The 71,621-nt window shown below is 44.3% G+C and overlaps 4 protein-coding genes across 4 annotated transcripts in view; 1 reads left to right on the forward strand and 3 right to left on the reverse strand.

The window, feature by feature from the left end:
* Positions 1–1,929: 1,929 nt before the first annotated feature.
* On the reverse strand, positions 1,930–6,841 carry LOC142471072 (extracellular calcium-sensing receptor-like). The gene is made up of 7 exons (XM_075577869.1): positions 6,807–6,841; positions 6,455–6,601; positions 5,669–5,960; positions 4,497–5,327; positions 3,590–3,817; positions 2,916–3,039; positions 1,930–2,834 (listed from the first exon to the last, which is right to left on the reverse strand). The coding sequence occupies exons 1-7, from the start codon at positions 6,839–6,841 to the stop codon at positions 1,930–1,932; spliced, it is 2,562 nt and encodes an 853-aa protein (XP_075433984.1).
* Positions 6,842–31,358: 24,517 nt separating this feature from the next.
* On the forward strand, positions 31,359–38,093 carry LOC142471073 (extracellular calcium-sensing receptor-like). Its single transcript, XM_075577870.1, has 6 exons — positions 31,359–31,618; positions 33,246–33,537; positions 35,243–36,073; positions 36,434–36,661; positions 36,959–37,082; positions 37,174–38,093. The coding sequence occupies exons 1-6, from the start codon at positions 31,359–31,361 to the stop codon at positions 38,091–38,093; spliced, it is 2,655 nt and encodes an 884-aa protein (XP_075433985.1).
* A 5,973-nt stretch (positions 38,094–44,066) lies between these two features.
* LOC142471400 (extracellular calcium-sensing receptor-like) lies at positions 44,067–60,564 on the reverse strand. Its single transcript, XM_075578206.1, has 7 exons — positions 60,479–60,564; positions 52,213–52,434; positions 49,836–50,127; positions 46,685–47,515; positions 46,097–46,324; positions 45,129–45,252; positions 44,067–45,038 (listed from the first exon to the last, which is right to left on the reverse strand). Exons 1-7 carry the CDS (start codon positions 60,484–60,486, stop codon positions 44,128–44,130), a joined length of 2,616 nt encoding a protein of 871 aa, XP_075434321.1. The 5' UTR covers positions 60,487–60,564; the 3' UTR covers positions 44,067–44,127.
* A 4,984-nt stretch (positions 60,565–65,548) lies between these two features.
* The window catches only part of LOC142471074 (extracellular calcium-sensing receptor-like), a 26,652-nt gene continuing 20,579 nt past the window's right edge, over positions 65,549–71,621 (reverse strand). The window contains exons 4-8 of the mRNA XM_075577871.1: position 71,621; positions 69,394–70,224; positions 67,754–67,981; positions 66,859–66,982; positions 65,549–66,748 (exon numbers count right to left, since the gene is read on the reverse strand). The exon at position 71,621 is cut by the window's right edge and continues 71 nt beyond it. Of these exons, the coding sequence (XP_075433986.1) occupies positions 65,835–66,748; positions 66,859–66,982; positions 67,754–67,981; positions 69,394–70,224; position 71,621 (2,098 nt within the window). The 3' untranslated portion in view covers positions 65,549–65,834. The remainder of the gene's footprint in view (positions 66,749–66,858; positions 66,983–67,753; positions 67,982–69,393; positions 70,225–71,620) is intronic.

Raw genomic sequence — 71,621 nt, forward strand, 5'->3', positions numbered from 1 at the left:
CCCTGGGTGGGTGGTTAGACCACTGGGGTGGATAGTGGGAGGAGTTAACCTCTTCCTTAACTTAGCAGTAGTAAACACATAGATAATGAAAGGGTTAACCCCTTCCGCAAACCCTCCCGGTAGGCCTAAACACTCACCCTTGGGCAACTACCCCCTTCACCCACCCACTCTACCCCTAACAAACCAGGTTATTTGGTTTAACCCCTTCATTGCCTTAGCGGCTCGCAGCTAGGGGAATTAAGCTGCTTTTATTTTATTTGAATGATACAGTATTGAAGCAGGGTGTCTTCGGAGCTGAACCACATTAATTCCGGTGACCTTCCTGACTTACAGGCTCCGGTGTGAGGTGCCGTTATCTCCCTGCAGTTTTTATTCTCCCGCGTCACGTGACCGGAAAAATTTTAAGCTGCATGAGATACCAGCACCCCATACCGGGGCCTTTATCTCGGTATGCGAGGGGGGTCTCCGGACCTGAAAGTAACGGGGTTCAGCTCCAGAGACCCCCCTGTTTCAATAATATCTTATTAAAATAAAAGTGGCAGAATCGCCTGTTACAGGAGCGCAAGGAGAGTAACTGATTCTTTCTACTCTCACTGCTCATCTCTTCCAGACTGATGCAGCCCGGTAGGATTCACACAGCGGGAGTCCCATTCAGAAGCAGGGACCCCCGCTGTGTTAAATCCGATCAGCCATTCCCCCCATCTCTGCACATTGCTCGGAACGTGCCATGTTGGGTCTGTGGTTCTCCAGCACATGTTCATGGTTCCAAGGTTCTATAAAGTATCCGGCCACTCCTCCTCGTGCATCTAACACCTGGAACAGTGTACCGGAGACTCACATCAGCCACCAATCTAAGTTTTTTCATAACTAAAGCTGTCTTACATTTTCATCTTGTCTGTAACTGTTACATACGCCTATAATATATATTATCTGTAACTGTTACATACGCCTATAATATATATTATCTGTAACTGTTACACACGCCTATAATATATATTATCTGTAACTGTTAAATACGCCTATAATATATATTATCTGTAACTGTTACACACGCCTATAATATATATTATCTGTAACTGTTACATACGCCTATAATATATATTATCTGTAACTGTTAAATACGCCTATAATATATATTATCTGTAACTGTTACACACGCCTATAATATATATTATCTGTAACTGTTACATACGCCTATAATATATATTATCTGTAACTGTTACATATGCCTATAATATATATTATCTGTAACTGTTACATACGCCTATAATATATATTATCTGTAACTGTTACATACGCCTATAACATATATTACCTGTAACTGTTACATACGCCTATAATATATATTATCTGTAACTGTTACACACGCCTATAATATATATTATCTGTAACTGTTACACACGCTTATAATATATATTATCTGTAACTGTTACACACGCCTATAATATATATTATCTGTAACTGTTACATACGCCTATAATATATATTACCTGTAACTGTTACATACGCCTATAATATATATTATCTGTAACTGTTACATACGCCTATAATATATATGATCTGTAACTGTTACACACGCCTATAATATATATTATCTCTTTCTCTGCATGCAATGTCTTGTATATAATATATAACCTTGTTCACATAATGTAACCATGTATTAGTAACCATGTTTTTGTCATCATAACTCTGTGCCCAGGACATACGTGAAAACTGGTAACACGTTTTTATAAATAAATAAATAAACATGTGCTGTGGGAGATAAAACCTACTGCACCTGTAAATAAAAAAACAAAACCGACCATAAAAAACATTCCAAATACAATGTTACAACTGAAGAACAATTATACTTAAAGTAAAATATATTTTTAAATTCTGAGAATTAATTAATATTATTTAAACAAATTAGATATTTATTTTCTCTTTATTTTAACTTTTAGCTTTCAACATGAGATGTTCTCTCGTGTTCATGTCTGGTCGGAACAATATGATGAAACATTTGGGCACAAACATGCAGACCACCAGAGCCCAGCTGGAGGACAGGATGGCAAAGACCTCCATGGCCACAGTGTACTTGCCACGGGCACTGAGGGAGGCCGGGATAAAGGACACCCAGACACTGAGGAAGGCCAGCATGCTGAAGGTAATGAACTTGGCCTCGTTGAAGTTTCCAGGGAGCTGCCTGGCTAGGAAGGCAACAATGAAACTGATGGTGGACAGGAGGCCGAGATATCCCAGCATGCACCAGAAGGCAGTGGGAGAGCCCTCGTTACACTCAGCGATGATGACCCCAGGTTTGGTTTGAATGTTGTTTTCATGGAAGGGGGGAGAGAGGACCAGCCAAGAGATACACACAAGGAATTGTAAGAAGGAGCAGAATACTATGATCATATAGGACACCATAGGAGTGGTCCATTTCCTCAACATGCTTCCCGGTTTGGTGGCCATGAAGGCAAAGACAACCATGATGGTTTTAGCCAAGATGCAGGAGACACAGAGGGCAAAGACCATGCCAAAAGCAGCCTGGCGCAGAAGACACTTCTCAGGTTGGGGGTAACCAATGAAAGCCAAAGCGCAGAGGAAGCAGAGGGACAGGGACATCAGGAGAAGACCACTGAGGGTGTAGTTGTTGGCTCTAACAATCGGAGTGGTCCTATAACAGATGAAAAGTCCAAAGATGGAAACTGGGATAATGGAGGAAAAGATACTGGTAGCAGCCAAGGTGGCACCCAAGGGCTCTTCATACGAGAGGAACTCAATTGCTTTTGAGAGGCATATGTCTTTCTGGAGGCTGGGCCACATATCCCATGGACACATGGAGCATTCAACCGAGTCTGCAAGATAAAGCTGTAAATCAAACACTTGACATCTCAACACCTATTGATTGGTACATGGTGCAAATGGGATCTTCTCACCTGTCTGGTTGGAGATCTCGCCTTGGGGACATGGGACACATTGGAAGCAGCAAACAGGCTCCCCTCTTCTCAACACCCTCCTGAGCCCAGGGGGGCAACTCTGGCTGCAGACAGACTGCGGAACCTTGGGGACAATATACTGTATGTTGAAAAAGTTACTTTATGCTATGTGGTAAGAGGAACAAGTCTCCATGTTATATGTGTTATGGTGTCACACTGCAGTGGCACAAATCATTTCTCTCTCATTTCTGAATTTCCTGTGGCGGGATGGAGAAACTCCATGGGACATGGGGTTGAGCTGACAAAGAAGAAATGTTTAAATAGATATAATTGTAAACTTTCAAGATTTCCCAATAATAATAATAATAATAATAATAATAATAAAGTATTTTTCTAAAACAATGCCCGCATATGTATTGCGATACACAGAATTGTACACGCACAATTAGTCACTGCCACATCCAGGTTAGATTCGAATTTTATGCTAGGGCTCGATAAAGTGACCTGCCCAAGGTCACAAATTGAACTGACAATGGAATTAGAACAAGATTCACCAACTCAAATACTTGTGCTTTTGCATTTGTAAAACACATTGTCTCTATTATCCTGAGTTAACTGGCACTGCCATGTTCTGTACATGCAGAACATACACTCAAAGCCTTGATACTTCATACCTGTCTTGTCCCGGATGTCCACATCACGGCACTTGTATTTATATTAAAGGTGTTTCCATCTGAGGCTGCGGTATCGTAGCTTCCAACCATGACCTGCCTCATCATGCCATCGGCACCCAGCTGCCAGTTCACAATATCGTACACCACAGGTGGGTCCCCATTCCTATCAAAGAAGACCTCTCTCCCATTGCTCAGCCTCACACGTACGTTCTGGATGTAGTGTAACAGCTGCAGGGGCAGAAAAGGATCATTCCTCATTTATTTGCCCTCTATGGACTGATATTGTCTACTAAACAGATTGTTCAGTCTCTCAACCTTTCCAAAAAGATAGACTTTGAGAGACGTCCTTCCACTTGTTGTGGGATGTGCAATGGCATATGATGGTGCAGTGTGTGCAGCTATTTTCTCTTGTGCTTGGATCCACTTTGTCTTGTGTTTGTAATCCAGGGTCTTTGTTATTCCACTTCTCCCAACAAGGGCTGTACACCCCTTTTTCGAGGAGAATACACTGTATGCTCGACCACCGAGATACAACAGTCCTTTCCTGCCTGAAGTATTTAAGGAAAACAATTGTGTGCTTCTCAGCGGAGTGGAGAATGTAAGAATAAATAGCAGGAGATGCCATGTGAAATCTATAATACAGGATTTGGGTCTTTTAAATAAAATGAAAATAAATAATAATAATAATAATAATACAATTATGAAAACATTTCTTTTAAGTTTCGCTAATCATATGAGGTCATACAAGGTGGAACTGATAGAGAGGAGACAGTGGGCAAAATAGGGACTTCATGTACTTGATTTACAAAGTTACAAAGACACTGATACATGACTCCGCAATAGTCTTGAACATCAGTGTCTTTTTTTTAGCTTTCACATTAAGCAAATGATTACCAGAGATTCGTACCTGCCATGGTTTGAAGCTCTGAATATCTGCACAACTTCCATTATAAAATGGTCCTCTCCCCTCCTGGCATGTTTGCAGATCATGCAGAGCTTTGGCTATAATATAATTAGTTGTATAAAGGTTGGAGAGACCTCTTAAACTGGACACATCATTGTAACTGTTCTGGATACTCTCTAGAGACTCATTTCCTGTACACAACTTTGCAGGATTATCCAATGAGCCGGTGAGGTTTCTCTGGTCCAAGAATTTGCATCCAAAAGCTTCTTCCCAGAACATCTTAGTCCAAGTATCCCCCGGAGTGTTGACGGGATGGATACTGTTTAAATATCCTCTAAACCCTGTCATCTTTGTGCTATGGAAGGCAAAACCAATGCAGCCAGAGAGTATAGTAGAGTATTTGTCCATTAATAATATGTTGGAAATGGACCAAGCTTCACTGGCAACAAAGATCTTTCCAGTTACTTTCTGCTTCAGCATCTCATTCAGCAGTGGCACAATGTCAACATCATTGCAAAAAACCACCACAGCTTTGGCTGTTGACTCTCTGATGACGCTGGCGAGGTGAGGGGCATTCTTGTCCACGCGGTTGGCAATAATATATTCTGTGAAGGCCACACAAGCTCCGGCCTTGAGGATCTCTTGTTTAATTAACTGGATACCCTGTTGCCCATAGTCATCTCCCAAAGCCACCAATCCGACCCAAGTCCAGCCAAAATACAACACCAACTGGGCCATTCCTTGGGACTGGAAGGCATCGCTGGGGACAGTCCTGAAGAAGGAAGGGAACTGTGTCCTGTCACTGAGGAGGGAGCTGGTTGAGTAGTGACTGATCTAAGGTGATAAATGGGAGTTTCTTGAAGGAACTGTACGGTTAACCTGTTTCACTAAGAATATAAATATTAGTAGAGCTATTAGTTTTTATTATGAATGGCTAATGTCTGTGACAACATATTACAAAATAAATAAAACAATAATAAAATAAAAAATATTTACACTTCATTAAACCCATTCACAGTATCTACCCTAGTATGCAATGCTGGCAAATCTGAGAAAACAATGCATGAATTTGTTTGGACAATGGTATCTGTAGGTGGTGAGTGTTGAGTCACTGTTACAAAGATAACAGTGTGATAAGAAGTTCAGCACTGTGGACAGCTCCCACTGATTCTTACCTGTGGGTATCTGTACAGACCCAGGATATGAGCCATGAGAATGGAGTAGGTGGATCTTGAGTGTCCAATGATGGCAGCCAGAGGTGGCTTTTCCCGGCAACAGAAATTGGGGATACCCTGGTTCTGACCTGTTAGCATCTTCAGGGTCCCATCTAGCTCCTTCTTCAGTATGACACAAGAGTCATAGATTTGAAAGCCCAGGGTGAGATTTGGGAGGATGTCCTGTCGCCTGTTGATTTCCTCCAAGGTGAACTTCATGGCCTGGAACTGCTTGTAGCCTTCAGAATAGAAGCTGGTGGTGAGAAATCGGAACCCACTCATGCAAAATTTATAGAGAAGGTGAGGAGGGTAGAAAAGACGATGGGGCAAAAGTCTGTGTGGAGGTGGTCTTAATTGCATATAATCTAGCCGGAGAGAGAGAGAGAGAGAGAGAGAGAGAGAGAATAAAGATGAAAAATTAGGTATGGAGAGATGGTGAGAGGGAGAGAAGAAGAGATGGGGTGCAGAAGAAAGAGAGGAGGGTATGGAGAGAGATTGAGAAGAAAGAGGTAGTCATTAAAAGGGGCAAAGGGTGAGGTGATTCACAAACTAATAAAATAGTGTAGAGAGAGATGACTTTTTAGAGGGAGAGGGAGAAAGAAAGAGACATGGAGAGGGAAAGAGAGAAGGAGAGAGATGGGGAGATAAAGGTAGAAAAGGAGAGAGGAGACAGAGAGATGGAGAGAGAGATGTGGAGAGAGGGACAACGGATACATTGTGAAATTGAAAGGACATTGTAAACCTTACATTTTACAGGCTTCCTGTCTGGGGGTCTCTGTGAAAATGGTTTCCAGGTACACTACGTCAACATGTAAAGCAATCACTGCCCCTATTAAGACATCTCCATGCTCGTAGACCCCAGTGATGTCCGAGCCCCGCAGTTTGCACCCCAGGCTGTCAGAACGAGAGGCAGGAGTGAGGTAGGAGAGAACGAGGTGCCATGTAGACCAGTATAAAAGGGACATCGCTCTGCAACCAGACAGGAGGAGGTTAAATCCTGATCCTTCATTTATAGGATGGGAAATCAGATCCCTGCAATGTAATAGTCACCCACACATTATATACCAGGCATTATCACTATACAGGATAAAGACACTACCTGAGCAGAATGTGGAAGTAACTAGAGATACTCATCATCATTATACAGTGCGGTGTGTTCATTATCAGTGTATACTGTAGATACATTATGCAGTGCAATACCCTGCTAGTCTTCTCTGAACTCACACACACAAATACCTGTCACTGCATCTCAATCATGTGTGTATACTGTACTGTAAATATATATTAAATTAAAAGATCATTATACTGTATATTTTTCCAACACATTATTTGGATTTAACCCCTCGTGTGCTGTCTCTCCTTGCTGGACCACAATCTGGTAACTATACATATTATTATTTACGGGACGAGCATCTGAATTCTAAGAAGTACAAGTGTGTGCCAGCTGTTGTGTGAAGATATATACTGTATATATATATATATATATATATATATATATATATATATATATATATATATATATATATATATATATATATATATATATATATATATATATATATATATATATATATATATATATATATATATATATATATATATATATATATATACACACATTACCATCCAGCAGGACAGCAGAACAGAACAGGGATCTTCTTTTTGGGGTTGTGTCCATCTGTGGGATCGAAGCGTCAGTCTTATGTGTCTGTCATAATATATTTTTTCAGTACACTTACTTCTGAGTGCTGCCTCTTTCTTGCTGTTCTGCTGCCCTGCTGGGTGGTAATGTACATTTTAGCATTTCTTATGAGACGCCCTGTTTGGATTTCTACATTATCTCTCTCTCTGTCTCTCTGTCTCTCTCTCTGTCTCTCTCTCCCTCTCCCTCTTCCTCTCTCTGTCTCTCTCTGTCTCTGTCTCTGTCTCTCTCTCTCTCTCTCTCTCTCTCTCTCTCTCTCTCTCTCTCTCTCTCTCTCTCTCTCTCTCTCTCTCTCTCTCTCTCTATATATATATATATATATATATAAAGCAGAAAATAGCCGTGTTAGTCCAGTTGCGATAGTGCAGAAAAAATGAGTTGTTCAGTATTAGGTGATACCTTTTTTATTGGACTAACAATTTATGTCGTAGGACAGTATTGCTTGACCTGAAGAAGAGAGGATAACTCTCAAAAGCTTGTCCTATGACATAAATTGTTAGTCCAATAAAAAATGTATCACCTAATACTGAAGAACTGAATTATTCTGCACTATATATATATATATATATATATATATATATATATATATATATATGTATGTATGTAGTTTAACGTCCTCAGTAAATAATGCTGATATCATTATATTCTCTTTTTCATATTTTATTGCATTGATCTAAATTGCAAAATGTTTCTGAGGCAAATTCCCCAGGTGTCTGTGTGTGTGTGTGTGTGTGTGTGTGTGTGTGTGTGTGTGTGTATGTGTGTGTGTGTGTATATTAAACTTGCTTACCTCATTCTTTCTCTCTCTCTAGATCTCGGCCGTGTGGATATTTTTAATAAATTCCCCTTTTTATACATAAGTGAATTCCCTCGTTAACAGAAAAGCACTAATTAGCACTGACCTCTTCAGTTCTTCAGAGCAACATGTGCCTGACAGCCGGGCACGGAGGGGGTAACGTGAGGAATATTAATAACAGGGTAATTATTTAACCGGTGGGACGGAGTTATCCCAGGAGAGGCGCCGGGAATTCCCTTTAATGGGACACAGGAAATAATGAACAAGTCTATTTGTATTTAATCTTACAATTTTTTAAAGCCACAAATGCAGTATTATCGCCTCCCGCCCCCCCCCCCCCCCATCAACGTGGCAGCGCTACAAATAACGCATTCTTTACCGTGACCGATAAAATAAATCTTAACCGGTATCACCATGGATAAATACTACAGTTTTAGTCATCTCAATGTCATATATTAAGCCCCGAAATGTATCAGTAACACAGTAACACTGATAAATTCTGCATACAGTATTTTTTTCCCCCACTCCATGCTGGCGATTGCCCTATCTTGCCTATGTGTATAATGGCCGATATATTGTCCATTATAGACTCGGGTAAGATATCCTAAACAAGAGAGATGGGCACATTTTGTTGGAGGGTTGTTCGGATCTGCATGGATCAGCTGGTTCTTTTGGTCCGCGGATTTCAGCGGATCAACGTCAAAAATGGGCGATTCGCGTTTAAAAAATAAATAAAAATTATTATTATTACCCGGACACTCCTCGGATTCCGCAATCCATGGAAGTATTTGTAGAATCCAACCCGCGGAAAAAAAGATTTTTAAGGATACGTGAATGGATTCAACAAATCCATCCATGGGTTGTAGCCAATGGCGTTTTTTGATGACTCTGCACGGATTTTGGGGGGAACGTTTGAGAAAACCGTGGGATTTGTGTCGATGCATCTATCGGTACTTGACCCGCATGGGATAGTTGCTAAAATATTAAGTGCTACATATTACAGTACGTGCTAAACCCTTAGTAGTCCAAGTGGTCAGTTAGACATTGGTTACACTAAGGGCTACAAAGTGGTTAATATTAACGATAAACTATGTTATCTACCTTACTTGGTGTTAGGAATGTGAGCACACAGCGTCTCAGGCGGAGTTCACGGCTCTCTCCTTACACTGCTCAGACCCTTCCACTACAACCACGCAAGCCCCCTTCAGCTTCATCACTTACCCCACGGCATGGTGGGACGCTCCACGAGGTTCTTCCTCCTCGTTCTGCGCCGCAGCTGTCGGCGCGGAATCGCCACCCCGCACGCACGTGCGCACCCCACGTTGCTTCCTCTCATGCACACGTTGGACTTACAGTGCACACACAAAAGCCCTTGAACTTATCTCCACTCAGGCTCCGCCCCCAAACACCGCATGGTTACAATCTGGCTCTTGCTGAGTGTCACCTGAGCTCTAAGAACAGCAGCCAATGCACTGAAGCTCCCTGGGCTCCTCCAGGCACGCCCCCTCTCCTGGTTGGCTGTTCCAGCTTTATATACCCTCTCTGTTCTGTGCTTCCTCGCTCGTCATAGTTTTTGTATGGGTGTTTCACAGTGCTTGTTCTTTGATTCTCTCGGTTTAGACGCGGCTTGGCAGACTACCCCCTTTGGCTCTCGACTTCGGATTGTTCCTGTTTAAGTACCTTCTGGCTCCCTTCGACCTCGGCACTCATCTCGATTCCTCCATACATCTCCTACCCCTGATCTCGGCAACGGCAACGACCATTCTTCTGGGAGAACGGTATCGGCAAGTATTCTCGCAATACACCCCATCTGGCCTGGCACCATCTAATACCACAACCCGGACACGTCCCTCGCTCTGTCGGTGTGTGTATTCATACCTGCCACCTCAGTTCTAGGGACAGGTCTGGTCTGCGGGCTACTCCGGCGTAACATTATGACGAGCCCACAAGACGCAGACCAGGCCGAACTGAGGCAAGCAATCTCTACGCTGATACAGCAAAACCAGGCCATGGCTGATCAGATTGTGGCCCTAGCGCGCCAAATGGCTAAACTTTCGGCTCTGGTACCGGAAGCACCTGTTCCTCTTTCTCCTCCACAGGCTGCAGAACCAGTCAGACCCAGCAGTCAGGACGTGAAGATACCGCCTCCCAAGCCGTACGCTGGCAACCCGCAGGAGTGCAGAGGTTTCCTTAACCAGTGTGAGGTTCAATTTGAAATGGCACCCCTTCAGTACGACTCCGGCCGGAAGAAGGTAGCCTACGTGTACAACCTACTGACGGGCAGCGCGCTGGCATGGGCCTCGCCAGTCTGGGAGTTGCGCCCGGACCTGACACAAGACTACCTAGCCTTCAAGGGTGAGTTCCGACAAGTCTTTGATTCCCCTGCACGCCGGGAGATGGCGTCTGTTTCCCTCCTCCAGATAACTCAGGGGCGAAGATCGGTGACACAGTATGCAGTGGAATTTCGCACGCTCGCCGCCGAGACGAACTGGGGACAAGAGCCGCTCGTCTCCGTCTTCTGGCAAGGTCTCTCGGAGTCCATCAAGGACGAGCTTGCTCGGCAACCCAGGCCAGACCAATTGGAGGCGCTCATTGACTTGGCCGTACGTATTGATCAACGCATCCAGGTACGACGCTCGGAGCGTCAGAATGCCCGGCCACTAACCTTCCAAGCACCCTTCCCCAACTCTCCTCTGGTCCCTAGACCACCTCCTTCACAGCAGCTGGCACTGGAGCCTCCCGAGCCAATGCAATTAGGGGTGCAACAGATCCGGAATCCACTACGACAACACCGCTACGCCGGCGGACTCTGTTTCTACTGTGGATCCCCTGAACATCTGGTCCGTGCATGCCCTTTGCGTCCGGGAAATGGGAACACTCAGTGAGTATGGAGGGGCTCTCACTGGGTGTTATCTCTCATCGTCCCCTTCCCAAGGAGGCACTGCCTAAGAAACTTACGATTCCTATCTCTCTCGCAGGCGCTGAGTTTCGCACATCTACTGCTGCCTTTATCGACTCCGGTGCTGGAGGAAACTTCGTAGACCTCGATTTCGCTAAACAGAACCGGATACCTTTGGTGAAGAAGGCCCAACCTATTGCCTTGGTTGGGATTGATGGTCGTTCGCTGTCTCCACCCTTAATCTCGCTACAGACCGTACCTCTCCTGCTATCTACCTACTCCCACAGCGAGACCCTGGTACTTGACGCCATCCAGGCCCCAGGTACGCCAGTAACCCTCGGCCTACCTTGGTTGCAGAAGAACAACCCTCCAATTGACTGGGTCTCACCTACCCCCATCACCTGGAAACCGAGGTCAGGGAAGTCTCCCAAACTCTTGGCTAACACAATGACTCAGGACTCCATTCTTCCCCCTGTGTATCACCCTTTCCGTGAGGTCTTTAACAAGGTCCGCTCAGAACAATTGCCTCCTCATCGGTCCTACGATTGCCCCATCGATTTGGTCCCAGGATACACCTTGCCCAAGTCCAAGACTTACCCATTGTCGATACCTGAGTCTCAAGCCATGGAAGACTACATAAAGGAGAATCTTGAGAAAGGATTCATACGGCCCTCCAGTTCCCCGGCGGGAGCAGGGTTCTTCTTCGTGAAGAAAAAGGATGGTACTCTGAGGCCATGTATTGATTACCGGGGCTTGAACGGTATCACCATCAAGAACCGCTATCCTCTCCCCTTGATCACGGAACTCTTCGATAAACTGCGTGGGGCTAAGATATTTTCCAAATTGGATCTCCGTGGGGCTTACAACTTGGTCCGCATCAGGCAGGGCGACGAGTGGAAGACGGCCTTCAACACCCGCTGTGGGCATTATGAGTACCTCGTCATGCCTTTTGGTTTATGTAACGCCCCGGCTGTCTTTCAGGACTTTATTAATGACGTATTTCGGGAGGTGCTCAACATCTTTGTTATTGTCTATTTAGATGACATTTTGATCTTCTCCAAAAATCTTCAGGATCACATTCATCACACCTCGTACGTCCTCTCACGTCTACTCAAACATCACCTGTATGCCAAACTAGAGAAGTGTACCTTCCATCAACGCTCTACCCAATTTCTGGGCTACATTATTTCGGACGAAGGCTTTTTGATGGATCCAGGTAAACTCCAGGCAGTTACGGAATGGCCCAGACCAGAGACTCTCAAGGCTATCCAGCGCTTTTTAGGATTTGCGAACTACTATCGGAAGTTCATTCGCAATTTCTCCACTCTAGTGGCCCCCATCACGGCATTGACTAGGAAAGGGGCTGATCCTTCTGCCTGGTCCGCCGAAGCAATCTCCGCCTTCCAGGCCCTTAAAGAGGCATTCGTCACGGCACCGATCCTGCGCCACCCCAACACAGATCTTCCCTTTGTCATAGAAGTTGACGCATCGGACTGCGGTGCAGGGGCTGTACTATCACAGAGGTACTCGCCCAAGGATAAACTTCACCCTTGTGCGTATTTCTCTAAGAAATTTTCCTCCGCCGAGAGGAATTATGACGTCGGCAACAGAGAGTTATTGGCCGTTAAAATGGCACTACAAGAGTGGCGACATCTGTTGGAAGGGTCAAGGGAGCCATTTTCTATTTTAACGGACCACAAAAATTTACTTTATATCGAAGGTGCACGTCGCCTCGGTCCTCGACAAGCTCGCTGGGCGCTTTTTTTTTCTCGCTTCAACTATCATCTATCCTATATCCCGGGAACGAAGAACGTGAAGGCAGATGCGTTGTCCAGACAATACTCTTCGGAGGACAGGCCTGAGGCAGCTTTGGAACCTATCCTTCCTCCCGAGAGAATTTTGGCTACTTCCACCTTCAAATCGCTAGACAAGATCAAAAGGGACCAGCAACAGATCCCTTCAAACACGGCGATCCCCTCTAACAGGCTCTTCGTCTCGCCCAGATTCATTCCAGAGGTCCTAGATTGGGGACACTCTTCTAAAACTGCAGGTCACCCAGGTTTCAGAAGGACGTTAGACTTAATTCGTCGGAACTTTTGGTGGCCCAGTATGTCTAAAGACATTGCGGAATACACTCGCGCTTGTCCTGTATGCACCCAGAACAAGACACTTCCACAGAGACCTCAGGGACTTCTCCTCCCATTGCCAGTGCCTACTCGTCCTTGGTCCCATATCTCCATGGATTTCATAGTCGACCTCCCTAGGTCTAGGGGCTTCAACACCATTTTAGTTGTCGTAGACAGGTTTTCGAAGATGGCCCACTTCATCCCCCTCAAGGGACTGCCCTCCTCTCCCGCCCTAGCAGACATTTTCTCTGAGCATATCTTTAGGATCCATGGCATTCCGTCTTCCATTGTCTCTGACAGAGGATCCCAGTTCGTCTCCAAGTTCTGGAGGACCTTCACTAAGAGACTGGGAATTGTCTCTTCCTTCTCCTCTGCATACCACCCCCAGTCCAATGGACAGACGGAGAGAACTAACCAGTCGCTGGAGAAATACCTCAGATGTTTCATCTCCGATTCCCAGGATGATTGGTCCCAACTCCTCTCGTGGGCAGAGTACGCGGTCAATTCGGCCCGAAGTGAATCCACCCGAGAATCTCCATTTTTTGTCAATTATGGGTTTCACCCTCCCTGCCTACCCATTTCTAATCTGGCTTCTGGGGTACCGGCGGTAGACGAACGGATTTCCACTCTCCAAGACATTTGGTCCAAGGTACAAAAGTCTCTCCACAAGGCCGCCGATACTGCTAGACTTCAGGCCAATCGCCACCGTCGGCCGGCACCCAACTACAAGCCAGGGGATTTAGTATGGCTCTCGTCAAGAAACATCCGCTTGAGAGTCCCTTCCCCTAAACTGGCACCTAGGTTTTTGGGACCCTTTCCCGTCGTGGAGCAGATTAACCCAGTGGCGTTTCGCCTTAAACTACCACCCTCCATGAGGATCCCAGACGTTTTTCATACCTCGCTATTAAAACCCCACATTGCCAATCGTTTCTTTCCTAAACAGACCAGCAAGCCAGATCCAGTCACGGTACTCAATAATGAGGAATACGAGGTACAAGCCTTACTGGACTCCCGCATCTCCAGGGGGCAGCTTCAATTTTTGGTCCACTGGAGGGGTTTCGGACCCGAGGAGAGGTCTTGGGTTCCGCTCAAAGACATCCATGCACCCAGCCTCCTGAAGACTTTTAGGAGGAAATTTCCAGACAAGCCGTTTTTGGATCGTCCTGAGGCCGATCCTGAAGAGGGGGGTACTGTTAGGAATGTGAGCACACAGCGTCTCAGGCGGAGTTCACGGCTCTCTCCTTACACTGCTCAGACCCTTCCACTACAACCACGCAAGCCCCCTTCAGCTTCATCACTTACCCCACGGCATGGTGGGACGCTCCACGAGGTTCTTCCTCCTCGTTCTGCGCCGCAGCTGTCGGCGCGGAATCGCCACCCCGCACGCACGTGCGCACCCCACGTTGCTTCCTCTCATGCACACGTTGGACTTACAGTGCACACACAAAAGCCCTTGAACTTATCTCCACTCAGGCTCCGCCCCCAAACACCGCATGGTTACAATCTGGCTCTTGCTGAGTGTCACCTGAGCTCTAAGAACAGCAGCCAATGCACTGAAGCTCCCTGGGCTCCTCCAGGCACGCCCCCTCTCCTGGTTGGCTGTTCCAGCTTTATATACCCTCTCTGTTCTGTGCTTCCTCGCTCGTCATAGTTTTTGTATGGGTGTTTCACAGTGCTTGTTCTTTGATTCTCTCGGTTTAGACGCGGCTTGGCAGACTACCCCCTTTGGCTCTCGACTTCGGATTGTTCCTGTTTAAGTACCTTCTGGCTCCCTTCGACCTCGGCACTCATCTCGATTCCTCCATACATCTCCTACCCCTGATCTCGGCAACGGCAACGACCATTCTTCTGGGAGAACGGTATCGGCAAGTATTCTCGCAATACACCCCATCTGGCCTGGCACCATCTAATACCACAACCCGGACACGTCCCTCGCTCTGTCGGTGTGTGTATTCATACCTGCCACCTCAGTTCTAGGGACAGGTCTGGTCTGCGGGCTACTCCGGCGTAACACTTGGCTACCAAAATGACTAGTAAAGCACTGCTATGCCATGATTTATTAACCACTAAAGCCGTTAACCCCCCTATCACCTTCCCAGGGTAGCTACTCCTGTCACCCCCCAACAATCCTACCACTCTCTCCTCTTGACTAATGACCAAATGTCCTAATAATCAAATGTGGCTAATTGGTCCTTTGACCATTAAAAAAAAAATGACGTATTAAAAAAACAAAAATAAAAAAATGTAAAACCTAAACCCCTTGGTGGTCACTGTGGCTACAAAGCCATCTCAATTAGGGACTAGATAGCCACATTGGCAATAAATGGTGATCTGTAATAACAAAAATGTTACTTATTCCACCCTGGGTGAAGGCCATCCTCATCTTGAGGGCTTGAGCACACTCAGAACTAATTCAATAAAGGGGCGATGACCAACCATAAAACACATCCATAAAGCAACCCAAGGTCCGATGGGCGCCACAAAAAAAGCTTTAAAATAAAATCCCCCCCTTCGGAGCTCAGCGGTGGTGGCTTTCTGGGGGGGGGCGGGAGGGTAGTGATTTCCCCCCTTCCTTCACAGCTCACCGGCGGTGGCTCCCTGGGGGTCTGGGAGGGTTGTGATCCCCCCCTTTCAGAGCTGTCTGGTGGCAGCTCACTGGGGAGGCGGGAGGGTGGGTTGTGCAGTGCTGGATGATTGTGGGTGCAGACGGGGGGGGGGGGTTAGTGATGAGGGCGGTGGCGCGCTGCAGGGGCGGGTGGGTATCTCTGCGGTGGCTGACTTTGGGTGCGGTGTTTGACAGGGGTGGGTGGCAGCTGCTGACTTACTGTGGGGCGGGCTGTCCGCTGTTGTGGCGGGCGGGCGGGAGCAGGGCCGCAGGGCCGCAGGGCTGCAGGGCCGCCAACAGAAATCATGGGGCCCAGGACAAATGAAAGAAGCAGGGCGCCCGCCTCCCCCACAACCCATAGTGCACCCCACACCCAACCCATAGCGCAGCTACCACGAAAAAATATAGCAACTTTTACTTAACTGTTTTCTTATTGTGATACAGAAAAAAACATTACAATGCAACCTGTTTATTTTTATATTTTCAACAAAAGACAGGTGACTGTCTGCCTGGGTGGGTGGGTTACTGAATGTGTGGATGGGTGACTGAATGGGTGTGTGGGTGGGTTACTGAATGGGTGGGTGTGTTACTGAATCGGTGGATGGGTGACTGAATTTTACTGAATGGGTGTGTGGGTGGGTTACTGAATGGGTGAGTGGGTGACGGTGACTGGGTGACAGTGAGTGGGTGTGTTGAGTGACTGGGTGGGGTTGGTGACTTATCTCGACCGGGTGGGTGCTGCTTCCTGCCGCAGGATGGTTCCCCCATGCCATCCCCGCGGCAGCTGCCTGGGACGGGAGGTGGACTCGGGAAGTTGGCAGTGGGGGGGGGGGTGGGGCAAGAGTGGCGGCCTGGGGCAGGAGGCGGCCTCGGTTCCCCTGTTCCTCATTGGGAATGGGGGAGGGGGAGGCTGGGGGGTGAGCAGGAGGTTGGCGGCTGGGGGGAGGCGAGAGTGGCGAGCTGGGACAGGAGGCGCACGCAGCGCTCCCCTCCGTCCCACGTTGGGAGTGGGGGAGGAGCGGGAAGTTGGCAGCAGGGGGGGGCGAGAGTGGCGGGCTGGGGCAGGAGGCACATGCGGTGCTTCCCCTCTGTCCCACATTGTGAGCAGGTGGGGGGAGCCTGGGGGGGAGGGGGTGGGAACGGGTGTGACTCATCCAATGAAAGCGAGAGCCGTGGGCGGGTGGCAAGCAGTCACAGAACGCACAACAACACAGACAAACATTTCAGTTTTATATATATAGATAATATAACACCCACTCACAGGGATGTAATTTGGTGTAGGAGTGTGTGGGTGTACATGGCATGGTGTATATATGTTATAATGTATTAGTGTGTGTGATATAACACCCGCTCATAGGGATGTAATTTATGTAGCAGTGTGTGGGTATACTTGTCAGGGTGTATATGTGTTATAATGTAGCAGTTTGTGTGATATAACACCCGCTCACAGGGATGTAATTTGGTGTAGTAGTGTGTGGGTATACATGTCATGGTGTATATGTGTTATAATGTAGCAGTGTGTGTGATATAACACCCACTCACAGGGATGTAATTTGGTGTAGTAGTGTGTGGGTATACATGTCATGGTGTATGTGTGTTATAATGTAGCAGTGTGTGTGATATAACACCCACTCACAGGGATGTAATTTGGTGTAGCAGTGTGTGGGTATACATGTCATGGTGTATATGTGTTATAATGTAGCAGTGTGTGTGATATAACACCCACTCACAGGGATGTAATTTGGTGTATTAGTGTGTGGGTATACATGTCATGGTGTATATGTGTTATAATGTAGCAGTGTGTGTGATATAACACCCACTCACAGGGATGTAATTTGGTGTACTAGTGTGTGGGTATACATGTCATGCTGTATATGTGTTATAATGTAGCAGTGTGTGTGATATAACACCCACTCACAGGGATGTAATTTGGTGTAGTAGTGTGTGGGTATACATGTCATGGTGTATATGTGTTATAATGTAGCAGTGTGTGTGATATAACACCCACTCACAGGGATGTAATTTGGTGTAGTAGTGTGTGGGTATACATGTCATGGTGTATATGTGTTATAATGTAGCAGTGTGTGTGATATAACACCCACTCACAGGGATGTAATTTGGTGTAGCAGTGTGTGGGTATACATGTCATGGTGTATATGTGTTATAATGTAGCAGTGTGTGTGATATAACACCCACTCACAGGGATGTAATTTGGTGTAGGAGTGTGTGGGTATACATGTCATGGTGTATATATGTTATAATGTAGCAGTGTGTGTGATATAACACCCACTCACAGGGATGTAATTTGGTGTAGAAGTGTGTGGGTATACATGTCGGTGTATATATGTTATAATGTAGCAGTGTGTGTGATATAACACCCACTCACAGGGATGTAATTTGGTGTAGTAGTGTGTGGGTATACATATCATGGTGTATATATGTTATAATGTAGCAGTCTGTGTGATATAACACCCACTCACAGGGATGTAATTTGGTGTAGTAGTGTGTGGGTATACATGTCATGCTGTATATGTGTTATAATGTAGAAGTGTGTGTGATATAACACCCGCTCACAGGGATGTAATTTATGTAGCAGTGTGTGGGTATACATGTCATGCTGTATATGTGTTATAATGTAGCAGTGTGTGATATAACACCCACTCACAGGGATGTAATTTGGTGTATTAGTGTGTGGGTATACATGTCATGGTGTATATGTGTTATAATGTAGCAGTGTGTGTGATATAACACCCACTCATAGGGATGTAATTTGGTGTAGGAGTGTGTGGGTATACATGTCATGGTGTATATGTGTTATAATGTAGCAGTGTGTGTGATATAACACCCACTCACAGGGATGTAATTTGGTGTAGTAGTGTGTGGGTATACATGTCATGGTGTATATATGTTATAATGTATCAGTGTGTGTGATATAACACCCACTCACAGGGATGTAATTTGGTGTAGCAGTGTGTGGGTTTACATGTCATGGTGTATATGTGTTATAATGTAGCAGTGTGTGTGATATAACACCCACTCACAGGGATGTAATTTGGTGTAGTAGTGTGTGGGTATACATGTCATGGTGTATATATATTATAATGTAGCAGTGTGTGTGATATAACACCCACTCACACTAATGTAATTTGGTGTAGCAGTGTGTGGGTATACATGTCATGGTGTATATGTGTTATAATGTAGCAGTGTGTGTGTGTGATATAACACCCACTCACAGGGATGTAATTTGGTGTATTAGTGTGTGGGTATACATGTCATGCTGTATATGTGTTATAATGTAGCAGTGTGTGTGATATAACACCCACTCACAGGGATGTAATTTGGTGTAGTAGTGTGTGGGTATACATGTCATGGTGTATATGTGTTATAATGTAGCAGTGTGTGTGATATAACACCCACTCACAGGGATGTAATTTGGTGTAGTAGTGTGTGGGTATACATGTCATGGTGTATATGTGTTATAATGTAGCAGTGTGTGTGATATAACACCCACTCACAGGGATGTAATTTGGTGTAGCAGTGTGTGGGTATACATGTCATGGTGTATATGTGTTATAATGTAGCAGTGTGTGTGATATAACACCCACTCACAGGGATGTAATTTGGTGTAGGAGTGTGTGGGTATACATGTCATGGTGTATATATGTTATAATGTAGCAGTGTGTGTGATATAACACCCACTCACAGGGATGTAATTTGGTGTAGAAGTGTGTGGGTATACATGTCGGTGTATATATGTTATAATGTAGCAGTGTGTGTGATATAACACCCACTCACAGGGATGTAATTTGGTGTAGTAGTGTGTGGGTATACATATCATGGTGTATATATGTTATAATGTAGCAGTCTGTGTGATATAACACCCACTCACAGGGATGTAATTTGGTGTAGTAGTGTGTGGGTATACATGTCATGCTGTATATGTGTTATAATGTAGAAGTGTGTGTGATATAACACCCGCTCACAGGGATGTAATTTATGTAGCAGTGTGTGGGTATACATGTCATGCTGTATATGTGTTATAATGTAGCAGTGTGTGATATAACACCCACTCACAGGGATGTAATTTGGTGTATTAGTGTGTGGGTATACATGTCATGGTGTATATGTGTTATAATGTAGCAGTGTGTGTGATATAACACCCACTCATAGGGATGTAATTTGGTGTAGGAGTGTGTGGGTATACATGTCATGGTGTATATGTGTTATAATGTAGCAGTGTGTGTGATATAACACCCACTCACAGGGATGTAATTTGGTGTAGTAGTGTGTGGGTATACATGTCATGGTGTATATATGTTATAATGTATCAGTGTGTGTGATATAACACCCACTCACAGGGATGTAATTTGGTGTAGCAGTGTGTGGGTTTACATGTCATGGTGTATATGTGTTATAATGTAGCAGTGTGTGTGATATAACACCCACTCACAGGGATGTAATTTGGTGTAGCAGTGTGTGGGTATACATGTCATGGTGTATATATATTATAATGTAGCAGTGTGTGTGATATAACACCCACTCACACTAATGTAATTTGGTGTAGTAGTGTGTGGGTATACATGGCATGGTGTATATGTGTTATAATGTAGCAGTGTGTGTGATATAACACCCACTCACAGGGATGTAATTTGGTGTAGTAGTGTGTGGGTATACATGTCATGGTGTATATGTGTTATAATGTAGCAGTGTGTGTGTGTGATATAACACCCACTCACAGGGATGTAATTTGGTGTACTAGTGTGTGGGTATACATGTCATGCTGTATATGTGTTATAATGTAGCAGTGTGTGTGATATAACACCCACTCACAGGGATGTAATTTGGTGTAGTAGTGTGTGGGTATACATGTCATGGTGTATATGTGTTATAATGTAGCAGTGTGTGTGATATAACACCCACTCACAGGGATGTAATTTGGTGTAGTAGTGTGTGGGTATACATGTCATGGTGTATATGTGTTATAATGTAGCAGTGTGTGTGATATAACACCCACTCACAGGGATGTAATTTGGTGTAGTAGTGTGTGGGTATACATGTCATGGTGTATATGTGTTATAATGTAGCAGTGTGTGTGATATAACACCCACTCACAGGGATGTAATTTGGTGTAGCAGTGTGTGGGTATACATGTCATGGTGTATATGTGTTATAATGTAGCAGTGTGTGTGATATAACACCCACTCACAGGGATGTAATTTGGTGTAGGAGTGTGTGGGTATACATGTCATGGTGTATATATGTTATAATGTAGCAGTGTGTGTGATATAACACCCACTCACAGGGATGTAATTTGGTGTAGAAGTGTGTGGGTATACATGTCGGTGTATATATGTTATAATGTAGCAGTGTGTGTGATATAACACCCACTCACAGGGATGTAATTTGGTGTAGTAGTGTGTGGGTATACATATCATGGTGTATATATGTTATAATGTAGCAGTCTGTGTGATATAACACCCACTCACAGGGATGTAATTTGGTGTAGTAGTGTGTGGGTATACATGTCATGCTGTATATGTGTTATAATGTAGAAGTGTGTGTGATATAACACCCGCTCACAGGGATGTAATTTATGTAGCAGTGTGTGGGTATACATGTCATGCTGTATATGTGTTATAATGTAGCAGTGTGTGATATAACACCCACTCACAGGGATGTAATTTGGTGTATTAGTGTGTGGGTATACATGTCATGGTGTATATGTGTTATAATGTAGCAGTGTGTGTGATATAACACCCACTCATAGGGATGTAATTTGGTGTAGGAGTGTGTGGGTATACATGTCATGGTGTATATGTGTTATAATGTAGCAGTGTGTGTGATATAACACCCACTCACAGGGATGTAATTTGGTGTAGTAGTGTGTGGGTATACATGTCATGGTGTATATATGTTATAATGTATCAGTGTGTGTGATATAACACCCACTCACAGGGATGTAATTTGGTGTAGCAGTGTGTGGGTTTACATGTCATGGTGTATATGTGTTATAATGTAGCAGTGTGTGTGATATAACACCCACTCACAGGGATGTAATTTGGTGTAGCAGTGTGTGGGTATACATGTCATGGTGTATATATATTATAATGTAGCAGTGTGTGTGATATAACACCCACTCACACTAATGTAATTTGGTGTAGTAGTGTGTGGGTATACATGGCATGGTGTATATGTGTTATAATGTAGCAGTGTGTGTGATATAACACCCACTCACAGGGATGTAATTTGGTGTAGTAGTGTGTGGGTATACATGTCATGGTGTATATGTGTTATAATGTAGCAGTGTGTGTGTGTGATATAACACCCACTCACAGGGATGTAATTTGGTGTACTAGTGTGTGGGTATACATGTCATGCTGTATATGTGTTATAATGTAGCAGTGTGTGTGATATAACACCCACTCACAGGGATGTAATTTGGTGTAGTAGTGTGTGGGTATACATGTCATGGTGTATATGTGTTATAATGTAGCAGTGTGTGTGATATAACACCCACTCACAGGGATGTAATTTGGTGTAGTAGTGTGTGGGTATACATGTCATGGTGTATATGTGTTATAATGTAGCAGTGTGTGTGATATAACACCCACTCACAGGGATGTAATTTGGTGTAGTAGTGTGTGGGTATACATGTCATGGTGTATATGTGTTATAATGTAGCAGTGTGTGTGATATAACACCCACTCACAGGGATGTAATTTGGTGTAGCAGTGTGTGGGTATACATGTCATGGTGTATATGTGTTATAATGTAGCAGTGTGTGTGATATAACACCCACTCACAGGGATGTAATTTGGTGTAGGAGTGTGTGGGTATACATGTTGGTGTATGTGTTATAATGTAGCAGTGTGTGTGATATAACACCCACTCACAGGGATGTAATTTGGTGTAGAAGTGTGTGGGTATACATGTCATGGTGTATATGTGTTATAATGTAGCAGTGTGTGTGATATAACACCCACTCACAGGGATGTCATTTGGTGTAGCAGTGTGTGGGTATACATGTCATGGTGTATATGTGTTATAATGTAGCAGTGTGTGTGATATAACACCCACTCACAGGGATGTCATTTGGTGTATAAGTGTGTGGGTATACATGTCGGTGTATATATGTTATAATGTAGCAGTTTGTGTGATATAACACCCACTCACAGGGATGTAATTTGGTGTAGGAGTGTGTGGGTATACATGTCATGGTGTATATATGTTATAATGTAGCAGTGTGTGTGATATAACACCCACTCACAGGGATGTAATTTGGTGTAGCAGTGTGTGGGTATACATGTCATGGTGTATATGTGTTATAATGTAGCAGTGTGTGTGATATAACACCCACTCACAGGGATGTAATTTGGTGTAGCAGTGTGTGGGTATACATGTCATGGTGTATATGTGTTATAATGTAGCAGTGTGTGTGTGTGATATAACACCCGCTCACAGGGATGTAATTTGGTGTAGTAGTGTGTGGATATACATGTCATGGTGTATATGTGTTATAATGTAGGAGTGTGTGTGATATAACACCCACTCACAGGGATGTAATTTGGTGTAGCAGTGTGTGGGTATACATGTCATGGTGTATATATATATTATAATGTAGCAGTGTGTGTGATATAACACCCACTCACAGGGATGTAATTTGGTGTAGTAGTGTGTGGGTATACATGTCATGGTGTATATGTGTTATAATGTAGCAGTGTGTGTGTGTGATATAACACCCGCTCACAGGGATGTAATTTGGTGTACTAGTGTGTGGGTATACATGTCATGCTGTATATGTGTTATAATGTAGCAGTGTGTGTGATATAACACCCACTCACAGGGATGTAATTTGGTGTACTAGTGTGTGGGTATACATGTCATGCTGTATATGTGTTATAATGTAGCAGTGTGTGTGATATAACACCCACTCACAGGGATGTAATTTGGTGTAGTAGTGTGTGGGTATACATGTCATGGTGTATATGTGTTATAATGTAGCAGTGTGTGTGATATAACACCCACTCACAGGGATGTAATTTGGTGTAGTAGTGTGTGGGTATACATGTCATGGTGTATATGTGTTATAATGTAGCAGTGTGTGTGATATAACACCCACTCACAGGGATGTAATTTGGTGTAGAAGTGTGTGGGTATATATGTCATGGTGTATATGTATTATAATGTAGCAGTGTGTGTGATATAACACCCACTCACAGGGATGTAATTTTGTGTAGCAGTGTGTGGGTATACATGTCATGGTGTATATGTGTTATAATGTAGCAGTGTGTGTGATATAACACCCACTCACGGGGATGTCATTTGGTGTAGCAGTGTGTGGGTATACATGTCATGGTGTATATGTGTTATAATGTAGCAGTTTGTGTGATATAACACCCACTCACAGGGATGTAATTTGGTGTAGGAGTGTGTGGGTATACATGTCATGGTGTATATATGTTATAATGTAGCAGTGTGTGTGATATAACAACCACTCACAGGGATGTAATTTGGTGTAGTAGTGTGTGGGTATACATGTCATGCTGTATATGTGTTATAATGTAGCAGTGTGTGTGATATAACACCCACTCACAGGGATGTAATTTGGTGTAGGAGTGTGTGGGTATACATGTCATGGTGTATATATGTTATAATGTATCAGTGTGTGTGATATAACACCCACTCACAGGGATGTAATTTGGTGTAGGAGTGTGTGGGTATACATGTCATGGTGTATATATATTATAATGTAGCAGTGTGTGGGATATAACACCCACTCACACTAATGTAATTTGGTGTAGCAGTGTGTGGGTATACATGTCATGGTGTATATATGATATAATGTAGCAGTGTGTGTGATATAACACCCACTCACAGGGATGTAATTTGGTGTAGCAGTGTGTGGGTATACATGCCATGGTGTATATATATTATAATGTAGAAGTGTGTGTGATATAACACCCACTCACAGGGATGTAATTTGGTGTAGCAGTGTGTGGGTATACATGTCATGGTGTATATGTGTTATAATGTAGTAGTGTGTGTGATATAACACCCACTCACAGGGATGTAATTTGGTGTAGGAGTGTGTGGGTATATATGTCATGGTGTATATGTGTTATAATGTAGCAGTGTGTGTGATATAACACCCACTCACAGGGATGTAATTTGGTGTAGCAGTGTGTGGGTATACATGTCGGTGTATATATGTTATAATGTAGCAGTTTGTGTGATATAACACCCACTCACAGGGATGTTATTTGGTGTAGGAGTGTGTGGGTATACATGTCATGGTGTATATGTGTTATAATGTAGCAGTGTGTGTGATATAACACCCACTCACAGGGATGTAATTTGGTGTAGTAGTGTGTGGGTATATATGTCATGGTGTATATGTGTTATAATGTAGTAGTGTGTGTGATATAACACCCACTCACAGGGATGTAATTTGGTGTAGGAGTGTGTGGGTATATATGTCATGGTGTATATGTGTTATAATGTATCAGTGTGTGTGATATAACACCCACTCATAGGGATGTAATTTGGTGTAGTAGTGTGTGGGTATACATGTCGGTGTATATGTATTATAATGTAGCAGTGTGTGTGATATAACACCCACTCACAGGGATGTAATTTGGTGTAGGAGTGTGTGGGTATACATGCCATTGTGTATATATGTTATAATGTAGCAGTGTGTGTGATATAACACCCACTCACAGGGATGTAATTTGGTGTAGTAGTGTGTGGATATACATGTCATGGTGTATATGTGTTATAATGTAGCAGTGTGTGTGATATAACACCCACTCACAGGGATGTAATTTGGTGTAGGAGTGTGTGGGTGTACATGTCATGGTATATATATTATAATGTAGCAGTGTGTGTGATATAACACCCACTCACACTAATGTAATTTGGTGTAGCAGTGTGTGGGTATACATGTCATGGTGTATATGTGTTATAATGTAGCAGTGTGTGTGTGTGATATAACACCCACTCACAGGGATGTAATTTGGTGTAGCAGTGTGTGGGTATACATGTCATGGTGTATATGTGTTATAATGTAGCAGTGTGTGTGATATAACACCCGTTCATAGGGATGTAATTTATGTAGCAGTGTGTGGGTATACTTGTCAGGGTGTATATGTGTTATAATGTAGCAGTGTGTGTGTGTGATATAACACCCACTCACAGGGATGTAATTTGGTGTAGTAGTGTGTGGGTATACATGTCATGGTGTATATGTGTTATAATGTAGCAGTCTGTGTGATATAACACCCACTCACAGGGATGTAATTTGGTGTAGGAGTGTGTGGGTATACATGTCATGGTGTATATATGTTATAATGTAGCGGTGTGTGTGATATAACACCCACTCATAGGGATGTAATTTGTTGTAGCAGTGTGTGGGTATACATGTCATGGTGTATATATGTTATAATGTAGCAGTGCGTGTGATATAACACCCACTCACAGGGATATAATTGGGGTGTGTTATCACGCTCCCATGCAGGGGAATGCCTCCGGTCTCCCTGGGAGGGTCAGTCCCACAGGTTAAAGGAAATTATGAATGACCTTAGGGTCCTCTCTCTGTTACCCCCGGGATACCAGTCTCTCTGCCCCCTCAGGGCCGGGCGTCACAGTGCTCTGTAATGCAATGATAGGGTTAATCATTATTAGGTCCTTTGGGAACCTCTGTTAACGGGGGAATGTATCTCCATATATAAAGAGGAATGTCTGTGCACAGGGGAGAGACAGAGAGACGGACACAGGATGAGGTAAGCTGTGCTTAATGATGGAGGTGCAGTGACAGAGCTGCGTGTGTGTGTGTGTGTATACGTGTGTGTTTGTGTGTGTGTGTATCAGTACTGCAATAGCAGAGAGGGATTTGTTTTCTGGGGTTAGAAGTGTATAGAAATTGCTAAATGTCATATATACAGCGCAGCGTGTTCATTATCAGCTTATAGATACTCTGCATCATTATACAGCGCAGCGGTTTCATTATCAGTGCATAGATACATACAAAAACATAGGGTATCCCTACTCAGCCTTGCATAAATCCATACTGAACGGGTGCTATCAGGGAATATATATGGGAAATTTGGATGAGAAAGTGTCCCTTTAAGATGCACTGGGCCTCCAGTGAGTGAAAATAATACATTGTTTAATAGTATCGGTATAGAAAAAAACATAATATTTCAAACGTAATCGGCGCTGGAACAATAGCAGCGCCATTGAGAATAACAGGGGGTTAATGTCCCTTTAGAATCATATTGTATCCGTGGTAAAGATACATTCAAGACCTGTCAATCATCACGCTCATCACCGATTAAATCAGCGTTATAGCAGCTCGTTTCTCCAGTACGACAGAGGTCACTATAGAGATATAATGTAGGTTGGAGTATTGTATTGTATTGTATGTCTTTATTGATATAGCGCCAAAAGTGTACTCGGCGCTTCACAAAGAATACAGCACGGGGAATGATAATTATACAATAAGTGCAGCAAAATCAGACAATAGGGAAGGAAATCCCTGCCCCGAAGAGCTTCACTATATGTGAATAAATCCAACTAGTGGTTCGGCATTACACCCCCCCCCCCTAGCCCCCTGTGTGTAGTTACACACTGTAAGTGTAAGGACACAGCAGCAGAACGCTCTGCTGTTGCAAAGCAGTAGCTGACTGTGACGTCCTCCCCACCCCTCACGTTAATGGCACGGCTGTAACATAGGTTCCAGTCACATACAAACCGCGCGTTGCATATCCCAAGTACTTTTATTATCATACAAGCAAGCTAGCAAAGCTGCGGGCAAACCCTGGTGAGAGATCAGTCTAAACTAGAAAAAGCACACCCTACTACAAGCACTCAATGTGTTAAATGGTATGATTGTATATTTAAAATCAATTTTAATGATATTAAAATAAAATATATATACAGGCATACCCCGCATTAACATACGCAATGGGACCGGAGCATGTATGTAAAGTGAAAATGTACTTAAAGTGAAGCACTACCTTTTTCCCCACTTATCGATGCATGTACTGTACTGTAATCGTCATATACGTGCATAACTGATGTAAATAATGCGTTTGTAACAGGCTCTATAGTCTCCCCGCTTGCGCACAGCTTCGGTACAGGTAGGGAGCCGGTATTGCTGTTCAGGACGTGCTGACAGGCGCATGCGTGAGCTGGCGTTTGCCTATTGGGCGACATGTACTTACTCACGAGTGTACTTAAAGTGAGTGTACTTAAAGCGGGGTATGCCTGTATATATATATGCGTATCAAAGTGAATAAATCACTATGGTGACCAAACACATACAAAAAGACAAACACTGTGTACATAAATGTCAAAAACTGAAACCCAAGGCGTATCTAGGTATTGAGTAAAAAATACTCCTACTAATGAATAAAACCTGAATAGGTCGCAGTTGTTTATTACTAACCCTTGGGTACAGCACTAATAGTGAGGCTATAATTTGATACGGATACGATCCGTGCCTTTGAGCTACCTAAACACATTTTGTGGGCTCATTATAGTCGTTCTACATGTTTATGTTGAAAGCAGTATCTCGCTATTTAAGTTGTTATAAGGGGCTATAAATTGATACTGACTCTGATCCGTGCCTCTAGGCATTATACACAATTTGTGTGCCTATATAGAATAGCTATGACATTTGGTACGCGCAGATTTTTGGAGGAACAAGTATATGTCTTACAATTATACATAAACGATCAGCCTGTTTACTATACACAGGTTTCTTTTAATTCTCATATCATTTAACACAGTGTCTCCCGTCCCCCCTGCTCAATTTTAAAAAAATGCCGGCGATTTCCCCCTGCGGTCCCGCGCGCTTGCGCAGGGCAAGCAGGGCCTGCTCCCTTCCTCCCCCCCCCCGCTCCCAACGTGGGACGGAGGAGGAAGTACCAGCTCCTCTGCGTCCCGCACGTTACGTGGGACGGAGGGGGAAGTTCAAGCTCCTACTGCGGCGTGCTTCCCCCCGCGGCCAGCTTCCCCCCGCAGCCAGCTTCCCCCCGCAGCCAGCTTCCCGAGCTCACCTCCCGTGGCACCCCCTCCCGAGCCCACCTCCCGTCCCCCCAAGCCCACCTCCCGTCCCCCCAAGCCCACCTCCCGTCCCGGGCAGCAGGGGATATCGGGGGCAGCAGGGGAAAGCGTCCGGCGGCAAGGTAAGTCACCCCACCCAGTCACTGCCTCCCACCCAAGTGCCCCTGGTCCCCCTCCCACCCACCCAAGTGCCCCTGGTCCCCCTCCCACCCACCCAAGTGCCCCTGGTCCCCCTCCCACCCACCCAAGTGCCCCTGGTCCCCCTCCCACCCACCCAAGTGCCCCTGGTCCCCCTCCCACCCTCCCACCCTCCCACCCAAGTGCCCCTGGTCCCCCTCCCACCCAATTGCCCCTGATCCCCCTCCCACCCTCCCACCCAAGTGCCCCTGGTCCCCCTCCCACCCTCCCACCCAAGTGCCCCTGGTCCCCCTCCCACCCAAGTGCCCCTGGTCCCCCTCCCACCCTCCCACCCAAGTGCCCCTGGTCCCCCTCCCACCCAAGTGCCCCTGGTCCCCCTAGTGCCCCTGGTCCCCCTCCCACCCTCCCACCCAAGTGCCCCTGGTCCCCCTCCCACCCTCCCACCCAAGTGCCCCTGGTCCCCCTCCCACCCTCCCTCCCAAGTGCCCCTGGTCCCCCTCCCACCCTCCCACCCAAGTGCCCCTGGTCCCCCTCCCACCCTCCCACCCAAGTGCCCCTGGTCCCCCTCCCACTCTCCCACCCAAGTGTCCCTGGTCCCCCTCCCACCCAAGTGCCCCTGGTCACCCTCCCACCCTCCCACCCAAGTGCCCCTGGCCCCCTCCCTCCCACCCAAGTGCCCCTGGCCCCCTCCCTCCCTCCCACCCAAGTGCCCCTGGCCCCCTCTCCAGTCACTCACATCCGTCGTTGCCTGTAATTCACTGTTTGTGTCTGTGTGGGTATAGGGGAGAGCGAGTGTGTGTGGGTATAGGGGCGAGCGAGTGTGTGTGTGTGTGTATCTGTGTGGCTGCGTGTGTATCTGTGTGGCTGCGTGTGTGTCAGTGGCTGCGTGTGTGTGTGTCAGTGGGTGCGTGTGTGTGTGTCAGTGGCTGCGTGTGTGTGTGTCAGTGGCTGCGTGTGTGTGTCAGTGGCTGCGTGTGTGTGTCAGTGGCTGCGTGTGTGTGTATCAGAGGCTGTGTGTATGTATCAGTGTGTGTGTCAGTGGCTGCGTGTCTGTCAGTGGCTGTGTGTGTGTGTATCAGTGGCTGTGTGTGTGTGTATCAGTGGCTGTGTGTGTGTCTGTGCAGGCCCTATAGGCCAGTATAGGCGATAACATTTTTAGTGGGTCACGAAGGAGAAGTTCAAAAAATAACCGGGTCACGGAAAAAAAAGTTTGGGAAACCCTGATTTAACACATTGAGTGCTTTTAGAAGGGTGTGCTTTTTCTAGTTTTCACCATTACCCCTTACTCCCTTTTGCACCTTTTTGTGTTCTGTTATATTCATCATTTTTTCATTAAGCTGAAGCGAGAGTTTTTCCTCCCTCCCCCCTCTTTTCTCCCCCCCCCCCCTTTTTGAGAGATCAGTCTAGCCTGTCAAGAATATAGAGATACAGAGATATACTCTATCACTTTAAGGAGGGTTATTGGTGTCTCTGTTTTTCTATCACTTCAAGATACATGAAAATAACAAGGAGACAAACCGGAACACAACCCAATGCACGAGGCCAGAGAGATGCGTATCCCAATAGCGATGATAAAAAAAAACGTATCACATGTATTGGATCATGATTCTAAAGGGACATTAATCCCCATGTTATTCTCAATGGAGCTGCTGTTGTTCAAGCGCCGATTACGTTTGAAATATTATGTATGTTTTTATACCAATACTATTAAACAATATATTATTTTCACTCAGTGGAGGCTGAGTGCATCTTAAAGGGATTTTTTCTCTTTAAAATTCCTCTGAGTGTAGATACTCAGCATCATTATACAGCACAGTATGTTCATTATCAGTGTACAGATACTCAGCAACATTATACAGCGCAGCGTGATCATTATCAGTGTATAGACACAGTATCATTATACAGCGCAGCGTGTTCATTATCAGTGTGTAGATACTCTGCACCATTATACAGTGCGGCATGTTCATTATCAGCGTATCGATATTCTGCATCATTATACAACGCAGCATGATCATTATCAGTGTATAGATACTCAGCATCATTATACACCATGATGATTTCATTATCAGTGTATAGATACTCTCATCCTTATACAGCGCAGCGTTCTCATTATCAATATATATATATACTCAGCATCATTATACAGCGCAGCGTGTTCATTATTAGTGTATAGATACTCTGCATCATTATACAGTGCGGCGTGTTCATTATCAGTGTATAGATACTCGCCATCATTATACAGCGCAGCATTTTCCTTTGCTAAATGACCTATCCCTTGACCATTAGAGAGCTGATATAATAACAGTGTAACGATGTGACGATGGCCATTTCACCTTGTGTTTCTCCGCTTGGCCGCAGGTTGATCTCCCGATTATACTGGTCTTTATGGGACCTCGTTCTCTCCTACCTCGCTCCGACCTCTTATTCCAGCTGTTTCGGGGGCAGCCTGGCGGCCTTGCACCATACTGGGATCCTGGGGCCAGGAGATCTCCTAATAGGGGCCGTGATCCCGTTCCATGTCGATAAAGTGTATCTCAAATTCACATTCACAGAGACACCTCCGCAGGACGTCTGTACCATGTAAGGCTTCGCTATTTATAAGTAGGTTTATCACATTCACCCTTGTTATTACCATCTCTTTCAATCTGCTTAAACCTGCCCTTCACCGCCCTCTGCTTTCACTATACGGGACCTTGTATATAAATGGCTGTGAGGTCTGCGTATCGACGTAGAGGAAAGTGAAATTAGACGCACGCTCTGTTTCTATGAGCAGCGCCGTTGTATGTGTGAGACCGGTCTCATACAGCTGAGGCAGTTCATATGTGGGGGTTTATTGGGGCAAATAAATGGGGAATAGAATGGCACAGAGAGACGCAGAATGTGATACATCTCATTATAATCTGTGCACCATGTAACTCCCCCCCCCCAAAAAAAATGGAACAAAATGATTTGATACATACTATAAGAAAGGGACAGGTTGAAAATGGTTTATTCTTTCTTGATTCACCTCCGTACTGCCTCCCTGCATCACACTCCTCTTCCACTCTTTCCCCTCTATCTTATCTCCCTGCATCACACTGCTCTTCCACCTCTATCTTGCCTCCCTCCATCTCACACATCTTCCACTCTTTCCCCTCTATCTTGCCTCCTTCCATCACACTTCTCTTCCACCTCTATCTTGCATCCTTCCATTACACACTCCTTCCACTCTTTCCCCTCTATCTTATCTCCCTCAGTCACACTCCTCTTCCACCTCTATCTTGCCTTCCTTCATCCCACTCCTCTTCCACTCTTTCACCTCTATCTTATCTCCCTCCATCACACTCCTCTTCCAATCTTACACCTCTATCTTGCCTCCCTCCAACGCACTCCTCTTCCACCCTTTCACATCTGACTTGCCTCCCTCCATCACACTCTTCTTCCATTCCTTCATCTCCGTCTTACCTCCCTCCATCACACTCTTCCATTCTTTCTGTCTCCCTACTTCATTCTCATCCTATCCCCTTCTGTAATCTTCCCTCTATCCCTCTCTTTCTTGTTCCCCATCTCTTCCACCTCTATCTTGCCTCCTTCCATTACTCACGTCTTCCACTCTTACTCCTCTATCTTGCCTTCCTCCATCACACTCTTCTTCCACTCTTCTACCTCTATCTTGCCTTCCTCAATCGCACTCTTCTTCCAATCTTACACCTCTATCTTGCCTCCCTCCAACGCACTCCTCTTCCACCCTTTCACATCTGACTTGCCTCCCTCCATCACACGCTTCTTCCATTCCTTCATCTCCGTCTTAACTCCCTCAATCGCACTTTTCCATTCTTTCTGTCTCCCTACTTCATTCTCATCCTATCCCCTTCTGTAATCTTCCCTCTATCCCTCTCTTTCCTGTTCCCCATCTCTTCCCCTCCCTTTATCACTCATTTTAACTCACTCTTTTTCCCTTTCCCCATATCTCACAGTCCCTCCATTTCTATTGATAACTTTTGGTCCCTTTCAATCTTCCTCCCCCTCTTCTCCTTTCCCTGGTTACAGACTGGTACTGTATATATAGATGCTCCTCTTAGCACGTCCCCATCTCTCCCATAATGCTTCACATTTGAAACTCAGCTCTTGATAAATCCCTTCTCCAACATTTTTCAATGGTGGAGGGTCAAATGATATAATTGGGATTGATACTTCTGCTCTTCTCCCCCCCCCCCCCCACCTCCAGGTTCCGCTTTGAATACTACCAGCAGTTCCAGGCCATGAGATTTGCAGTAGAGGAGATCAACAGAAACTCAGACCTCCTCCCCAACCTCACCTTGGGCTTCCAGGTCTATGACTCCTGTGGTGTGCTTCAGAGAGAGCTAGAGGGAACACTCTGGGTGCTAACAGGTCAGAACCAGGCCATACCCAATTACTGTTGTCGGCAAGGGCCACCTGTGGCTGCCATCATTGGTCACTCAATGTCTTCCTACTCCATTCTCATGGCTCATATCCTTGGTCTGTACAGATACCCACAGGTAAGGCTTTAATTCATACCGCACTTTCCATGGTTCTGAAAGGCATAGCTATACATGTACATGTACTGTATGGTGTAGAGAAGTATTAACTTGGGTTGTTCAAGTCTTGTGTGAAACGTATGGAACAGGTTGTTAACCTTTCTGTCATCTGGCACTGATCTCTTTGGCCGGGTTATAACAGAACCTCAGACCTTGTAGATTTAGTTGGAAGGAAGTGAGAAAAACGCCACAAATGACAGAAGCTAACCTACTGTACAGTACATGCATCCCATTATAATCTTGTAGGAAGCAATTCCTTCTCTAACCGATCCTATAAATCCTCTCCTAACTGATCCTTTAACTGCTCCCTATAATTTCGTCCCTACCTGATCTTATAAGTCCTCCCCTAACTGATCCTTTAACTGCTCCCTATAAATCTTGTCCTAAAAAAATCCTTTAATATGACCAATTTAATTCCTCACCTATCTGATCCTACAATCACTCCCTAGAACTCCTAAAGATGGGTAAGCCAGCAAACCAGTCCAAATCCCTTTCCCGGGAATTCCCCGTAATGAAAAAGAAATCACAATCTAAAAAATCTGTCCCGTCCACCAACATCCTTCTATGGGTTCGTAAGTATAAAAATCCGTGCGGATTAATCCAAAGGTGCCATTGGATACAATCGGGATGGATTTTTACGAATCCACACACCGATTAATCCACAGAGAGACAGAAAGAGATATCCCCCCGCAGATTAATCCATGTCTGGATTTGTAACAACTCAGGACGGATTTCGGATTGCTCTTTGCCACGCGTCCCCATAACACCACAACGTTGCAGGAGGAGATGCCGCTCCGGTAAGAGACACATAGGCTCTCTTAACTAATCTTATTATCACTTCCGATTATGTCAACTGCTAAAACTACTCAGTAGAACTCTACAGCTCCGCCCATCATCTAACCAAAATGACTGAGCCACTGATTGAGAAACTTATGCTGAAGCAGGGATGTCCCTAATACCTGGCCTGTTGGTTGCTCTAGAGGACTGGAGTTGGGCAATCCCTGTAACGCCTCTCCTAACTTATCTTATAATCGCTTCCCATTACTCCTGATCATGAAATGATTCTATATTAAATCCTTACTCTATAACGCCTCTCCTAATTTATCCTATCACTCCTGTCTTAACTGATCTTATAATCACTTCCCATTATGCCTACTTCTATAATAACTCTTTTCCTCCAACCCACCTAATTTCTCACCAAAAATATTTCCCACAACTAATGCACAGTTGATACCAAGAACCTTTATACATTGATAAACTGATGCAACGGGATGTAATATGCAACTGACTCTTTATCATCAACTTAATGTCATCATTCCTATTTGAAAACTTAAAACACACACAAAGGGCACTATTCTATATGAAAACTTAAAACACACACAAAGGGCACTATTCTGTCACCCGGGACATTCTTTGTCAGAAATTCCCATTAACGCTCAAAAATGACCGAAGGTCACTTTGGAGTTCAGAGAGCTTACCCCTAAAGCTCCTATTATTTTCAATAGTGTACTTTAATGGACAGTAAGGTGTCTTCCCAGGTCGGAAGGGGTCTTATGGAAGAAGACTTCTTAGTCAAAATGGCCCTCTGTGTTTAGCATTATCTAAAATAACTGAGTGTTTGGAAGAAAAAGGTTGAAGCTGTGTTTCTGCACCATTATCTCAACAGATCAGTCACTTCTCGACCAGTTCCCTTTTGAGTGATAGGACACAGTTCCCTTCGTTCTTCAGGACTGTCCCCAGTGATGCCTTCCAGTCCCAAGGACTGGCCCAGCTGGTGCTGTATTTTGGCTGGACCTGGGTGGGTCTGGTGGCTTCAGGAAATGACTATGGGCAACAGGGCATCCAGGTCATTAAGCAGGAGATTCTCAAGGCCGGAGCTTGTGTGGCCTTCACAGAATTCATCCTGCTCAGCCGCCTTGATAAGAACGCACCACACCTCATCAAGGTCATTAGAGAGTCAACGGCCAAGTCTGTGGTTGTCTTCTCTACGAGTGTGTACCTTATTCCACTTCTTGATGAGATGCTGAGGCAGAAAGTTACTGGGAAGATCTTTGTAGCCAGTGAAGCGTGGTCCATATCAAATATATTATCAGTTGACAAATACTCTTCAATACTCTCTGGCTCTATTGGTTTTGCCCTCCACAGCTCAATGATTCCAAAATTTAGAGGGTATCTCAACAGTATAAATCCATTCAATACCCCGGGGAAAACTTGGGCTCAAATATTCTGGGAAGAAACTTTTGGATGCAAATTCATGGACCAGAAAAACCTTAACGGCTCATGGGATAATCCTGCAAAGATATGTATAGGGAATGAGGACCTAGAAAGTGTCCAGAACATCTACAATGATGTGTCCAGCTTAAGAGCTTCATACAATTTCTATACTTCCATTCATGTCATAGCCAAATCTTTGCACGATTTGCAAACATGCCAGGAGGGGAGAGGACCATTTTATAATGGACGTTGTGCAGATATTCGGGACTTCAAACCATGGCAGGTAAGAAACTCGGTTAAAAAAATGAAAAGAGAAATGGTGCCATGTTATAAAGACACTCTATTTGATATGTTTAGGAATTCAGGCATTAAAGAATAATCATTGGTATAGAAAGGAGAAGATTGTAGGCTTTGTACAGTATAGGAAAAGGTATGGAAAAATCGGGGTCTGTGTCCTCAAGATGGACTATGAAAATAAGGAAACTTTCTTGGTCAAATAGGTAAATAATCTGCCATTTGAAATGTGTGTTTCAAGGGTCACTGATTCACAAAGAAGAATTATTATTTACACTGCTTCTCACACTACTAGACTCTTTCTCAATGTACAAACCTAAATGGTGGTCAATCTTCTTCTTCCCAACAGCTGTTACACTACATCCAGAACGTACATGTGAGGCTGAGCAGTGGGAGAGAAGTCTTCTTTGATAAGAATGGAGACCCACCTGCAGCTTACGATATTGTGAACTGGCAGCTGGGTGCAGATGGAACAATGAAACAGGTCAAGGTGGGAAGCTACGATACCGCGGTCACTGATGGAAATATCTTTGCTGTCAACACAAGTGCTGTGCAGTGGGCTACAGGTACTGGCCAGGTAAACCACGTGCTTAAGTATTCCACAATATGCATCGTTATCTAGCGAGCAAACACTGTAGTCTAATGAGTCCATACCTCCCATAGAATAAAAAAAGAGGGAGCTATGGTCATTCAGTTTGACCCTGTGCCACCCTACCTTGACTAGGACATGTTGACTCAGATACACAGTATGACTATTGTCCATTTAGTCAGATCCTTCCAACCAAAACAGATATATTAATATAGCAAGTCAACCAAACCAATACAACCAATACAATTGAAGTTTTTTCTTTGACCATTACGGATTTCCCCCCAGGTTCCTCTCTCCGTCTGCAGTAAGAGTTGTCCTCCAGGTTTTAGGAAGGCAGCTATAAGAGGGGAGCCTGTCTGTTGCTTTCAATGTGTTCCATGTCCACAAGGAGAGATCTCTAATAAGACAGGTGAGCCGACTGCAGAAGCACAATAGAGTCTTGCAAGAGATCTGAAGAATAGATGCAGGATAATCATATTGTTTTCACCATTATCTTTCAGACTCGCTTGACTGTTCCAAGTGTCCATGGGATAAGTGGCCCAATTTACAGAAGGACAGATGCCTTCCAAAGACCATTGAATTTCTCTCATATGAAGAGTCATTGGGTGCCACCTTGGTTGCTACAAGTGTCACCTCTTCCATGATCCCAGTTTGTGTTTTAGGATTGTTTATTTTGTATAAGAACACTCCAATTGTCAGAGCTAATAACTACTCTCTGAGTTGTCTTCTCCTGGTGTCCCTGTCCCTCTGTTTTCTCTGTTCTTTGGCTTTCATTGGCTACCCCCAACCTGAGAAGTGTCTTCTGCGCCAGGCTGCTTTTGGCATGGTCTTTGCCCTCTGTGTTTCTTGCATTTTGGCCAAAACCATCATGGTGGTTTTTGCCTTCATGGCCACCAAACCAGGAAGCAGCCTGAGGAAGTGGACCAGCCCTAAGGTGTCCTACATGATTATTATCCTCTGCTCCCTTATACAATTCCTCTTGTGTATCTCTTGGCTGGTGCTCTGCCCTCCCATCCCAGAATACAACACTCAAACCCAAATCGGGATCATCATTGTTAAGTGTAACGAGGGCTCTCCCATCGCCTTCTGGTGCATGCTGGGATACCTCGGCCTCCTGGCCACCATCAGCTTCATCGTTGCTTTCCTGGCCAGGCAGCTCCCAGACAGCTTCAACGAGGCCAAGTTCATCACCTTCAGCATGCTGGCCTTCCTCAGTGTCTGGGTGTCCTATATCCCAGCTTCCCTCAGTGCACGCGGAAAGTACACCGTGGCCATGGAGGTCTTCGCCATCCTGTCCTCCAGCTGGGCTCTGGTGGTCTGCATGTTTGTGCCCAAATGTTTCATCATATTGTTCCGACCCGACATAAACTCGAGAGAACATCTCATGGGGAAAGACAAAAATCAGATCAAAAAGACCTGATATAACAATGATTGCCAGGACTTACAATCTATTGTTAAATTTATGAATGTAGTACAGTTCGAAAGAGCGGGGATGCAGTTTCAGGCGAGGAGCCAACACAACGTAGTCAAAAAATTTTTCAAAGTGCAGTTCTCCTCTAGGACAGAGATGTACAGTAGAGCTCTACTCACAAGTTCATAATGCAATTCTCCATTTAATGTGACAGCCAAGAACAGTGGAAAGACAATGTTACAGGTCCCATATGGACCTTTCATCAGGTCTCCTCTACTTGGTATCTCTTTCTTAGAGGACACCTGTACTTTGAAGAAATTGTATCTTTATGAATTATACATAATAATGTTTTTGAGGGTAATTGATGTAGTATTCTTGTTATACATCAGTACTTACTGTACATAGTCTGTGTTTCAAAGAATACAATGGAGACGCTATCGTATATTCGATTTATACAAAAATACTTTTGCCGGGTCTGTGTCTCAGTTTGTATGATGGAACCTCCATCGCATATCCCATGTAAACAACAAGTTTGTTTCAGAATACAAGATCGAGTCTACGTCCTACATCTAATTGTTTACAAAATAACTTTTAGACGATCTGCCCCTCCGTTTATTGGACAGATTGTCCATTTTGGTTTACTCAACTGGTTATCAGTTGGATGGTCAGATCCCCCAGTTCCTTGTCCTGTTGAGTAGAAATACATTATATCGGCTAATTAAAGTGACTGGGACATTACACATTGAAACTACAAGCAGCACACCAAGGGGTTAGTTATCACAACTCGAAAACAGAATACCTGTATTTGTCTTGAAGAGGAGTGCAAAGGAAAACAATGATACCAAATCTCAAACCAGAGGTACAGACAAACAAGTCCCCATCCCTTAATGATACTCTAGGGAACACGTCCTGCCTCATGGACACCTGCATTCGGCATTCTACAGGACATGCCACGTTTCTGGACACCTGCCGAGCGCAGAGAGGGGGAACGAGCAGTGGTGGGATTCAGCCGGTTTCGCACCGGTTCGTGCAAACCTGTTACTAAAATTTCTCAAGTTTGCCGAACCGGTGCTTAATTCTCTTACCTGAACGGGCGGCGGGCGGCGGGCGGCGGGCGGTGGGCGGTGGGATGCGTCTACCAGCATTTCCGGCATCTTTTCCGTGCATATCTTTTCAACATGGCTGCGCGGCGTCAAATGGTGCCGCGTTGCCATGCCAATGGGAACACCACATGACGTAACCGCATCACGTTACGTCCGTTGCTATGGCAACGACATGCTGCGTGATGTCACGACGTTATGTGGCATCTCGTTGTCATGGCAACGCGACGCCGCGCAGCTATTTTGAGAAGATTTGAAAGTGGAGCATGCTGGGAGACGCCACCCACCGCCTTGGACAGGTGAAGGTAAGAACCGGTTATTAAAATGTTAGAAACCCACTACTGGGAACGAGCGAATAAATAAGCAGGCAGGGGAGCAGAGAATACGTGAACACGAAAGCTAACCCATGATGGGCCAATTGCCCAATAAAAGAAGGCAGTGACACTAGAGCGTGGCAATCATTAATAAAACCTGAATGAACAATAGTTAAGAAGGAATACATTTAATAAATAGTAAAATATTAGCACAACCCCATAGGTATTACAGTTTACTGATTGGATCTCCATGGATGCACACGTCGGAAAAGCAAGACTGAGAGGACATGTCAAGGGGCATCTGGTATCACGGAAGTTGCCCCCATCGGGATGTTTTCAATCTATTATCTACAGCGGATGTGATATTACGCTACATGTTTGGGATACCAATGCTGGGACTCCATTAGGCGTTATTCTCCTGTTATTTATAGAGATGAATGGCAACTACCCATTAAGAATATTCCAGACATTATACATATATATATTATTATATTATATTATTATATTATACATACTAGCTGAGAGACCCGGCGTTGCCCGGGATGTAAGTGCGTAATAGGTAGTATCTCTACTATATATTTTTGAAAGCACTGAATGTTTGTCTGCATAGCCTCTGTCCCACAGGCCAATGAGATTGCTCCCTTGGGCCGGCCGCCCCCGCACACCTCTCATTGGCCTGAGGCGGAGTGACGGCCCAAAGGGGAGAGACACACACACACACTCTCTCTCTCCCCCTCTGTCCCGTCCCCCCACCGTCCCCCCCATCACGTGCGCCGCCCTGCACCGGCTCTGGACGGAGGGGAAGCGTGGCCCTCCTACCCCAGGCTCCGGACGGAGGGGAAGTGCGGCCCTCCTACCCCAGCCGCCAACGTTCCCTTACCTCCCCGGCGCTATCTCCCCCTCCTCCCGCCCAGGTAAGTCACACCACTGCGCGTCCCGCCTCAGCTTATGGCGCTAGTGACTCACCTATTTCAGCCGCGCAGCCTCGCGCCTCAGGCCCCAGGCCCACACAGGAACACACAGGAACACACAGGCCCCAGGCCTACACAGGGCGCTTCCTGCCGCCGCCTGCATGCGCCACAGTCAGCCGGGCGGCACATCGGTGGACCAAGCGATCGCCCGGGGGGGGGAAGGAGATGCGTATGGGGGGGGGAGTGCTTCGGGGGGGGAGTGCATCGGGGGGAACGGGCGAGCCCCGAGTCACGGGGAACGGGGGAGCGAGCCCCGAGTCACGGGGAATGGGGGCGCGAAGAGCGAGCTCCGAGTCACGGGGAACGGGGGTGCGAAGAGCAAGCCCCGAGTCATTGGGGAACCAAGAAAGGGGAGCAGTCAGCCGCCAAGCCAGAGGGGGGACGGACGCCCGGACGGGGGGTCATGCGGATACATATATTATGACAATACATATGCCCCCTGCTCTCCACCCCCTTTCCCTCCTACCCCACTCCCCAGTTGGTATAGACCGTTAAGCTTAAGCAAGGTCGTAGAGAAAGTCAGAGGCAGAAAGCAATGTCACTCGTTACATTCATGCGGACCTCTTGCTGCGAGGGTATCCAGGATATGAATCCACCCACCGGAAAACTGCGGGCAGAGAGATCCATCTGGCCTGTCAACCTACCGAGTTAATGACATCCATGAAATATTATTCCCACCGGTGTATCTTCTGGTACTCCTAACCCAGCCTTGGAGTGCAGTTGTTATTGAATACTTGTGTTCCCTAAACTTGCTTTTCCTAGCACTGATAGATTTGTCCATATATAGTATGCCCGTTCCCATGGACACCACTACAGATGGGCGAATCTGCTCATATCCATTTCCTGGATTATTTTTTTTGCGTTTTCCCACCCAAAACTCGTTTCGTGGTTTTAAATCGGCAACTGGATTTGGCCGGTCTCAATCCGCGTGGATACATGACATTTCCATCACTGGACATAACCCGTGGATGGATTTGTAGAGTCCAATCCACGAATTCAGCCATCCGTTGGCGGATTCTTAAGAATCCACCAACAGACAGCTGGATCCGCGCATCGGATTCCCAATAAGGTCCACAGACTCCGCAACCCGTGGACGGATTGGTAGAATCAAATCCGGTGGATACTACAAATCCGGCCACGGGATTTTTGATGGATCCGCGCATTGATTGAAACCGCCCAAATCCGGATTTTACACCGCAAAATGAATTTTGGGGGTTACATCAGTAAAAATCCGGGAAACGGATCCGCCCTTCTCTACTATTTAGTCCCTTCAAATTAAGTCCGTCATACGCTCTTTCAAAGAATTTCAGCCTCTTCTCTTGTACAGCAGATTCTCATTAAGACAAGAAGACATCACTGACTGTGCCCCTTATTCTGTAAAGTGGGATTAGCGCCAGTGATTTGCATGAAAAGCCCCACTAACGTTAATAGGGCTTTTCCTGCGCTCATCTGCGCTCATCACACCTTACAGAATAAGGCTCAGTTTGTCTTATCCTGAGAAAGTGTCCATAACATTTTCCAGTAGTGGTGTGGAATGAAAGCTCCTAGCCTGCAATAAATTGTCGAAGTTGTGGGGTTTTAAAAGATATCAGTCCCCTATGTATTGTTATTCCTAATGGATTTTTCTTGCATTTATTGTGTTTTGTTTTCTCAGAAATGGTTATTCCTGTTATGATATTTTTCTTTCGTGGATGTCTCTACTTGTCCACTAATGTATACTTCACTAAACAGACACAACCAAAGGGGCATCAATCTTCAGAATAAACAGTTAATTAAGTGATAATTATTATTAAAAAAAAAATAGTGTACTAAACACTGAAATATACAAGTGCAAAATACAACACAAATGGAAAATACAACCCCTTGAAGCCACGTTTTCCTTGCTTCTGCATGGGGACCGAAGGACTGTCCCTGGCCAAGCCAATCGGAGCCTATCGGGAATGTTGGGATCAGTCTCAGGGACTGGAGGTCCTGGTGGATCATACGATCGGTTCAAATACAATCTGGGTAGATTTTTAAGAATCCATCTGGATAAAATCAGGGCGAGAGGGCGTCAACAACTTTCAAACTTAAGGATCGCCAATTGTATTTATAATTCCCCTCAATCGTCCCTCCAAATAAATTAGGGAGAGATGCCTGTGCCCCAAAAGAAGCATCCCACACTTCCTAACAGAATGTCCATGCTAATTATATAGACTTGATCATAAGTCTAAGGTACCAATATCTAATAACTGGAAGAGTGTCTGACCCAACAGGACAATGTAGATAGAGATCCTCCTGTAAGAATCATATTATGCATCGAATTGTAAAAACAGAATAATAACACCAAATATAAAATATAACATATAACAAAACAGAGAGAGTTCATACTTACAAGTGATTAATTCAATAACGGCAACCAAGTCAATGTCTGCATTGATACCTTGGGGGAGGGCATACAGTAGTTTGGAGGGTGTTTCCCTTCCCGTGGGCCAGGCTGAATTAATTCCATGCCTTTAACTGTGAGGCCTGTGGGGTCTTTACTGACAGAAATGAGCCGATACACCGTGGTTCAGGCACCTTACTCTAAGCTATCTGGCAATATATAGTTATATATTATCAATTATGCATACATTTGTTTTTCTTTTTATTATTGATGTTTTGGTGCAGTGTTAGCCCTGATTGCCAACAGGTAGTAAGAGGTCTGTGTGCTTAGCAATCAAGCATCAATCCTGAGGGCGCATATTGGTTATCTGAGGAGCCAATAGGGCAGCAGGAGAAGGTGTTTCAGCACTGTGGTTCTTCACCCTTGAGATATCTTATTCCCCTGAAGAAGCTAGCTCTGTTCTAGCGAAACGCGTAGGAGAAAAGGAGAAGGATAAGTCACTCTTTCCTTTCGGACTGGAGGCAAAGAAAAGGAACTCCCAGCTACCAGACTCTGCTGCTGGTTACACCCCCACCTGACGTCATCGCGCTTCGCATCGCTCGCAAGGCTCGGGACACCTACACTCGAGTGCAGGAGATCCCCTTAAGTTCACGCGACTCCGTGGAGATGATATTGGAAAACAGCAAGTTATTGAGCAGCAATTAGGAGCATTGGAGGGGAGATATAAGACTGAGAAGCCGGTGTTAGTGGGGTTCATACATGTTTATTGCTCCTATGCACTGTATGAGTGTATTTTAATAAATAGTTTAACCATTAAAATCACCAGCTACTGCATATTTCACAATGGAGGCATCTTTTTCTACGCCAGTGGTTTCCAACATTTTTTTTGGTTAAGGAACCATTACTGAAATTCCGAGGAACCCCAAACAATCTCTAATAGCAACTCTGTGATAAGATTCTGTATTTTATTCAATTTTAAAATGACCAGAAAATTGCAGGGGATCCATTAGGGGTGCCCGGGGAACCCAAGGGTTCCTAGGTGCCCTGGTGGAAAAACTCTGTTCTAGGGCTGAACTGGTGTGAACCGGCAGAATCCCTCCACTGGACTCAGAACGCAATCAGCAGCGAGCAGCCGAAAAATATGTGAGGGGTGCATTACAACACACGCAAAGCGAAATGTGCCAGAGAATATAGCTGTTATAATTTATAAAAAATATCTTTATTATGTAACATTCATCAATTTAACAATAGATTGTAGGTCCTAACAATCATTCCTACAGTATATCGGGTCTTTTAAATCTGACTTCTGTCTTTCCCCATGAGACGTTCTCTCGAGTTCATGTCGGGTCGGAACAATATGATGAAACATTTGGGCACAAACATGCAGACCACCAGAGCCCAGCTGGAGGACAGGATGGCGAAGACCTCCATGGCCACGGTGTACTTGCCACGTGCACTGAGAGAGGCCGGGATATAGGACACCCAGACACTGAGAAAGGCCAGCATGCTGAAGGTGATGAACTTGGCCTCGTTGAAGCTGTCTGGGAGCTGCCTGGCTAGGAAGGCAACAATGAAACTGATGGTGGACAAGAGCCCAAGATAACTCAGCATGCACCAGAAGGCGATGGGGGAGCCCTCGTTACACTTAACAATGATGATCCCTGGTTGGGTTTGGGTGTTGTGTTCTGGGAAGGGAGGAGAGAGGACTAGCCAAGAGATACACAAGAGGAATTGTATAAGGGTGCAGAGGATGATTATCATGTAAGACATCTTAGGACTGGTCCACTTCCTCAGGCTACTGCCCGGTTTGGTGGCCATGAAGGCAAAGACCACCATGATGGTTTTGGCCAAGATGCATGAGATGCAGAGAGCGAAGACCATGCCAAAAGCAGCCTGGTGGAGAATACACTTCTCAGGTTTAGGGTAACCAATGAAAGCCAAAGCGCAGAGGAAGCAGAGCGACAAAGAAACCAGGAGAAGACAACTGAGGGTGTAGTTGTTGGCTCTGACAATTGGAGTGTTCTTATAAAAAATGAAAAGCCCTAAAATACAAACTGGGATCATGGACGAGGTGACACTGGTAGCAGCCAAGGTGGCACCCAATGACTCTTCATATGAGAGGAACTCAATGTTCTTTTGGAGGCACCTGTCTTTCTTTAAATTGGGCCACTTATCCCACGGACACTTGGAACAGTCGAGCGAGTCTGAAAGATAATAATTAAAATCATATGACTATCCAAAATATCTTCTTCAGATCCTTTGATGGGCTCGTTGTTTTTCTGCAGTCTGCTCACCTGTCTGGTTAGAAATCTCTCCCTGGGGGCAGGCGACACATCGAAAGCAGCAGACAGGCTCCCCTCGTATAACTGCCTTCCTGAAACCCGGAGGACAACTCTTACTGCAGACGGAGATAGGAACCTGGGAGGAAGATGCATAATGATCAAAGAATAAACTTCATTAAGGGTCAGTTGACTTGTTATAATAATATATCTACCTTTGTTTGAAGGATCTGACTAAATGGGCCATCTATATTTTGAAGTAAAGGGGCCCAAGGACCAGTATAATTAAGGTTTGGCCCAGTCATCACTGGCCCCTGTTCCTCTTTACCTAGGTCTAATCTTAACACCATCTGCCCGAGCTATTTGCTCCCTCCCCAGCCAGTGCGATGCCAGATATCCGGTCGGCCCAGGGAAGCCACTGCCAAGTCCCTCTGGCAGGTGCTGCTCCCATTGGCCAGTTTGTATGTCCCTCCACAGCCCTTTAACACTCTCGAAACATGCCCCCAGCCCTGATTGGTCCATGGAGACGAGCCCGCTCTTCCTGATTGGTCCGTGAGCTGAATCCGTGCAGAGAGGTTTGGACGGTCCCTACCTCTACGGAGTGGGGAAGCAAACCCTAGGGAAGCCTTCAGTATGGTGCCCAGCACAGAGCCAGCTAGGATTCACCCCTTAATGTCCCTGTGTTAGTGAGTATAGCTCTCATTTTTGTTTTTGTGTTGTGCTTTGTCGGCTCCGACTGGAATAAAAAATATATTTTATTGAATTGCTTATTCCTGCCTACTGTATATCCCTGTGTTAGACTCTGATCTTCCGTAACAGACAGTATCTGGGCCACCATGTCCTTGTTAAGGTTGGGTGGAAGGGAGAAACTGATTGACCATAGTTCCCTTTTTATCTTCCCCTGCAGTCATAGGGACAGACTCATTAGACTTCAGTGTTTGCTCTTTAGATAATGTTGTAGAATACTTAGACACTTAGTTTACCTGGCCACTACCTGTAGCCCACTGCACAGCACTTGCGTTGACAGCAAAGATATTTCCATCTGAGGCTGCGGTATCGTAGCTTCCCACCTTGACCTGCCTCATCATGCCATCTGCACCCAGCTGCCAGTTCACAATATCGTACAGTGCAGGTGGGTCCCCATTCCTATCAAAGAAGACTTCTCTTCCATTGCTCAGCCTCACACATACGTTCTGGATGTAGTGTAACAACTGTTGGGAAGAAGAAGATTGACCACCATTTAGGTTCGTACAATGAGTAAGAGTCTAGTAGTGTGACAAGCAGTGTAAATAATAACTCTTCTTTGTGAATCAGTGACCCTTGAAACACACATTTCAAATGGCAGATTATTTACCTATTTGACCAAAGAAGTTTCCTTATTTTCATAGTCCGTCTTGAGGACACAGACCCTGATTTTTCCATACCTTTTCCTATACTGTACAAACCCTACAATCTTCTCCTTTCTATACCAATGATTATTCTTTAATGCCTGAATTGCTAAACATATCAAATAGAGTGTCTTTATAACATGGCACCATTTCTCTTTCCATGTTTGTAACTGAGATTCTTACCTGCCATGGTTTGAAGACCCGAATATCTGCACAACTTCCATTATAAAATGGTCCTTTCCCCTCCTGGCATGTTTGCAAATTGTGCAAAGATTTGGCTATGACATGAATGGAAGTATAGAAATTGTATGAAGCTCTTAAGCTGGACACATCATTGTAGATGTTCTGGATACTCTCTAGATCCTCATCTCCCATACACAACTTTACAGGATTATCCCATGAGACGGTGAAGTTTTTCTGGTCCATGAATTTGCATCCAAAAGTTTCTTCCCAGAATATTTGAGCCCAGGTTTCCCCTGGGGTATTGAATGGATTTATACTGTTGAGATACCCTCTAAATTTTGGAATCATTGAGCTATAGAAGGCAAAACCAATAGAGCCAGAAAGTATTGAAGAGTATTTGTCCACTGATAATATATTTGATATAGACCAAGCTTCACTGGCTACAAATATCTTCCCAGTCACGTTCTGCCTCAGCATCTCATCAAGAAGTGGAATCAGGTATACATCAGTAGAGAAGGCAACCACAGCCTTGGCCATTGACTGTCCGATGACCTTGGTGAGGTGGGGGGCGTTCTTATCCAGACGGCTGAGCAGGATGAATTCTGTGAAGGCCACACAAGCTCCAGCCTTTAGGATTTCCTGCTTGATGACCTGGATTCCCTGTTGCCCATAGTCATTTCCCAAAGCCACCAATCCAACCCATGTCCAGCCAAAATAAAGCACCAGCTGGGCCAGTCCTTGGGACTGGAAGGCATCGCTGGGGACAGTCCTGAAGAAGGAAGGGAACTGTGTCCTATCACTCAGGAGGGAACTGGTCGAGAAGTGGCTGATCTGTTGAGATAATGGCACAGAAACACTGCGTTAACCTTTTTCTTCCAAACACTCAGTTATTTTTGATTATGCTAAACACAGAGGGCCATATTTTCTAAGAAGTCGTCTTCCATAAGACCCCTTCCGACCTGGGAAGCCACCTAACTGTCCATTCAAGTACACTATTGGAAATAAGAGGAGATTTAGTAGTAAGTTCTCTCAACTCCGAAGATGCCATTGTGACATTTTCGGGCGTCAATGGGTATTTCTAGCTGAAAATATCCAGAGTTTCAGCTTTGGCACATATAGAATAATTCTCCCCATGTGTGTTTTAAGGTTTCAAATAGGAAGGATGACGTTACGTTGATGATCAAGAGTCAGTTGCCTGTTTCATCCTGTTGTATCAGTTTATCCATGTATGCTCTATCAACTTTGCATTAGAAAGCATCGAGGAGAAAAATGTTGGCTGAGAAATTAGGTGGAGGGGGAAGGGTAGAGTTCTACTGAGTAGTTGAAGGAGTTGGCATAAAGGGAGGCGATTACTGTATATGATCAGTTTGGAGAGACGTTATAGGATAAGGTAGTAGAGGAATTATAGGGATTTAATATACAATAATTTATGAGCATGAGTCATGGGATTCAATTGTAAGATCAATTAGGAGAGGAGTTATAGGGACTGACCAACTCCTGTCCTCAAGTGCCACCAATAGGCCAGATACTAGGGATATCCCTGCTTCAGCACAGGTTTCTCAATCAGTGGCGCAGTCATTTTGACTGAGCCACTGATTGAGCCACCTGTGTTGAAGCCTTAAAACCTAACATATTGGTGGCTATAGAGAACAACATTAATACTAGGAAACAAAAGCACCCTTTTTGACAGCACTCGTTGAATGTGATTGTGTAAAGATGAATGATTTAAAATATAATCTTTTATTTCAACTGATTAAAATAATTGTCAAAACATTAGAACCAAAAATCCAACTGACATTGGTGACAAAACACGTAAAACAGACAACAATAATTAATCCTTAAACTACAAACTAGGTGGTTGATCAAAGTCTACCCAGACTGACTAATGGCAGAAAAGAAACTCATATATGAGAGTAAACCTCCTAGTGCAGCAATAAAAAAGTTTAAAAAGCCTGTGTAAATGAAACAGGTAACATGGGACTGATCTTACACATGTATATACCTCTTGAAGATACTGGGTATATAGCAGATGAATGTTGACTCACTGCCACATAAACTTATATAGACCAAATGGTATAACAATAAACGGTCTAATAAGTCTAAGGTTGCTAACCCCCTGTTGGGTACATTAGAATGCCTAGCAGTACTTATAGCTCTTATACTAGAGGCAGATGCGAGGGTCCCCTTTCTCTTCCCCTTCCCCCAGAGTGTACTATGGTGGCTATAGAGGACAGGAGTTTGCTCCCCCTGGATTATAGGATCAGTTAGGAGAGGACTTATAGGGAGTTACAGTATTATAGAAGCAGCTGGGAGCAGAAGATATACAGTAGGGAGCAGTTAAAGGATCAGTTAGGAGAGGACTTATAGGGAGTTACAGTATTATAGAAGCAGCTGGGAGCAGAAGATACTTTATACAGTAGGGAGCAGTTAAAGGATCAGTTGGGAGATGAGTTATAGGGAGAAGCTATAGGATCAGCTAGGGAAGGGGTTATACAGTAGGGATTTATTTAAAGGTCAGTTAGGAGAGGAGTTATAGCAATCGTGATATAATCATAAAGGCACAAAGTTGTTGGAGCTGTTTTCCAGTAGTTACTTAGATGTGGAGTTTTAAGGAGCAATTAACAGATCAGTTAATTGAGGATTTAATGGGATATATTATATTATTATTTGGGAAAGGAATTATAGGAAGCAGTTATAGGATCAGTTAGGAGAGGAGTTATAGGATCAGTTAGGAGAGGAGTTATAGGATCAGTTAGGAGAGGAGTTATAGGATCAGTTAGGAGAGCAGTTATAGGATCAGTTAGGAGAGGAGTTATAGGATCAGTTAGGAGAGCAGTTATAGGATCAGTTAGGAGAGGAATTATAGGATCAGATAGGAGAGCAGTTATAGGATCAGTTAGAGATGGTATTTCTTCACACAATGTTAAAATGGGATGCATGCATGTATAATTTGTGGGGGTTTTCTCTCTTCGCTCCAACTAAATCCTCAAGGTTTGACGTTCTGTTGTAGCCCTTGTGCCAAAGAGAGCAGTGTCAGATGAGAGGAAGGTCGGCAACATGGTCCATATATTTCACACAAGAGTTGAACAACACAAGTTAATACTTTTCTACACTATACATAGAAATTTCAGTAAGGATTACATATCCTTACCTGTGGGTATCTGTACAGACCCAGGATATGAGCCATGAGAATGGAGTAGGTGGACATTGAGTGGCCGATGATGGCAGCCAGAGGTGGCCATTCCCGGCAACAGTAATTAGGTATGGCTTGGTTCTGACCCGTTAGCACCCACAGTGTTCCCTCCAGTTCTCTCTGCAGCACAGCACATGAGTCGTAGACCTGGAAGCCCAAGGTGAGGTTGGGGAGGAGGTCTGGGCTTCTGTTGATCTCCTCTACGGCAAACCTCATAGCCTGGAACTGCTGGTAGTTTTCAAAGCGGAACCTGGGGGAGGGGGTGGGGATGGGAGGGTGCGGTGGGAGGAGAGGAGACGTGAGAACCAAAAGTGTAATTTCATCCACCAACTTTGGAAGAATTTGAAAAAGGGATCTGTCAATCTGTCAAGGGCTGAGTCTCAAATTTGAAGCCGTGTGGGAGAACGGATGAAGCGCTAAGAGGCTGATGTATGTACTATACAGAACTGGTCGGTGACTCGGGAAAGGGGAAGAGGGGGAGTGAGAGGGAGGAAGATTGAAAGACATAAAAAGTTGTGAATAGAAATGCAGGGTCTGTGAGATATGGGAGTTAGTCCAAAGGAGAGAGAAAAGGAGCGGTAGAGATGAGGGGACAGGATGTGTAGATAGAGGGAGACAAGACTGATGACAGAGTAGAAAAGGAGTGGAAGATGAGTCTGATGAAGGGAGGAAGACAGAGGTAAAAGTGGAAGAGGTGTGATAGAGGAATGTGATAGAGGTGAGGCAAGACGGAGGTGAAAGACTGGAAGAAGAGTGGTATGAAGAAAAGCAAGACGGAGGTGAATGAGTGGAAGAGGAGTGTGATAGAGGGAAGGTAAGACGAAGGTGAAAGAGTGGAATAGGAGTGTGATAAAGGTAAGGTAAGACGAAGGTGAAGGAGTGGAAGAGGAGGGTGATAGAGGTAAGGTAAGACGAAGGTGAAAGAGTGGAATAGGAGTGTGATAGAGGTAAGGCAAGACGAAGGTGAAAGAGTGGAATAGGAGTGTGATAGAGGTAAGGTAAGACGGAGGTGAAAGAGTGGAATAGGAGTGTGATAGAGGGAAGGTAAGATGAAGGTGAAAGAGTGGAAGAGGAGTGTGATAGAGGTAAGGTAAGATGAAGGTGAAGGAGTGGAAGGGGGGTGTGATAGAGGTAAGGTAAGACGAAGGTGAAAGAGTGGAAGAGGGGTGTGATAGAGGTAAGGTAAGACGAAGGTGAAAGAGTGGAAGAGGAGTGTGATAGAGGTAAGGTAAGATGAAGTTCAAAGAGTGGAATAGGAGTGTGATAGAGGTAAGGTAAGACAAAGGTGAAAGAGTGGAATATGAATGTGATAGAGGTAAGGTAAGACGAAGGTGATAGAGTGGAAGAGGAGTGTGATAGAGGGAAGGTAAGACGAAGGTGAAAGAGTAGAAGAGGGGTGTGATAGAGGTAAGGTAAGACGAAGGTGAAAGAGTGGAAGAGGGGTGTGATAGAGGTAAGGGAAGACAAAGGTGAAAGAGTGGAAGAGGAGTGTGATAGAAGTAAGGTAAGACGAAGGTGAAAAAGTGGTCAGTGTGATAGAGGGAGACAAGACTGATGAAAGAGTAGAAGAGGAGTGGAAGAGTTGTCTGATGAAGGGAGGAAGACAAAGGTAAAAGTGGAAGAGGTGTGATAGAGGAATGTGATGGAGGTGAGGAAAGACGGAGGTGAAAGAGTGGAAGAGGAGAGGTATGAAGGAAAGCAAGATGTAGGGAGAAAGAGTGGAAGGGGAGTGGTATGAAGGAAGGAAAGATGGAGGTGAAAGAGTGGAAGAGGAGTGGTATGAAGGAAGGCAAGATGGAGGGGAAAGAGTGGAAGAGGAGTGTGATTGATGGAGGTGAGGAAAAACAGAGGTGAAAGAGTGCAAGAGGAGTGGTATGAAGGGAGGCAAGATGGAAGACATATGTTTCAAGTCTGGTTTGGAGGTGCAGGGTAGGTTTAAGCACATTAAACAGGGCTATATTTAAAAAGACAATACAGTAGAATCCTGATTATCCAACCTTCTGTTTTATCCATCAGCGCACACGCCTGGCTCCCTAAGTAACTCATTTCTTTAAGCAATAACTGTTGTATAAGTATGTACTGTATTAATAAACCTAATACATATGTGTATGTATGTATCATACAAACTTTTACTGCACTGCATTTAATATATGACATATATGACATACTTATACTGCATTCATATTGGGTTTGTTTCACTCCCCCTCTCATGTTTCCTGATTAGCAAACATTTTCGGTTTTCCAACATGGTCTCGGTCCTGTTTAGGTTGGATAAACGAGACTCTACTGTAATCTCTCTATAGAATAAAGAGAGGTTAAAATAGCGAAGCCTTACATGGTACAGACGTCCTGCGGTGGTGTCTCTGTGAATGTGGATTTGAGATACACTTTATCGACATGGAACGGGATCACGGCCCCTATTAGGAGATCTCCTGTCCCCAGGATCCCAGTATGGTGCAAGGCCGCCAGGCTGCCCCCGAAACAGCTGGAATAAGAGGTCGGAGCGAGGTAGGAGAGAACGAGGTCCCATAAAGACCAATATAATCGGGAGATCAACCTGCGGCCAAGCGGAGAAACACAAGGTGAAATGGCCATAGTCACATCGTTACACTGTTATTATATCAGCTCTCTAATGGTCAAGGGATAGGTCATTTAGCAAAGGAGAATGCTGCGCTGTATAATGATGCAGGGTATCTATACAATGATAATGATCACGTTGCACTGTATAATGATGCAGAATATCTATACACTGAGAATGAGCACGCTACGCTGTATAATGATGCAGAGTATCTATACTGTACACTGATATTGAAGACGCCGCACTGTATAATGGTGTTGAGTATCTATAAACTGATAATCATCACGCTGCACTGTATAATGGTGCAGAGTATCTATACACTGATAATGTGAACGCCGCGCTGTACACTGATGCTGAGTATCTATACACTGATAATGAACATGCTGCACTGTATAATGATGCTGAATATCTATACACTGATAATGAACATGCTGCGCTGTATAATGATGTTGAGTATCTGTACACTGATAATGAACACGCTGCACTGTATAATCATCCCGAGTATCTCTATACTGCAAAGAATAGGATAATCCGCTCACCTAGTAATTTCCTAATGAATGATTGAACAGGAACTGACTGTAAGGTGCATAGGGGATCAATATAGAAATACACCAAAGTGATACAAGGGGATGAAACGTACCCCTATACTTGCACTCAATACATAGGGAAGAAATACTCGGGACTCTCATAGTCCTGCAGATAATAGTTCTGATTGGTGATCAGAACAGATCATATTGGACCAGCTTTTTTATAATGCAAAATAATAAAACTTTAATTACATCCAAAATGTACAATACGCCCAATGAAATGAAGTATATACAGTATAACGTTTACATCCTCTGTGCTGTGCTCAACAAGCACAAACAGGGCCTGTTAGCTGATATATTCTTATACCCAATGTAAGTACAGTATGAGCATGGATGTAAGTGCCTCTGCATACAGTGTATGTACTGTATGTAAATACCACAGCTAAATATAGCCCATAGTACTCTATAGCAGACACGTATACAGCGGGCTAATAATAATGAGTAAAATTAGAGGTACCTTGGTCCTAATTGTATATCCAAAGTATTATCCTGAGGATATGAGTATCTATACGCTGATAATGATCACGCTGAGCTGTATAATGATGCAGAGTATCTATACGCTGATAATGATCACGCTGCGCTGTATAATGATGCCGAGTATCTATACGCTGATAATGATCACGCTGCGCTGTATAATGATGCTGAGTATCTATACGCTGATAATGATCACGCTGCGCTGTATAATGATGCAGAGTATCTATACGCTGATAATGATCACGCTGCGCTGTATAATGATGCAGAGTATCTCTATACACTGATAATGATCACACTGCGCTGTATAATGATGCAGAGTATCTCTATACACTGATAATGATCACACCGCGCTGTATAATGATGCAGAGTATCTATACGCTGATAATGAACATGCTGCGCTGTATAATGATGCTGCGAATCTATACGCTGATAATGATCACGCTGCGCTGTATAATGATGCAGAGTATCTATACGCTGATAATGATCACGCTGCGCTGTATAATGATGCTGAGTATCTATACGCTGATAATGAACACGTCGCACTGTATAATGATGCAGAGTATCTATACGCTGATAATGATCATGCTGCGTTGTATAATGATGCAGAGTATCGATACGCTGATATTGAACACGCTGTGCTGTATAATGATGCTGGGTATCTCTATACACTGATAATTAATATGCTGCGCTGTATAATGATGCTGAGTATCTATACACTGATATTAAACACGCCGTGCTGTATAATGATGCTGGGTATCTCTATACACTGATAATTAATATGCTGCACTGTATAATGATGATGAGTATCCCTCTACACTTATAATGAATACATTGTGTTGAATAATGATGCAGAGTATCTATACACTGATAATGAACATGCCGCGCTGTATAATGATGCTGAGTATCTATACACTGATAATGAACATGCTGCGCTGTATAATGATGCTGAGTATCTGTAGACTGATAATGAGCACGCTGCAATGTGACACAGTAATTTCTATACAATGATACACACACACACACAAACACACATGCACACACATACATACATACATACATACATACACACACACATACATATATATATAATGTGTATATATATATATATATATATATATATACACACACACACACACACACACACAGACACACACACACACACACTTACCTCATCCTGTGTCCGTCTCTCTGTCTCTCCCCGGTGCACAGACATTCCTCTTTATATATGGAGATAAATTCCCCCATTAACAGAGGTTCCCAAAGGACCTAATAATGATTAACCCTATCATTGCATTACAGAGCACTGTGCCGCCCGACACTGAGGGGGCAGAGAGACTGGTATCCCGGGGGTAACAGAGAGAGGCCCCTAAGGTCGTTCATAATTTCCTTTAACCTGTGGGACTGACCCTCCCAGGGAGGCCGGAGGCATTCCCCTGCATGGGAGCGTGATAACACACCCCAATTACATCCCTGTGAGTGGGTGTTATATCACACACACTTCTACATTATAACATATATACACCATGACATGTATACCCACACACTGCTACACCAAATTACATCCCTGTGAGTGGGTGTTATATCACACACACTGCTACATTATAACATATATACACCATGACATGTATACCCACACACTGATACACCAAATTACATCCCTGTGAGCGGGTGTTATATCACACACACTGCTACATTATAACATATATACACCATGACATGTATACCCACACACTGCTACACCAAATTACATCCCTGTGAGTGGGTGTTATATCACACACACTCCTACATTATAACACACATACACCATGACATGTATACCCACACACTTCTACACCAAATTACATCCCTGTGAGCGGGTGTTATATCACACACACTGCTACATTATAACACATATACACCATGACATGTATACCCACACACTGCTACACCAAATTACATCCCTGTGAGCGGGTGTTATATCACACACACTGCTACATTATAACATATATACACCATGACATGTATACCCACACACTGCTACACCAAATTACATCCCTGTGAGTTTGTGTTATATCACACACACTGCTACTACATTATAACACATATACACCATGACATGTATACCCACACACTACTACACCAAATTACATCCCTGTGAGTGGGTGTTATATCACACACACTACTACATTATAACATATATACACCATGCCATGTATACCCACACACTCCTACACCAAATTACATCCCTGTGAGTTAGTGTTATATCACACACACTGCTACATTATAACACATATACACCATGCCATGTATACCCACACACTACTACACCAAATTACATCCCTGTGAGTGGGTGTTATATCACACACACTGCTACATTATAACATATATACACCAACATGTATACCCACACACTCCTACACCAAATTACATCCCTGTGAGTTAGTGTTATATCACACACACTGCTACATTATAACACATATACACCATGCCATGTATACCCACACACTACTACACCAAATTACATCCCTGTGAGTGGGTGTTATATCACACACACTGCTACATTATAACACATATACACCATGACATGTATACCCACACACTACTACACCAAATTACATCCCTGTGAGCGGGTGTTATATCACACACACTCGTACATTATAACATATTTACACCATGACATGTATACCCACACACTACTACACCAAATTACATCCCTGTGAGTGTGTGTTATATCACGCACACTGCTACATTATAACATATATAAAAATCTACACCATGACATGTATACCCACACACTGATACACCAAATGACATCCCTGTGAGTGTGTGTTATATCACACACACTGCTACATTATAACATATATACACCATGACATGTATACCCACACACTACTACACCAAATTACATCCCTGTGAGCGGGTGTTATATCACACACACTGCTACATTATAACATATATACACCATGACATGTATACCCACACACTACTACACCAAATTACATCCCTGTGAGTGGGTGTTATATCACACACACTGCTACATTATAACATATATACACCATGACATGTATACCCACACACTTATACACCAAATTACATCCCTGTGAGTGTGTGTTATACTGTATCACACACACACTGCTACATTATAATATATATACAGTACACCATGACATGTATACCCACACACTGCTACACCAAATTACATCCCTATGAGTGGGTGTTATACGGTATCACACACACACTGCTACATTATATCATACAGTACAGTGGTGTGAAAAAGAAAGTACACCCTCTTTGAATTCTATGGTTTTACATATCAGGACATAATAACAATCATCTGTTTCTTAGCAGGTCTTAAAATTAGGTAAATACAACCTCAGATGAACAACAACACATAACATATTACACCGTGTCATGATTTATTTAACAAAAATAAAGCCAAAATGGAGAAGCCGTGTGTGAAAAACTAAGTACACCTTATGATTAAATAGCTTGTAGAACCACCTTTAGCAGCAATATCTTGAAGCAATCGTTTTCTGTATGACTTTATCAGTCTCTCACATCGTTGTGGAGCAATTTTGGCCCACTCTTCTTTACAACATTGCTTCAGTTCATTGAGGTTTGTGGGCATTTGTTTATGCACAGCTCTCTTAAGGTCCCACCACAGCATTTCAATCGGGTTAAGGTCTGGACTTTGACTGGGCACTTGCAACACCTTGATTCTTTTCTTTTTCAGCCATTCTGTTGTAGATTTGCTGGTGTGCTTGGGATCATTGTCCTGTTGCATGACCCAATTTCGGACAAGCCTTAGCTGTTGGACAGATGGCCTCACATTTGAATCTAGAATACTTTGGTATAGAGAGAAGTTCATGGTAGATTCAATGACTTTAAAACCAGAGACAGAACATAAAACACAGACAGAGCTCAGTTTTAGAACATCCAGTGAAACTCATACACGGTACAGTGCCTAAATATATATGTATAAATATCTATTAAGTAAAATGGTCTATTAGTTTGACATTTTTGGCCAAAATTGTTGTAAGCCCCTGAGCCAACGGCACGGCAGACCACATTTCAGGGGTCCCAAACGCTAATATAAATTCTTAATAACCTGTGTAATAACAGGAAGAATGATTTATAGTAAATCTGTCAATATTAGTTGCAAAGTTCTAAGTCTGATTGAAGCTTTTATTAACCTGTACATTACCAGGAAAAGCACTCTGTATTAGAGTTGTCACAACCATACTGCAAGCAAGCCAGTTCCCCTGAGTGGAAGATGCTATGGAGTGAGCCCTTAACCATTTAAATGTGGGAGGGGGTTAGCTTCAATTAGGTAGGAGCTTGTTAGGTGTCCAGCCTGTTAGACTCAATGACTGCAAGGTTCCCAGGTCCTGTGGCTGCAAAACAAGCGCAAATCATCACCTCTCCACCACCGTGCTTGACAATTGGTATGAGGTGTTTGTGCTGATATGCTGTGTTTGGTTTTCGCCAAATGTGGCGCTGTGCATTATGGCCAAACATCTTCACTTTGGTCTCGTCTGCCCATAGGACATTGTTCCAGACGTCTTGTGGTTTGTTCAGATGCAACTTTGCAAACCTAAGCTGTGCTGCCATGTTCTTTTTAGAGAGAAGAGGCTTTCTCCTGGCAACCCTTCCAAACAAACCATACTTGTTCAGTCTTTTTCTAATTGTACTGTCATGAACTTTAACATTTAACATGCTAACTGAACCTGTAGAGTCTGAGATGTAACTCTTGTTTTTTTGTGCAATTTCTCTGAGCATTGCACGGTCTGACCTTGGTGTGAATTTGCTGGGACGTCCACTCCTGGGAAGATTGACAACTGTCTTGAATGCTTTCCACTTTTGAATAATCTTTCTCACTGTAGAATGATGGAATTTAAATTGTTTGGAAATGGTCTTATAACCCTTCCCAGATTGATGGGCAGCAACAATTGCTTATCTAAGATCATTGCTGATGTCTTTCCTCCTTGGCATTGTGTTAACACACACCAGAATTCTCCAGACCAGCAAACTGCTAAAACTTCGGCTTTTTTAGAGATGGTCACACTTGCTGATGATCACTTACCACCCATTGGTGAATTATGCGGCAACTTACCACCCATTGGTGAATTATGCGGCAACTTACCACCCATTGGTGAATTATGCGGCAACTTACCACCCATTGGTGAATTATGCGGCTCCTCCTTGGCATTTGACTTTAAAAACCCGACACTTACTACCACATAATATGACTCCTCCCCCTGAAGAAGCGTGCTCGAAGCACGTGAAACGTACGTCGGGATATGGTGACGTCAGACGCATGACGTACACCAGGAAGAGACGGTCTGTGTGTATGGGGCTCGAAGATAAGGTAGTATAGCGCTGGACATAGAAATTCATTTTGGTATGTCTCCTTTATTTTACCTACTTGGATACGAAGGTAAATACGCTATCAGAGTTTGTACCAATGCGACCTGTAGGTTATATGGCCATTCAGGGAGATCACTCCTTTGAGGTATACCACCTCTCATGGTCACAAGATATTTGAATATTTGTATGGGCATCTATTAGTGAGGAATACACATATATGGTGAAGTGATTTTTCTATGTACCTTTTACATGCGCATTGTGGGTGGCTATAATTACTAACTAGGTAATTTCACCTTTATGTGTTACCTGTTAGTATATTCACATACAACTACTTATCCACCCAATGTACCTTATACACCCAAGGGATATCTTTCCCCATGAGCATAGGTTATATTTGGATACTAGCTCACCCCCTCACTAGCCGTCTCTCCAGTTGGGGATTTTAATACCCTTGTCTATATGTTCCCTACTTGTGTGTCTGTTGATTGTTTAATAAAATGTTATTATTTTCTTGTGGTTTTGAGTTTTGAGCCTTGGTTTTTTTTTTGGATCCCTCCTTTGGTCCTATATAATAATTAATATCCATTTCATGACGTCTTTAATTGGATGTCACAACTTTTGAGTGCAATGTTATAGGGCATTTAGTGACCCCTGGTGGCCACTAGTACAAGTAGTTTATATGATGATCAATTAACCATGGGCGTTTGATTAGCAGCACCTGTCTGCTACTTAGCATCTTAATTCCTATGGAAGCAGAAATGGTGTACTTAGTTTTTCACACATGGTTTCTCCATTTTGGCTTTATTTTTGTTAAATAAATCATGACACGGTGTAATATGTTATGTGTTGTTGTTCATCTGAGGTTGTATTTACCTAATTTTAAGACCTGCTAAGGAACAGATGATTGTTATTATGTCCTGATATGTAAAACCATAGAATTCAAAGAGGGTGTACTTTCTTTTTCACACCACTGTACTGTATGTTATAATGTAGCAGTGTGTGTGTGATACCGTATAACACCCACTCATAGGGATGTAATTTGGTGTAGCAGTGTGTGGGTATACATGTCATGGTGTACTGTATATATATTATAATGTAGCAGTGTGTGTGTGATACAGTATAACACACACTCACAGGGATGTAATTTGGTGTATAAGTGTGTGGGTATACATGTCATGGTGTATATATGTTATAATGTAGCAGTGTACATAGAATTCAAAGAGGGTGTACTTTTTTTTCCCCACAACTGTATATATATATATATATATATATATATATATATATATATATATATATATATATATATATATATATCCTGTTATATATATATATATACACAACTCAACCCCCTTATAACGCTGTGCTTGGGGTCCAAAGAATCACACCGCGTTATAAGCGTTTCGCGTTAGAAATAATGTACAATTGTATGCATCGTACAATAAAGTATTTAAGATACCAATAATCGTGTTGTAAAGTATTCCTAAATACAAAAATTGGGAGCCACGCTTGCATCGCGCTATAAGAGGATCTGCGTTGTAACGGATTGCGTTATAACGGGGTTGAGCTGTATATATATATATATATATATAGCCTGAGTCCCTTGTTTGTCCCCTTACCTTTCCATAGGAGTATATCAGCAAGGGAACTACAAGTTATAACAGCCTCAGTGGCTGCAGTCCACATGTTACCAGGCAACCAAAAGGACTGAGAGATTCTGACAGTTTGGATTCTGACAGTTAAGGCAGTGAGTGAGGCAGTTAGTCAGGAGTCAGTTTGTCAGTTAGTCAGGAGTCCGTTAGTGAGGAGTCAGTTATTGAGTTGGAGCCAGGGCAGACAAGGGGAAGGGAGGGTCTGAGTGTCAGTGACCCTCAGACTAGGCTAGAAACTCCACTTAGGTCCCAGATAGGTCCCAATCACGTGAAGCGGGTGACTGCTGCAGGGAAGGCCCCTTAGATAGGGACACTTACCCATTTTACTATAGTGTCACGGACACAAGGAAGACGTGGTGTGGTGATCGCGGTCTGTGGTCTTGGACCAGACCACCGCGCTGTTAACAAAAACTCTTTTTTTGTATCACTTTTTTTTTTATTGAGAACAACATACATCCAAATGATAACGACAATGTCATAGGCACATGACAAGATTTTTCAACTGAGTTAAACAACATGTTGTCCCAAAATGGGTATTTTTCAGTTGGTGGGGGGGGGGAAAAGGTCTAAGGGGGGAGGGGGGGAAAACATACTGGGGGGGGGTGGTGGGAGGATGGGGGAACTCTCTTTTCTTCCTCCCTTTCCATCAGTACGAGGAAGGCCTAATGCAGGCCTAGTCCTAGCGGGCCGCTCCAGGGGTCCTAGGTATTCCGAAACTGTGGCATTTTTTTGTTGAGCATTGCTGTAAGTTTATCCATGGCCATGACCTCGTCTATTCTTCTCAACACCATGTTTCTCGCTGGGGCTTTGGTGTGTTTCCACGCCGCAGCTTTTGAGCATCTGGCTGCGATTAGGATAGCTGATACTAGTCTACTCGGGGGGGGGGGGGGGGGCAGGTCGTCTATAGGTTTGCTCAGCACGAAGGTCAAGGGGTCCAGGGGGAAAAGAAGCCCCGTAGTTTCTTGTAGAAGCTTCTGGATCTTTGTCCAGTACCTCTGAATCTCCGGACATGACCACCAAATGTGGGCCATGTCCCCCTTTTGACCACATCCCCTCCAGCACAGGTCGGGAGTGCCGGGGAAGATCTGGCTCAGCCTAGCCGGGATCAGGTACCACTGGAATAGTATTTTATATATGTTCTCTTTTGTCACTGTACAGATTGAGGTCTTTGTGGCCAACTCCCAGATATCCTCCCACTCGTCCATATCTATCTGTACATTGAGGTCCTCTGACCATTTTTGCATATACTTGTGGATTGGGGGGCTGGTTGCCGACTCCATCCCCCTATAGATCTCTGAGATCAGACATCTCTGGTAGGAGCCCTTGCTGCAAAGGGATTCAAACCTGGTTAATGGGGGGAATTTAGCGTTTGGGGCTAGGGATAGAAGGAAGTGCCTAATTTGCAAAAATTTGAACAGATGGAGACCTTGGTGTTTATGTTTGTCGCGGAGTTCTTGGAAGGGGAGGATCTCCTCATTTTTCAGCAGATCGGCAATCAGCCTTATTCCTAGACCTAGGAATTGGTTGAATTGTTTTTTGGAGCACCCAGGCGGGGTGTGGGTTTCCAAAGATGGGGGTAAGTTGGGATGGGGTAGCTAGCAGGCCATATTTCCCTTTGTTCTTGAGCCAGACATCCCATGTGCATCTCCTTGCCCCCAGTTAACAAAGACTCTTAAAGGTGAGACCCTCCAACCGGAGTCCACCCAACGCAGAGGTTGACACCATCGCTGAGGGCCATGTAGCTGGATCAGACGGATCCTTATTTCTTAGTCGGCCGCACCGAGTACTGGAGTACTCGGCAGGTACCTCAACAAGTGCACCAACAGTTCACGGGAGAGCGCTACTCCTTACACTGCAAGAAGAAGAAGAGGGGTAATGGGGAAGTGGTGGGTGGGGCTGTAGAGCGGGAGGGGGGGAGCTAGGTTTGGACGGGTGGGGGGGATCTACCATTCTGTTCCACAAACCGTTCTATGGGTTGGCTCAGACCGTTTTTCTTGCGTTCTTCTGTTTTACACCTTCCCTCCCTGTTTTGGAGGGTTCCTAGTCCTAGTTAGGTATTATTTAACGATCGTCGACAAATATAGACGGGCAGTGTATAAAGTACTCAGACATTTGGGGAGAGTCCATCGGCCCCTGAGGAAGCAGGTGACCCTGTAAAACGCGTGGGGAGCATTTTGCTGTTTCAATACCAGCTCCAGACTAACACCCTGATGGGGGATACGCAGGCAGAGCTAAGACTGTTAAACATTCGTTATATGTATGAAAATGATGTTATGCTATGTTCCAGTCTCTTCCATTTAAGAAATTCAAGAAGGTTTCAACAAAACTGATTAACATTTCCAGTTTGTGAATAATATTATCCACCTTTTTTTCATATATATAATTTTTGTATCCGACATACTGTATTATATAGGGTATTTTTCTGTATTTTTATTCTGTGGGGCCTATTCTAGTAGCTTCGATAACCAACTCATCGAGGATTTTGAACAGTTATCTCACAATTTTGCTAGGTAGCCATTCAGAAAACCTCGATGAGTTGGCCAAATCATACGGGGAACGCATTTTTCGAGATTTCTCGCTCCTGCTCAGAACACATCGAGCGGCAGCTGCAAAAATAAAACCAGCACGATTTTGATAAAATCACGCTATTCTGGTAGTCTCGAGAAATTTATCGGGGGTTTCTGGGATAGAGAGGTTCCTGCCACAAGCAACATGGCCTCGTCAGGCCCGCAAGTTGGAGCTTCCTCCATTTAACCCTCCTACCCCATACATCCAGCTACGGATTGGCTCGCAAGTCGGGAGGCCCGATTTATACGGAGAGTATGTACTTTTCAACGTAACTTTATAGGAGAGAAAAGAAGACATCGCCTGACAATCGGGCATAACCGGTATATCCTGAGATGATGAGAAGGGACATGGAGTGGTGAGAATATACAGTATATGTCTTTCTATCTGTGCTGCCACAGTACTCTCAGAGAAGAAACCTACGAGGTTTGGAAAGCTCTGCACACTGTAATCTCATCGCTAATGTTAGTCCATCAAAAGGTGTCTAGTATCATTTCATTTGTATTGAGTTATTCTGTACTCTAGTTTAGATCTCTACCAGCCATGGTCTGAAACTCCAAATATCTGAGCATCATCCATGTGAGAATGGTCCTTCTCCTTCACGGCAGTCGGTGAAATCTTGCAAAGCTTTGGCAACAACACGAACTGCGGTATAGACATTGTAGGTTGCCCTTAAATTGGAGACATCATTATAGCTGTTCTGGATGCCTCCTAGGTTTTCTGCTCCCGTACACTGTTTTGTTGAAGTCACTGTTAGGTTTTTGTGGTCCGGGAACTTTTAATTCAAAAGTTTCCCCCCAGAATATCTCAGCCCTGAAGGGTTATGGTGCAGGATGGAGGTGCAGTGATAGAGCTGTGTGTGTGTGTGTTGGGAGTGTAGTCAGTACAGGAATAGAAGGGGAGATGTGGGACAGGATGGAGGTGCAGTGACAGAGCTTTGTGTATAGTGACAGGATACCTCTGCAGCGCTGAAAGGGTTAAAAGCAATTTATTTTAATGAGATAATGAGTTCATTTTATGTGTACGCTTTGGGACTGCTTGTTCAATTCGGGAATAACAAATTCCCACCTGTGGAACAGAACATACACACCTGGCTGAAAATGTTCTGCCTTGAGAGTACTGTAGTTTTTATGCTCTGATAAAATATTCAATTATCTGAGCAACGTGAAATTCATATGAAAATAAAAATAGGGAAGCGTTTATTAAGGGGAGGCTGGCACTGCCACTGCCCGCGCTGTACCTGTGCTTGGTATACATGGTGTAGTAGTGTGTAAGACGGAGGCTGGCACAGCCACTGCCCGCGCTGTACCTGTGGTGTGTAAATATGCCATGGTGTAGTAGTGTGTGTGAGGGGGAGGCCGGCACTGCCCATGCTATACCTGTGCTGTGTATACAGTGTGTAGTAGTGTGTGTGAGGGGGAGGCTGGCACTGCCGCTGCCCGCGCTGTACCTGTGCTGTGTATACATGGTGTAGTAGTGTGTGTGAGGGGAGGCTGGCACTGCCGCTGCCCGCGCTGTACCTGTGCTGTGTATACATGGTGTAGTAGTGTTCGTGAGGGGGAGGCTAGCACTGCTGCTGCCCGCGCTGTACCTGTGCTGTGTATACATGGTGTAGTAGTGTGTGTGAGGGGGAGGCTGGCACTGCCGCTGCCCACATGGTACCCGTGCTGTGTGTACAGTACATGCCATGGTGTAGTAGTGTGTGTGAGGAGGAGATTGGCACTGCTTTGCAAATGAGGGTTTCTTCAGTATAATCTACACCTTTGTTCATATGCTTTTCCCATTAAATATTGAGCTACCAAGTAACATTTATGCATTGGACACAATATATTAATTAGAAAGTCATCAGAATTTATTTCATATACAAGATTTACAACAAGACAAGACATTCTGTTTAGTACATGTGCACAGGATGTGGTCAGTGAACCAGTTGGTTCAATTTTAATTGATGGAGACTTTTCACTTTCCCACCATAGTAAATGACCCTTACTCATGAGAATACTAACATTAAAGTATTATGTATTTTGTCACATTGGATGTAACATATGGGTATTTTTGTCTTTTGTTATATACATTTGGCCACTCTCAGTAGCACTCCTTTTGACACAAAAAAAAAAATATATATATATATATATATATATATATATATATATATATATATATATATATATATATATAATGTGGTGGGTTCTGGGGTTAGAGCTTTCTGGGATTGTTTATTGTGTATTCATTTATTTTAATTTTCAACTGGTATCAGTTGATTGGAGGTTAGTGGCCCCTCCTCCCACAGTATAAGGTCTCCCCTACCCTCTTCTTAAGTGCAGGACAGGTTCACTGAGACCATTCTCCCTCCACTGCAGAGATAAATGAGAATGTTCACAGGTAGTGTTAGGACCTGCATACTGGTCATGCCGTGACGTGGCTGCAGGCTTATAATGATTTGGCCAAACTCAATGACCCTTACTCATGAGAATACAAACATTGAAGTATTTGACTATGTATTTTGTCACATTGGATGTAGCATTGGGTACTTTTGTCCACCGTAGTAAATGCAAGTTTGGGTGTGTTAAGTCCCAGGAGTGGAGCAGAGTGTCGGAGAAGGAGGAGGGTGGTCATTTGTAGACCAGCAACCGATGGGCTTACTCAACCACAGGAAAAATAAAAACAAGATTGGGAAGGCTTCTCCACCAGACCATACACTCAGGAGTAGTTTATTCTCATATATATCAGAAGTCTATATAACCCAGTTTTTGTACACTCATAGAGGCTTCTTATTTGTCTTCCCCATGAGATGTTCTCTCGAGTTCCTGTTGGTTTGGAATAAAATGATGTAACACTTGGGAGCAAACATGCAGCAGAGCATCGCCCAGCTGGAGGACAGGATGGCAAAGATCTCCATGGCCGCGGTGTACTTTCCATGGGCGCTAAGAGAGGCTGGGATAAAGGACACCCAGACACTGAGGAAGGCCAGCATGCTGAAGGTGATGAACTTGGCCTCATTGAAGCTATCTGGGAGCCTCCTGGCCAGGAATGCAACAATGAAGCTGATGGTGGCCAGAAGACCAAGATATCCCAGCATGCACCAAAAGATAGTTGGGGAGCCCTCGTTACACTGAACAATGATGAACCCAGACTGAGCCTCAGTTTTGCTTTCATGGTAGGGTGGTGATAGAGATAGCCATGTGATACACACCAGGAATTGAAGGAGGGTGCTCAGCCCAATGATCAGGTAGGACACTCGAGGACTTGACCACCTCCTCAGGTCACTGTCTGGTTTGATGGCCTTGAAGGCAATGACCACCATGATGGTTTTGGCCAAGATGCAGGACACGCAGAGGGCAAAGACCATGCCAAAAGCAGCCTGGCGCAGAAGACACTTCTGAGGTTGGGGGAAACCAATGAAAGCCAAAGCACAAAGGAAACAGAGGGACAATGACACCAGGAGAAGACAACTTAGAAAATAATTATTGGCACGGACAATTGGACTGGTCTTATAGTGGATGAAAACCCCCAAAATAACAAGAGGAATCATGGAAGAGGTGGCACTGGTGGATGCCAAAGTTACACCCAATGGCTCATCATATGACAGGAACTCAATGGCTTTTGGGAGGCATCTGTCTTTTTTTAGGCTTGGCCACTTATTCCATGGACACCTGGAGCACTCAATCGAGTCTGGAGAAAGAGAAATGTACAGTAAGACATTACATTATCCAACGTCATCAGATCATCTTGAAAACATTTGTTGGGTCCACTGTTTTTTTTTTTTTTTGCGATCTTCTCACCTGTCAGGTTGGAGATCTCTCCATGGGGACAAGGGACACATTGAAAGCAGCAAACAGGCTCCCCTCTTCTAGCTGCCTTCCTGAAACCGGGAGGACAGCTGTGACTGCAGACGGATAGAGGGACCTAGGAGAAAATTCACATTACGTTATGTGCCATCAAGAAATCTTTACCTTTAAAGAATTAAGCTTGGTGTTTGGAAATAGAAGATATGCCACCTGGCATTGAATAGGTAATTAGGCCATAGCTTGATTTGGTCTGTTTCACTCTGCACTGAGAGGGACAGACTCCATTTGTCATACGTCCCTTGTGTCAATGCTCCTATGTGGGAGGGGCAGAGTATGTCTCATAGATCCCTTCTGTATTTGCTACTGTGTCACCTTATTGTATCAGGGACAGACTTCATTTGACCTCCATTTCCTCTGAGCTTCTGTGTTTGTCCCAAAGAAGACACAGTGACATATTTCATACAATACGGCAAATATGTATTATATCACTTGGTCATTGAGTTTACGACAATGATGTGAAACTGTATTGGCATGGTTATCTCTAGGTTATTCTATGTGTTATGGGATCACTCTGTAAGGTATTTTACAAACAGATGGGGACAGACTTACTGTCCATACTTCTCTATCGGACTTCCCACTGTGTAAATCTCTGCTGCCACGGTGGCATTCTCGTGGCTTTCCTCAGCAGCTGGGATTAACACATTGGAAAGTCTGATACAGAAGTATGGGTCCCCCACTGGGCGCCAAAGATGCTACCTTCTCCAGGGCTACAGCATTTTGCTATTTTTCTGCTGCTTTGGGGACATTAAGTTTGTCTACATCTGTGGGGTTAAACATGAAGCTTTATGGACAATGTGTTTTCATTCAATTCTTCCTCACTACCTCTTACCTCTCGGCTACCAGTAATCCACTCCATGGTACTTGTATTGATGTTGAGGGCACTTCCCAGAGGGGCTGCAGTATCGTAGCTGCCAACCTTGACCAGGTTTATCTTGCCCCCTGGACCCAACTGCCAGTTCATAATATCGTACACTGCCGGGGGGTCTCCGTTCTCATCAAAGAAAACCTCCCGCTCACTGCTCAACCTCACCTTGACCTTCTTCATGTAGTGCAACAGCTGGAGGATGGATAAGAGAAACACAATGTTTGGGGTGTTTGATAATCAAGGGTGAAGCACACCACGGGGTCCATTACATCACCTATCCCACTATGGGACTTAAGATCAAAATAAATACATGTAAATCCCCAAAATCCCATGTTTATACGATACTTTAGTAATAAAAAAATGAACATTGGTTTAGCTTTCCCTATATTCAGTGCTTTTTCTAAAAACATACACTGTGAAATTAAATTTAGCTACATTTTATATTGCCGGCTCCAGCGCACATAATAATTAAATGAAACCTGGCACAGATGTAATCAGCTGTATCTCCACCCTGTCCCGCACATGTGCTGGGGAACCACGAACCAAACGTGGAGCGATCACCGCCAAGTGCAGAGCAATCATAGAAATAAATGGCACACCACTGTTAATACAGACATGCAGGTATAATTCTGCTTCTGGTGCTGACCTCCCAATAGTCCCGGCATCTCAAGGCTGGACCTGATAATGGCACAAAAAATGAAGGGAAGGAGGAGCACACAGGAGACTTGATTTGAGTTTTGAAAAACTTCAAATAAAGGTGTTCACAGCATCAGAGCTTTAGCACAGATAAAGTTTCAGGACTAATGTGTCCCTTCTTTGGTTGGGTGTGAGGAAGGGACAACACATTAGTCCTGAAACGTTATCTGTACTAAAGCTCTGATGCTGTGAACACCTTATTGAAGTTTTTCAAAACTCAAATCAAGTCTCCTGTGTGCTCCTCCTTTCCTTCATTTTTGTGCTAAGTGCAGAGCAGGGGGGGGGGGGGGAATTGCCCATCAGAATTAATACAGCAGGCATCCCGGCTTCTGAATGGGACTCCTGCTGTGTAACTCCTACTGGGCTGTATGGAAGAGGTGCGCAGTGAGAGCAGACAGAATCAGTCCCTCCCACTGCGCACCGCTAACAGACGATCTACATGCTTTTATTTTAATAACACAGTGTTAAGGGGGTCTCCGGAGATGAACCGCATTCATTTCAGCCCCGAGGACCCCCTGATTCCCGAGTTACAGGCCCCGAGTATAGGGTGCTGGTATCCCCTGCACGTTTTAATTCACGTCATGTGATGCGGGAGAATTAGTCTGGTCGCTGGAATTTGCGAGCAGGCAATGGTCAGGCAGCTTTCAACTGCGGTTTCCTGGCGGAATATTCGACAATACGTCTGACTACATCTGTACTCTCCCCAAATTCATTCGGTTTAGAAAGATTGATCACAAAAAAAAAGACCATATTTGGATTTCATAAAACCCCCAAATCTCCTCAGAAATGGTAAATTCAAGCTTGATCCCATGAATGGATTCAAAACATTCTGGAACACAAATGGTCACTCAATCAATAGAGACAGTGCAGTATAGTGACCCTTCATGAGCTGGATTCTTTTCTATTACCTGCCATGGTTTGAAATTCCAGAGATCTGAGCAACTTCCATAAGAAAATGGACCTTCTCCCTCTCTGCAGATGTGCAGGTCATGCAATGCTTTGGCTATCACATACACAGCACTGTACAGGTTGTATGCAATTCTTAAGTTGGGTGTATTGTTGAAGGCCTTCTGGAAGATGTCCATTCCCACTATTCCTGTGCAGTTCCTTGCTGGCTTCTCCCGGGAGAATGTGAAGTCTCCAAAGTCCAAAAAGGCACATCCAACACTTTCTTCCAAAAACATCTTAGTCCATGCCTCTCCTGGTGGCTCAAAGTGTTGGATGTGGTCAATAGAGTCTTGAAAACCTGGGATATGCCCACTGTAGAAGGCAAAGCCAATGGTTCCTACGAGGATTCTGGAATATTTGTCTGCAGCCAAGAAGGTGGAGATTGCCCAAGCTTCACTGGCCACCCACACCTTCTCAGTCACATTTTGTTTCAGAATCTCATCAAAAAAAGGGATCAGGCTGAGGTCAGTGGAGAAGACAACCACAGCCTTGGCCGTTGACTGCTTGATGGTCTGGACAATGCGTGGGATGTTATTGTCCGGCCGGATGCTCTTGATATACTCCATGAAGGCTATGCAAGCTCCGGCCTTGATGATCTCTCCCCTGATGACCTGGATACCCTGTTGCCCATAATCATTAGCCACTGCCACCAGCCCCACCCAAGTCCAGCCAAAGTGCAACACCAGCTGGGCCAGTCCATGGGACTGGAAGGCGTCGCTGGGAACAGTCCGGAAGAAGGAGGGGAACTGCGTCCGGTCACTCAGGAGGGAGCTGGTGGAGAAGTGGCTGATCTGTTGGGAGGAAGACATAGAGCTATATTTACTACTGTAGGTTGTGCATTAAAGTGAATGGGCCATAAGGGGTCCTATCATATGGGGTCCTATGGCATCTTAATAAATATGGCCCATGGTTCTGAAACAAGGGAGGTTAATTGTACATAAAATTACAAGTACAACTTTTAGCAAAGTATTTCTTGTGCAACAACATGTTGGAGATGGAAATTCACCTTGAGTGCAGAGTGGACATTAATAGTGTGTGTAAGCTTGACATATTGGGCCATATTTACTTTGCTATTCCATATAACATCTTCCGACGGTGGAATAAACCTTCAGGCCGCTCAAGTCAAAGGGTATTTCATGGAAAGATGTCTAATCAAGTAGCACCACTTATTTAATGGGGACTATTGTATTTCGGGCATGACAACCCACACAACTGCAGAAGACCTTAAACAGGGTTTTTAATGGCTCTGAATTAATGACTCAATTATAATAATTTCTTATTAGATGTCACAAAGATTGTTTCAAAATGTTTTTTTTCTACAAGCAGTAAACATTTGTAGTATATATTACATACTGTATTATATGCTGTATTGTATACTGTATTATATGCTGTATTACATACTGTATTACATACTGTATCATATACTGTGTTATATACTGTATTGTACACTGTATTATATGCTATATTATATACTGTATTTTATGCTGTATTGTATACTGTATTATATACTGCAGTATATATTGTATTATATACTGTATTATATGCTGTATTACATACTGTATTACGTGCTGTATTACATACTGTATTACATACTGTATTACATACTGTATTATATACTATTTTATGCTCTTTGCAATCAAATATCTGCATTACTTTGTGACTGGGTTGTCTTATTTTCCATCACTCTTACAGGGTGTGTACTGTATGTCACAGAAGAGCCAGACAAGAGGACATCCCATCCGAAGTAACCTTTATTGAGATGGGTACTTACTTCGTGGAAGAGACAGTATGGTGGGGAATGTAATATACAGTATTAGTAGCACACGGGGGCAGCAGTGTACTGAGCGAGCACTCGAACTTCTGCTTTCTGTGGCTTATTGTTTTCAAATAGGCAGGAAGCAAAAGCTGTTAAATTGTAGCAGTTTTAGGCTGCGGCCAGGCAGGGAGCGAACGCGCTGGCGCTTGTGCGCGTTGATGTCACGCGCTCTGCTCAGCCGGGAGATTTGTGGACAGCTAGGTACCCGCACGTGAGGGTGGGGGGCCTGTTGGGGCGCGTGCCATGACATCACGGAGCTGGTTCACCCTCATTGGGCGAACCGCTCACGTGACGCGCCAGCGAGCGGCAAATTCAAATGTGCTTGCTTCGGCAAGCAGCTATGCGCTGCGCATGTGTGGGCGCTCGCTCACG

This window comes from Ascaphus truei, chromosome 20, assembly GCF_040206685.1.
Source record: "Ascaphus truei isolate aAscTru1 chromosome 20, aAscTru1.hap1, whole genome shotgun sequence".
Taxonomy (NCBI): domain Eukaryota; kingdom Metazoa; phylum Chordata; class Amphibia; order Anura; family Ascaphidae; genus Ascaphus; species Ascaphus truei.

Bases quoted from the DNA above. Each gene is read 5' to 3' on its own strand.
- LOC142471072 (XM_075577869.1), bottom strand. From the start codon at position 6,841: ATGAGTATCTCTAGTTACTTCCACATTCTGCTCAG. The intron at 6,602-6,806 runs GTAGTGTCTTTA...TCGTTCTGACAG, and splicing joins TACTTCCACATTCTGCTCAG to CCTGGGGTGCAAACTGCGGG. The intron at 5,328-5,668 runs GTAAGAATCAGT...TTATCACCTTAG, and splicing joins GTCTGTACAGATACCCACAG to ATCAGTCACTACTCAACCAG.
- LOC142471073 (XM_075577870.1), top strand. From the start codon at position 31,359: ATGGCCATTTCACCTTGTGTTTCTCCGCTTGGCCGCAGGTTGATCTCC. The intron at 31,619-33,245 runs GTAAGGCTTCGC...CCCCACCTCCAG, and splicing joins CCGCAGGACGTCTGTACCAT to GTTCCGCTTTGAATACTACC. The intron at 36,662-36,958 runs GTAAACCACGTG...ATTTCCCCCCAG, and splicing joins GGGCTACAGGTACTGGCCAG to GTTCCTCTCTCCGTCTGCAG.
- LOC142471400 (XM_075578206.1), bottom strand. The intron at 50,128-52,212 runs GTAAGGCTTCGC...CCCCTCCCCCAG, and splicing joins CCGCAGGACGTCTGTACCAT to GTTCCGCTTTGAAAACTACC. The intron at 46,325-46,684 runs GTAAGAATCTCA...TCTTCCCAACAG, and splicing joins GGGTCTTCAAACCATGGCAG to TTGTTACACTACATCCAGAA.